Source organism: Callithrix jacchus, chromosome 7 (genome assembly GCF_049354715.1).
Source record: "Callithrix jacchus isolate 240 chromosome 7, calJac240_pri, whole genome shotgun sequence".
NCBI lineage: Eukaryota > Metazoa > Chordata > Mammalia > Primates > Cebidae > Callithrix > Callithrix jacchus.
The window spans coordinates 42,869,943-42,942,031 of NC_133508.1; positions in this window are offsets into that span (position 1 = coordinate 42,869,943).

Genomic DNA, 72,089 nt, shown 5'->3' on the forward strand with positions numbered 1-72,089 from the left:
AAGGAAACTGATGGACAGGGTGCTGAGTCACATAAGGAAACTGATAGACAGGATGCTGAGTCATTGGTTCAAGGCTGGCCCATGAACGAAGAGAAACCAGGCTGTCTATTCCAGAGTTGGTGCTCGGAACCACGAAGCCACGGCATGTCCCTCCAGATCCTTGGATTTTGCTGAGTGTGAACTAAAATTGTGCAAACAACGAGCCTGGCAGCATTAAACTACTTTTATCTGGAATACTTGTCTTTTGCTAATACCTTCCTTCCACAAATGTCACTCAAAAATAGCAAAGATGAGCTAACAAGTGGAGAAACGCCTGCTGTGTGCTGGCTATCTGCCTATCTACCGCCCCCAGGACCAGCCAGCCAGTTTCCAGAGATGTTATTCAGGTTCCCAGACCCAGGTAGGAGAGCTCAGAACTCACACAAAGCCCAGGGGATCTGTGAAAGGAAGGGCCTCCAGAAACCAGGGGCTCACATCATCAGAAATGAAGTGGCCAGTGGCCCAGGGTTTAAGGCCAGGATATTCCAGGCATCTGAAACAGACAGAAGCCTAGAAGAAGGCTTGTGTTCTGGGTCAGGATTCTTCATCCCCAGCCTCAACAGAACTTAATGCCCAGCCTGGGTGGAGAGAGGGGAGCAACAGGCCCCTGAGAAACCTTGGCTCTGGGCTGGCATCACAGAAGGAAAGGAGAGTCAGCCTGGTCCTGGGTGGCATGGGTCACTTGAGGAACTCCACATTCCTCCTGCCATCCCACTGGCCCAAAATGGGCTGCCTCTGCCTCCCCTTCTGCCAATAGTGGAGTCAAGGTGACCATTGACCAGTCCTCGAAAGCCAGGGTCCTAAGGGCTTTCAATTAATGTGTCAACACCTCCCGAGTGCTTGCTGCATGCTGGTCCTGTCCTCTGTGCTCCAGCCTGCTCCCTCTAAAGTCTGTTCACACCCATGCAAGGTGAACTCTGCATTATGGTTCCTGTTTTAGAGATGAGGAAACTGAGCGAGTAAAATAATACATGCAAGGAGACACAGCCAGGGTTAAGACAAAGTACGAATCTTGGTTTGACCCAAACTGAAAATTACGAATCAGGTTTCTGATCACAACTCCTGGGGCTAGTCCAGGAGAGTGAGGCACACTTTCCTGTCCTGTGTGAGGCGTGTGGTTTCCTCTCCTGGTAAGATGCAGTATTAGAGATTTAATTTCAACATGGGACCAAAGCCACGGGGATGAAAACTGAGTAGAAAAGCATTTCTGATCAAAAGGACATTTTGAACCTCTATTTCATAACATCAGATAAGAGATTTTTCAAGGACAAATAACATTTTGCGGATATTTCCTCAGATGTGATTAAGAAAGAGACAGATTCCAGCACTCAGATTTTCTGGGATTGGTGTAGGCTGAAGACCAGGAAAATAGGACACTGTATCTTAGCTCAAAGTAATGCACCTACAGGGACACTGTCTCCCCATGCAGAGGGCAGACTTGGTGAATCGTCACACTATGCTCAGATGAGAATGTTTGAGATGGTTTGAATCTGCATCCCCCGCAAATCTCATGTAGAATTGTAAACCCCAGTGCTAGAGGTAAAGCCTGGTGGGAGGTGATCAGATCATGGGGGTGGATTTCTCATGGATGGTTTATCACCACCTCGTCTGGGTACTGTCGTTGCAACAGTGAGTGAATTCTCATGAGCTCTGTTCATATTAAAGTGTGTGGCACCTCCACCCCGTCTCTGGCTCCTGATTTAGCCACGTAAGACATGCCTGCTTCCCCTTCCACCATGACTGTAAGTTTTCTGAGGCCTCCCCAGAAGCAGAGCAGATGCCAGCATCATGGTACCTGTACTGTAATTCAATTGAAGTTTTTTTCTTTGTAAGTTACTCTATCTCAGGTATTTCTTTACCTGAAATAGAGTAAATGCAAGAACAGCCTCCTCCAATGTTTTTAATAAAATTGAGAAGAAACTACAGCTATTAAGCCCTTAGCATGTGTCAGATACACTGAAATAACCAACATTTCTGTAGAGTGGATTCATTTGTTCCATTTTACAAGAGGCAACTGAGAAATAGAGGTTAGAGCGTTTGCTCCTAAGCCTGTGACCGAGGAGAAGCAGAGCTAGGGTGTGAATGTGTGTCTCTCCCCACAGAGTCTACAGACCTTCAGGCTTTTCTGCTCTCTTCACTGACTACAGGAAGACTGCAGAGATGAAATAAGAGGTAACCAAAGAAATACAGAGACACTGCGTTCTCTATAGAGGTGGAAAGTTTTCATCCCATTGCCCTAGGCCACAGTAACAGGTATTCACGAGGAGTTTAGATCCCTGGATTCCCTTGCAGCCAAAAAAGGCCAAGTGTGCATGACACAGGCTCAGATTCCAAGCATGTTTTCAGGGAAGCACTGCTCCCTGGTCTTTTATTTATTTCTTCCAGCTGAAATGGCAGCATCTAATATGCGGCCTTGAGCAGCCCTGGAGGATCACAGCATCTAAGTGATACCTGCAGAGATGCCCAGCAACAGAAGGGAGGTTGGGGTCCCCACTTTCCTCCCAGCACTGATTGGGAGAGGAAAAAATGAATTGTTATTTAGGCCAGTATCATTCAGGCATCTCTCGTTTCCAGAAGTCAATATCAAAGACATCTGAGACACCTTGACAACTTTCTTTTTCCATTTTTGAAAGTTGTGAAGCTCTCACATGCACATATAAAATAGGGAGCCACTTTCCAAAGTGTAAGAGGATTTGGAGCAGAAAATGTTTTCGTAAGTTTGTCTCTCAAACCAGTCAATACATCTGACAGCTGTCCCTGAATTATAGCTAAAATGTTGGCTCTACAGAGCACAGCACCGCTCCTCAGAAGGAGGGCACATGTCTCCTGGAAGCCCAAGGCTTGAAAGTTTTCTCTGTGGATTTTTGGTTGTGAATCAGACTTGCTCTTTCCATTACAAAAGCAATGATGAGGCTATAAGAGAAGTAGGTGGAAAGTGTTTTGTTAGAACAAACGGGGAGGTAGAGAGCTTGAACAAAGAGAAAGAATCACTCCCCAAAGAGGCAAACTCAGTGAGCGGAATTGATAGAGACGATTGAAAAAGCCAGGGGGTATGGTAATTGCAAAATGTGTTGTAGTTGTTCCCATAACAAACAATTTTGCCAGAGAGGGCTCAGAGGCACCGTGCAGCTTGGAGGAATCAACTGAAGGAGTCTGAGAGCCTTGGAAACCGTCATTCTTCTTTGCAAAGCTGGAGTGCATCAAAATGGAGCAGGAAAGAAGTTTGATCCAAATCCTGCTCAGGCAATCCCAGGTGGCTGCTCTCTGTTTTCAAGGCTAGCTTGGATGTTTTCAGGAGAAAGATGCTCATTTGCTGTCAAAGGGTAGCAATCAGTGTTTCTTGCATTTGTTTGTTTGAGACAGGATCTTGTTCTGTCACCCAGTCTGGGGTGCAGTGGCACAATCTTGGCTCACTGTAGCCTGGACCTCCCAGTCTCAAGTGATCTTCCCACCTCGGCCTCTGGAGTAGCTGGGACTACAAGTATGCCACCACATGTGGCTAATTTTACTTTTTGTAGAGATGGGGTTTGCCATGTTGCCCAGGCTAAGCTTGAACTTCTGAGTTCAAGTGATCTGCCCATCTCAGCTTCCCACAGTGCTGGGATTACAGGCTTGAGTCGGCATGCCCAGCTGTGTTTCAGTGTTTCTACCACAACCCAGGCAAAGTTAAGACCACATAAATCATAGAGAAGAGTGTAAGCCAAAATAGACTCAAGGAGGAATGTTCTGGAAACTCTTGCACCTGATTACTGGGAGACACATATGGGTAACATTTTTGGTTTTAGCAACAAATGAGAACACTGCAAATAACCACTTCCAAGTGAAAGGATGCAGAAGTGTGTTGTACTTACACTGTGGGATATTACACAGCTGGGGAAATGGAAGAATTACAGAAACACAAATTAGCAGGCATGATTTATGCTGAGACAAAAAAGGGTAATTTACAGAAGGACACAAGCAGTCCATCCCTTAAAAATATTTATTTATTGAGAGCCTACTGTGTGCCAGACACTCTCCTAAGCACTGAGGATAGAGCAGTGGAGCAGTGAGCACAGCAGACACACACATACTCTTTGCCCTTAGAGAGCTTACATTCTCATGTAAATAACACAGACATACCTAATAGGTTTTCCAGTGGGGATACGTGTTCTAGAGGCACAAGAGAGGTAGGCAGACAGGAAAGGGCAACATTTAAATTTCAGTCCTGAAGTCCTCATGGAGAAGGCAACATGGCACCAACACGTGAAAAGGGGAGACAGTGGACTACGTGCCTGTCAGGGAGGTGTGAGTGTGAAGGCCCTGGGGTGGGATCATTCAGGGAATGCTGGGACCACACCAAGGGCAAGCGGGCAGGGGCAGAGTGAGTGAGGCAGAAAGAAGCAGAAGCTGAGGTCTGGAGATGAAGCCCTGGTCACTTAGAGGATGGAGGAGGAAGACAGAACTTAGAGAGTTGCACCTGCAAGGAATATGGATTTGACTCCGTGATGAGAAGGTTTTCAGAAAAAGAGAGGGCATGGGCTGAAGATGAGAAGCCATGGAAACTGATTGTGATTAACCAAGAGACAGATGATGGTAGCTTGGCTCAGCATGAGCACCTTTCCCGGTGGAATGATAATTGGTTCAAAACATGTGAAACTACACACACATTGCTTATAGACACATGGATATTTAGTAATCCTTTAAATAAATCAATAAATGAACAAAAGCCTGGGTGGTGACAGGGGAAGAAGAAGTGGATGAGAAAGAGACATACTTGAGGACACTAATGATTCCTGGAGACCATCTTACTTGGGCATGCAGGAATTTCTTTTAATATTCTTTCCTTGTCATGTATATTGTATATAGTCTTTTGTGCATGTGACGTTCACAATTAAAAATGACTATTATTAGTTGAAATCTCTACAGTCTCTTTCAACCCAGAAACTGTGTCTTTCTTATCTTTCTTTCTAAAAAAGAGTGAATGTGTGAATTCATTCATAATCTTGGTCATAAAACCAAGGAGCAGGAAATTATAAAAATACAAGAGTTGACTATAGAAATATTAAAAACCACATGTAGAGTCAAATGAAAGTAAGATAAAACAGATCAGAACACTGAAAGGAAACAGCCTCATTTGCCTCCTGTGGGCAATGAGGTGGTTGTCCCCACACCCTGCAGATATGGTTTGGCTGTATCCCCAAGAAGAATCTCATCTTGAATTGTAATCTTCATGTATAAGGGCAGGACCAGGTGGAGATAATCAAATCATGGGTGCGGTTTCCCCATGCTGTTCTGGTGACAGTGAGTGAGTCTCATGAGATCTGATGGGCTTATTAATGTAGTGTCTGGCATTTCTCCTGCTGGCACTCACTCACTCACTCACTCACTCACTCCATCCTGCCCCCTGTAAGGAAGGTGCCTGCTTCTCCTTTGCCTTCTGCCATGACTGTAAGTTTCCTGAGGCCTCCCCAGTCATGAGGAACTGTGCGCCAATTAAGCCTCTTTCCATTATAAATTACCCGGTCTCGGGTGTTTCCTCACAGCAGTATGAGAGTAGACTAATGCACGTGGGAACATGAAGGAGCGACCTGTTTGCTCCTGGTGTCTTGGAGAAACCTGGGGAGGAACACAGCCGCTGCTACTCTGATTTTCAAAGGGAAGGGGAGATAAGCTTGCATTTATCTGTTGGAACTACTGTAACAAAATAACAGAGCCTGAGTGGCTTATACACAATAGAAACTTATTTCTCACGGTTTTAAAGGCTGGAAAGTCCAAGGTCAAGGGGCTGATCAAGGGGCTGGCAGATAAAGTGTCTGAGGAGGGTCCATCCTTCATAGACGGCACCTTCCAAACATAGTGTGGAGCTTTCACTTCCTGACTTCCTGATGAGGGCTCATTCTTCACAGACGGCACATCCTCACATGGTGGAGGGGCGAACGTGCTCCCTCAGACCTCTTTTATAAGGACACTAATCCCATTCATAAAGGCTCCACCCCATGACCTCATCTCCTCCCAGAGGCCCCACCACCTAACACCTTGGAAATTAGAATTCCACTGGTGAATTTTGGGGGTACATTAGCATTAATATCATAGCAGGTATTGTCAAAAACATGGGTCTGGCAAGAAACACTTAAGAATGACCGATAAACATGATTCAACCCGATTAAAACTCCAAAGCAGGCCCTTCGGATTCCACTAACATTTCTAAAGCCCCTTCAGTGCCTTTGTGGAGGCTAACATAAAGGATTGAAGATGAGAAAAGAGATAAGGCTGTCATATATATCATCATGAATATATAGATAAGATATATTGGCTATGTTTTATGTAATCTACGCCATAATCTGAACTTTGTGTCTGGGGTAAAAAATACATAAACACTCAAACCGAACTGTGCCTCAAAGCACACACATGCTGATTGTCAGGATGGAACGCCAGCAGGAAGACACGTTTTGCAGGGTTTGAAATTCCTCTAGCCCTCATTGTTATTTCAAGATGTGGATTTGCTCCTGGCTGTTTTATAATTTAAGCCAATAAGTGATGACTCCCCTCGATCCCAACTCCCCTCTGAACTGGAAAAGGGGATTGCTATAAATATTACTTGATAAAAGGTGTCAACTTTTAATAAAAACAGATGTCGCAAACTTTTAAGTGCTTTCGTTTCTGGGTCCCTGGGATTCGTTCCAGTTTCATAATACTGTCAACTCTAAAATGAAATTACCTTATGTAAGATAAAGGGAGGTGTCTGGAGACGACTGAGGAACAGTTTCGTTTAGGGATTTTACCCCACGGCAAAGAACTGCCTGTTAAGGGAAATTGTGCAAGATGAGGTTGTGGTCTATGAAATCTTTTCAAAAAAAATTAATTCCACTCAGGGGCATCTTTTCCTTTATTTTGCATTATTAGGGAGAATTTTCTGAACAAACACCTCATATTTATTATTGAAACACCATGAGTTTCATGAAAAGTTTGCTCTCCCTGGTTCGAATCTAGCCCCTGCTTTATCCCCTCACTTCTTAACATGTTGAAGATAATCTCAGGAAATAAGTGAAACACAGTTTGGAACTTTCACTTACTGCAGATCAGCTGGGACCAAGCCCACACAAGGGGCTACAGACGCATCTTGTAAGAATCTTGTTTTACTTTCACATGGTTACATACTCGTGTGGAATGTGCTTTGCCTGAGGGTCCCCAACTGCCCCAACAGAAGGCAGAGGAATCCTGAGTCAGGTCTTGTGGATTTGAATGTTGAATAAAGAGTATTCATCATTCTATTATAAAGACACATGCACCCGTACGTTTATTGTGGCACCGTTTACAATAGCAAAGATTTGGAACCAACCCAAATGCCCTTCAATGATAGACTGGATAAAGAAACTGTGGCACATATACACCATGGGATATTATGCAGTCATAAAAAAGATGAGTTCATGTCCTTTGCAGAAACATGGATGAAGCTGGAAGCCATTATTCTCAGAAAACTGACGCAAGAACAGAAAACCAAACACCACATGGTCTCACTCATAAGTGGGTGTTGAACAATGAGAACACATGGACACAGGGAGGGGAGCATCATACACTGTGGCCTGTCCGAGATGGGGGGGCTAGAGGAGGGAAAGCAGAGGGTGGGAGGATTAGGGAAGGATAGCATTAGGAGAAATACCTAATGTAGATGACGGGCCCCGGGCCGATGGAAGCAGCAAACCACCATGGCACATGGTTACCTAAGTAACAAAACTGTGCGATCTGCATATGTACCCCAGAACTTAAAGTACAATAGTTAAAAAAGAGAGGATCCTACTGTGGAGGCTTTGCACCAGTTGTGTACCCTGACTAAGTACCCATCTCCTTACCTGTAAATAGCCATATGGTGATGGTGCCTCCACCAGGGCATGATGGAAATGAGCAGGTGCATTCTAATGAGCTCATGAGGGGCCTGGCGTGGAGTCACTGTCTATAGGACCTGGCCCAGGGAGTGGATGCTAGACACAAATGCTGTTACCAGGGCCACTGAGCTACTGCTGTCCTGAGCAGGCAGGCTTGGAAGGGGAGGGCACAGCAACGGCCCAACCTTGCAGAAGCTCAGGCTTCCTCCAACCTTCTGTTATTGAACAGCTCACCTCTCCCTCCTCCACACATTTTTTTTTAATAATAGGAAGACATGTTTGCAATTTTCCTTTCAGTCAAGGAGATACTTGACTGAAAGTATCTGGAGTCATCTGGCATCCTGCCTTGGGGATGCTCGTTCTCCTGGCAGAAATTAATCCTCTTCTTCTCCTTCCTCTTTTTAAATAAAATAAAAGAGCTTTCTTTACATGGTCTCTCCGAATCATTTCATTTTACAGATTTTAAAAAATTCTTTATTTCTAATATACATATTTACAATTCTTTCATCCATTTCTGCATACAAATATATATGTTCATGTATTACACATACATATATATTTATTTTATTTTACTTTAGGTTCTGGGTCAGGTATGTGCAGGTCATGCAGGGGTCGATGACCCCTTTAGGTATGTGTAGGTCATGCAGGGTTGTTGCGTAGGGGCATACTATACCCGGCATTTCTTCCCATGTTATCCCTCCCACCATGCCACCCCCCACTGTCCCTCCCCTACTCCCCAATGCCCCTAGTGGGTGATGCTCCCCTCCCTGTGTCCATGTGTTCTCATTGTTCAACATCTGCCTATGAGTGAAAACAGGCAGTGTTCGGTTTTCTGTTCTTTTGTCAGTTTGCTAAGAGTGATGGTTTTCAGGTTCATCCAAGTCCCTACAAAGGACATGAACTCATCATTTTTTATGGCTGTATGGTATTCCATGGAGTATATGTGCCACATTTTATTTGTCCAGTCTATCATTGATGAGCTATTGGGTTGGTTCCAGGTCTTTGCTATTGTACACAGGGCTGCAATGAACGTACATATGCATGTGTCTTTATAGTAGAATGATTTATAGTTCTTTGGTATATACCCAGTAATGGGATTGCTGGGTTAAATGGAATTTCTATTTCTAAATCCTCGAGAAATTGCCACACTGTGTTCCACAATGGTTGAACTAATTTACACTCCCACAAACAGTGTAAGAGTGTTCCTATTTCTCCACATCCTCTCCAGCATCTGTTGTCTCCTGATTTTTTAATGATCACCATTCTAACTGGCATGAGATAGTATCTCAGTGTGGTTTTGATTTGCATTTCTCTGGTGACCAGTGATGATGAGCATTTTTTCATATGTTTGTTGGCCTCATATATGTCTCCTTTTGAAAAGTGTCTGTTCGTATCCTTCACCCACTTTTGAATGGGGTTGTTGGTTGTTTTCTTGTATATCTGCTTTAGTTCTTTGTAGATTCTGGATATTAGCCCTTTGTCAGATGGGTAGACTGCAAAAATATTACCCCATTCTCTTGGTTGCTGGTTTGCTCTAATGATAGTTTCTTTTGCTGTACGGAAGCTCTGAATTTTAATTAGATTCCATTTGTCTATCCTGGCTTTTATTGTCATTGCTTTTGGTGTTTTAGTCATGAAGTCCTTGCCTATGCCTATGTCCTGGATGGTTTTGCCTATGTTTTCTTCTAGTGTTTTTATGGTGTTAGGTTTTATGTTTAAATCTTTAAACAAACAGTGACTTATCTTTCCCCTTATTTTTAGTCTAAAGTTTTGTTTTTTCTTTTCGTTTCTTTTATTTATATATTTATTTATTTATTTTGGTGAGACACAGTATTGCTCTGTCTCCCAGTGGATATCAAATCCCTGCAATCTCCACATCCCAAACTCAAGTGATTCTCACTTCTCAGCTTCCTGAGTAGCTGGGACTACAAGTGTGTGCCATCACACCTGGCTTTTTTTTTTTTTGTATTTTTAGTAGAGATGAGGTTTCATCATGTCGTCCAGGCTGGTCTTGAACTCCTGACCTCAAGTTATCCACCCACTTTGTCCTCCCAAAGTGCTGGGATTACAGATGTGGGCCACTGTGCCTGGCCATGTTTTTTTCTTTTTACATTTTTCTCCATTCCAGTCACCCTCTGAACAGATAACTGATATTTGTAACATGCAGTACACCCAGTCATGTCTTTTACTATGCTCATGAGTGTTACAGGTGTGACTCTGCGGCTGGTGCTGCATGGGCAGTAAGAAGAATCTACCAAGATTGTTGTAGGTAAAGAAAGGCAGGTTTATTAAAGAAAGTAGGAAAATACATTCCAAAAAAGCAATGGGCAAGTCAGCAAGAGAGGAGCTGACTGCAGAGACAAAGCTTGCTGAGGATTTTATAGGATGGTGCTGGTGCTGTGTGCTGAAGAGGGCTTTGTGTGGAACTGATAACGCTAAAGTTGCAGTGAGTCAACCTGCATTTTCTGTCAGCTGAGAGTCTGGTGATAGCTGGGTGCAGGAAGATTATGAGTTATTAGCACAGGAGGGCTATGTGTCCTGAACCATGAAGAAAGGCTGACTTAGAACTTAATCTGCTTTCTCTTTTTGCTTTCCCCTGCACTGGCCAGCCTGACTCCTTTTGCCTTATTAGGACTGCACAATGAAGTCGTATGTGTATTTATGCTAACACACACACACACACACACACACACACACACGAACCACAGCTAACTCCCATAGCGTATTGGCTATGCCTGGCACTATTCCAAGTAGATGCCTAATGCTCACATATCACCTTGACATAGCTGCTGATACTCTCTTTTCTACATGAGAAGAACTGAGGGTCCAGAGAGGTTAGGAATTTTGTGGAAGTCAGAGATAGTAGGATTCACACCCACAAGGACAGGGCAGCTCCAGGGCCTGGGCTTTGGAGGGGTTTTTTGGTCATTGCTTATTTTGCAACTTAAGATCATAGGATGTACATTTTTTCAAATCTTGCTTTTTACGTATCACAATACATTACAGAAATTCATCTAAGTCAGCGCATTCTTTCTAAAGTCTGCCTTGCATTCTGCACCTCAACTTATCACACTAGGATTTACTCACTTCTCTATTGCTCAGCATCTCCTTGGTTTTAAGATTTCTGTCCTAAAACAAAGCTGCTGGAAAAACAAAAACAAGGAAAAACCTGATTCACAGCTTTAGGTAATGTTGCTTTCATTTCCACCAGAAAAATATTTCTTTAAAATATATAAATGACATCAACACTGGTCCCAGAAGTAGAAGACAGCTTAAACTGACCAGTTGAGAAAGAAAAGATCAGAAAGATGATCAAATAAGTACTATTTGTAAAAAACCATGATCAGATAAGTTCACAGTTAAGTTCTATCTAATATGTATAATAATTCCAGGATAACTTAAACATTTAAAGGCATATGGAAATATGGGAAATTACCATGTTAGAACAGCTGGGTTGGGCGGAGGTTGCAGTAAGCCAAGATCACACTACTGCACTCCAGTCTGGGTGACAGAATGAGACCCTGACTCAAAAATAAATAAATAAATAACATAACATAACATAACATAACATAACATAACAAACATAAAAAGAGAACATCTGGGCTACCTCCAACCTCTGTGGTGCCTTTATGCAATTGGAAAGGTGTGCCCCTCTGGGAGGAGGCAGCCCTTCCTATGATGTTTGGACAAAGAAGTATCCTTCCCTATACACAGATGGAGACATTGTCCTGACCCTCTTTTGCCTCAGTGCACACCTCAGTGCCCACGAGAGGCAGGATCTCCCACCTGCCCCTCACCAGGTAGCCTTGTGCATTTCACAAAGTGCATTGCTCCTCTGGATGGCACACTTAAACTCCGTAACCAGGTACCAAATATAGTGCAAAGAGGACACTTAGCCAGGTATAGTCCACCTGTTATCACAGCACTCTGGGAGGCCAAAGCAAGTGAAAAACTTGAGCCCAGGAGTTTGAGACTAGCCTGGGCAACATGGCAAAACACTATCTCTACAAAAAAGAAAAACAGAAGATACAAATATTAGCTGGGTGTGGTGGTATATGCCTGTGGTTTCAGCTACTCAAGAGGCTGAAGTGGGAGAACCACCTGAGCCCAGGAGCTCGAGGCTGCAATGAGCCACGACTGTGCCACGGTTCTCCAGCCTGGAAGACAGAGTGAGATCCTGTTGAAGAAGAACAACAACAAGAAAAAGAGGAAAGAGAAGGAGAAGAAAGATGATAAGAAGGAAGAGGAGAAGGAGAAAAAGAAGAAGAAGAAAAAGACATTTATAGACCAGCCTTGTTGATCAATGCAGATGTGACTCTTCTAAACAATATATTAGCCAATTCACATCTGGAAGTATAGGGGCAAATTAAACTCTATAACCAAGAAGAGTTAATTCCAAAAATTGAAACATGGTTAATTTTTTTTTGGAGATTCATTACCATAATTTTAACTCAACCCATGAAAAGAAAGTAATTTATAGATTAAATGCTATCCCCATCAAGCTACTGTTGACCTTCCTCACAGAACTAGAAAAAACCACTTTAAACTTCATATGGACCTGAAAGATAGCCCACCTAACCAAGACAATCCTAAGCAAAAGTACAAAGCTGGAGGTATCATGCTACCTGACTTCAAACTATACTACAAGGCTACTGTAATCGAAACAGCATGGTACTGGTACCAAAACAGAGATATAGACTAATGGAACAGAACAGAGGCCCCAGAAGTAACACCACACATCTGCAACCATCTGATCTTTGACAAATCTGACAAAAACAAGCAATGGGAAAGGATTCCCTGTTTAATAAATGGTGTTGAGAAAACTGGCTAACCATGTGCAGAAAGCAGAAACTGGACCCCTCCCTGATACCTTACACTAAAATTAACTCCAGATGGATTAAAGACTTAAATATAAGACCTAGCACCATAAAAACCCTAGAAGAAAACTTAGGCAAAACCATTCAGGACATAGGCATAGGCAAGGACTTCATGACTAAAACACCAAAAGCAATGGCAACAAAAGCCAGAATAGACAAATGGGATCTCATTAAACTTAAGAGTTTCTGCACAACAAAAGAAACTATCAATAGAGTGAACCAGTGACCAACAGAATGGGAAAAAATCTTTGCAATCTACCCATCTGACAAATGCATAATATCCAGAATCTACAAAGAACTAAAGCAGATTTACAAGAAAAAAACAAACCCATTCAAAAGTGGGCAAAGGATATGAATAGATGCTTTTCAAAAGAAGACATTTATGAGGGCAACAAACTTATGAAAAAATGTTCATCATCACTGGTCACTAGAGAAATGCAAATCAAAATCACATTGAGATACCACCTCATGCCAGTTAGAATGGTGATCATTAAAAAATCAGGAGACAACAGATGCTGGAGAGGATGTGGAGAAAAAGGAACACTCATACACTGTTGATGGGAGTGTAAATTAGTTCAACCATTGTGGAAGACAGTGTGGCGATTTCTCGACCATCTAGAAACAAAAATTCCATTTGACCCAGCAATCCCATTACTGGGTATATACCCAAAGAACTATTAATCGTTCTACTATAAAGACACATGCATATGTACATTCATTGCAGCACTGTTTACAATAGCAAAGACCTGGAACCAACCCAAATGCCTATCAATGATAGACTGAACAAAGAAAATATAGCACATATAAACTATGGAATACTATGCAGCCAATAAAAGGGTGAGGTCATGTCCTTTACAGGGACATGGATGAAGCTGGAAACCATCATTCTCAGCAAACTGACAAAAGAACAGAAAACCAAACACTGCCTGTTTTCACTCATAGGTGGATGATGAACAATGAGAACACATGGACACAGGGAGGGGAGCATTACACACTGGGGTCTGTGTGGGGGGTGGCTAAGGGAGGGACAACGGGGGGTAGGGAGGCTGGGAGTGATAGCATGGGGAGAAATGCCAGTTACAGGTGATGGGTGGATGGAGGAAGCAAACCACCTTGCCAAGTTAATAAGATAAACGTTATTTATGCAAAACAAGCATCAAGCATCATTTTGAAGGGTAGATAATCGAAAGAATATCCATTACAATCAGGAATCAGACAGGAGATTTGCTGTCAACGTTTCATCCACCATACTTTTAAAGTTTAAGGCTGGGCATGGTGGCTCACACCTGCAATCCCAGCACTTTGGGAGGCCAAGGCAGGCAGGTCACTTGAGGTCAGGAGTTTGAGGCCAGCCCTGCCAACGTGGTGAAATCCTCTCTAATAAAAATAAAAAATTATCTGGGCGTGGTGGTGCCCACCTATAATCCCAGCTACTCGGGAAGCTGAGGTAGGAAAATCGCTTCAACCCAGGAGTCGGAGGTAGCAGTGAGCCGAGATTGTACCACTGCACTCCAGCCTGGGTGACAAAGAAAGAGTCGGTTTCAAAAAAAAAAAAAGTTTCAGAGAATATAATAAGCCAAAAATAATTTTAATCAGGATAAGGAGGAAATAAAGTTCTTTTCCCTCCTGATGTTAAGACTGTATACTTAGACAATCCAAAGAACTCCAGGAAATAAAACAACACCACTATTACTAAGGAATTGTATTCAGTGCAGATATTAAAGATAAATAAACAAAAATTAATAGTTTTTCTTATTTATCTTTAATCTCTGATAATAAGATTATCAAAGATTTTTAATGACACAAAATTGTGCTTGCTATCTATCAAGACTGTTCTAATTTGTTTACATAGATTAAACTCATTTAATAGTCACTACGAGGTTAGGAAGTAAATACAATTATTATCCCCATTTTAAAGGTGAGGAAAGAAAGCGCAGAGGTGAGGTAGCTTGCAAATGACTCTCTGCCCTTTGATATTTTTGCTGCTACCATATAGTTGTTCCTATATACAAATACACCAATATTCTCATGTACATCAAAATTTCTGTCATTGTTTTTAAAATGCGATATTTGTATAACTGGCTCACTCTTTTCATCTCTGCATAAAATTTCCTATTTTATTTGTGTGATTGTACATTTTGCATTTGGTGCTTTCTTTCTTGGGAGTTTTATTTGGGTTTTGGCCACTTGGAATACAGCTGCAGAAACAAGCCTCATATATAAAACCATAAGTACCAGCATTTGTCTTTTATGTGATAGGAAGGAATATATCTTTGTAATTTTAATTAATGTTGTGAAATGCTTTCCGAATGACTGTAAAATTTGACCTTTCCACCAAAATCTTCAAACTGTACTCTCTCTGGAGTATCTTGTCACAAGCAGGTGTTAAAACTTGCCTTTTCATAGTTTGAACATTGTAGAGAGATATCTCACTTTATCTTCAAAGTACCCTTCCCTGGCCGCTAATGGGTATGCGTCTTCTCCCTTTTATTAATCACTCGGATGTGCTTTTCTGTGGGTTACCTGCTGAAACGCTTGGGCCATTTCCGTTGGGTATCCTTCTTTCACTCCTTGCTTTTCAGAGTGACTTTTATAGTACAATTGTTCATCATTTGCCTTCTGTCTTTCTGTGTTTATGCTATTTCTTTTCATCAGAAACTTTTCTTTTGATTGAATCAAATGTTTTTCATCTTAGAGCATCTGAATTTTTGTCCATGTTTAAGAAATTCTTCCTTCTAGATGTTTTATATTTTTCAGTTGTTTTTTTTGTTTGTTTTGTTTTGTTTATTTGTTTGTTTTTCAGACGGAGTTTCGCTCTTTACACAGGCTGGAGTGCAATGGCGCGATCTCAGCTCATCACAACCTCCGCCTCCCGGGTTCAGGCAATTCTCCTGCCTCAGCCTCCCGAGTAGGTGGGATTACAGGCACGCGCCACCATGCCCAGCTAATTTTTTTTTGTATTTTTAGTAGAGACAGGGTTTCACCATGTTGACCAGGATGGTCTCAATCTCTTGACCTCGTGATTCATCCGCCTCAGCCTCCCAAAGTGCTGGGATTACAGGCTTGAGCCACCGCGCCCAGCCTTATTTTGCAGTTATTTTTAAGCATAGTTCATATTTTATGTGTTGGTTTCTTTCAGAAAGACGACCAATAGCCCCACTATCGATTTATTCCACTCCCAGGGATGTAAAATGTTCCTCACCCAAAGCTCTGTGTCTGAATTTTCTATTCAGTCCCTCCACCGGAACCTATTGGATGAGTCGCTCGCAGTCTATTTTGATATTTAACAAGAGGAGGTTATCCTTGCCATTTTTTCTTTTTCATACTGTTCGTGGCTATTCCTAGTACTAATTGTTCCACATGAACTTGAAGGTTATTTTTCTAATTTCCAAAATAATCCCCCAAACCAACAGATCATCACAGAAATAGTGTGTCCCTCTGCCTGTTTGTCTCTTCTTCATACAAGTCCTATCTCTTCTTTGTCATTCGTTTCAGATGCGTATTGCTAAAATAGAGAAAAGCTATTAGGTTACGTACATTTCTCTTTTCACCATCCACTCATCTAATTTCTTTCTTAATTGTCATAGTATGATTATTCGACTGTCTTGGATTTTCTAATTATATAATCGTATCAGCAAAGAAACAAAACAAAAGATAGTTTTATCTTTTCTTTCCCAATGTTTCTACTTATTATCTCATTTTCTTATATCACTGCCTTCTCCACAATACCAAAATAATGTTGAATAATAATTGTGATTGTGGGAATCTCTTCATTACCTGTTTTAATTAAAACAGCTGTAGAGTTTTGTCATTTCGAATAATATTTTTGTCGAGCTTTGGTAAATCCTTTTTACCATATTTAAGTAGTATTCACTTAGTGCTGTTTTACATAGAGTTTTTTTATCATTAATTGTATCTAAATATTATTAATTGCCTTTTCAGCATCATTATTATGATCACGTGTGTTTTTCTCCTTTATTTTCTGATAGAAAGATTATGTTAATAGATTCAGTCAAACTTGTATTGATAAAGCAAATCTCTTTTAAGTTATTTAAAAATAAAATGCAATGAGGAATTATTAAATTAAAAAGGACATATCTGCTGAATGTTTTCTTTATATTTGTATTTTATAATATTGTTTATTATTTATATTTATGTATAACTTATGTTGGCAAGATTGGACAGGACTTTTCGGTTTGAGTTTTATCTTTGTCACATTCAGCAGAAAAAGCACTGAACTTGGTTTTACTCCTCCCATCTTGCCTTACATTATTTCTTTTACTTCGTTATTTTGTCACTACTTTTTCCTATTTATTTTTCTGCTGTGATCAAATTACCATTGCTTTCTCTTTTCCCTTTAACTATTTGGAAGCTGTAGGGATTATTATAATATAATTCCCCAATGAACCTCACCTCCAAGTATTCAGGACCATTCGTAGTAGGCTATGACTATGTGTCCATGTACATTTGCAGGGGGCATTGACCATGTGTCTGTGTCCATTCGTGATTGGCTATGATCATGGGTCTACAATTATTCACAGAGGGCCACAACCATGTGTCCACATCTATTCACAGTGAGCTATGACCATGTGTCCATGTCCATTCACAGAAGGCAATGACCATGTGTCCATGTCCATTCACAGAAGGCTATGACCATGTGTCCATGTTCATTCACAGTGGGCTATGAGCATGTGTCCACATCTATTCACAGTGAGCTATGACCATGTGTCCACACCCATTCACAGACGGCCAAGACTATGTTTCCATGACCATTTGCAGTGGGCTATGAGCATGTGTTCACATCTATTTGCAGTGGGTTATGAGCATGGTTCCACATCCATTCATGGTGGGCTATGATCATGTGTCCACATCCATTCACAGAAGGCCATGACCATGTATCCATGACCATTTGCAGTGGGCTATGAGCATGTGTTCACATCTATTTGCAGTGGGCTATGAGCATGGTTCCACATCCATTCACAGCAGGTTATAACTGTTCTTCATATCAAGAGGTAGAGTCAGTGTCTTCAACCCAGTGAATCTGAGCTGAGCTTGTGACTTCATTTAACCAAGAAATTAATGGAGGTGATATTGTGCAAATCCTAGAGCTAAGGACTTAGGAGTCTTTGAGATTTCCATTCTTGCTATTTTGGTGCCTGCCTCTGTGCACAGACACTCAGGCTGTGCTCTTTAAAGATGAAAGAAGAGGGAGAAACCCAGCAGTCCTTTTGTCTTAGCTGAGCCCATCCCCAAGCCCAGTCTCCATCAGAAGCCCCACATGAGTAATCCCAGTCAACTCCATGAATCACGAGGAAGAATTGATTGTTGTTTGAAGCTGTAATTATGAAGCAATAGATAGCTGATGTCAAAGTATTTTTCCATCTGGTACACTCATAATCAGACAAGTATTTCTTCATTGTTGTATAAAAATGGTACCAACTCTTTTCCTTGACCAAAATAGGTATCACCCATCTGACTAATTAGCTGTGAACTGAGAGTGCATTGATGTCTACCTTCTCTGTCCCTATCTTGCCTACATCCTACACCAAGACAGCTCCATTCCAGTTGGCAAGTATTTCTTCTCAAAATTTTGTATTTGGCAAGTATACTACTTCTTTTATACATATTTAGACATTTTATTGTTATACATTCATATTTAACTGCATCAATGTGTATTTCCAAAGCTTATATTATGTTTAAATATGAGCAAATATGTATCTCTGTTCCATTGAATCTGAGCTGGCCTCATGACTTCGTTTAACCAAGAGATTAGGGAAAGTGATGTTGTGCAAATTATCCTTTTAGTTTCTCAAAGGGTCCCTTTAACTTCTTACCTTTTCAGTTGCTACTTTCTGTAAATCTTCTCATATTCTGGGCTACTGCTTACAAATTGGCAAAGATTTTAATGAAAACTGATGGCAATACTGGATTCCTTTTCTCTACATTTCTGTTTTTGCCATTATTTTTGCCCCTGAAGTCATGGCTCCCTTGGAAACTTTTCAATACTTCTAAATGGACATACATATACACAGATATATAAGTGTATAGTTCCCCAACGTTTTCTCCCTCATCTTTCCAATGTCAAATTGTCTATTCTGTTCATTTCTGAACTCTCTTCCACAGATGGAGTCTCTATGCCGTAGCATATTGGAGATTATTTTCTCCCATCATGTGAAGCTTGTCTAGTTTCCTGGGCAGTAGTCCTTTTCCCTCAGCAGTCTGTTTATGTTATTACAAACTCTTTTAGTTTCCATAGCAGCAGAAGATAAGTCTGGTGCCAATCTAATTCTTCTTTTTCTCTCTTTCTTTCTTTTATGAATGTTTAATTGTAGTGCCTCTACTTGAGTAACTAGTTAGGTAACTAAAGGGAAAAGATGTAATCCTAGGGGTTTTGGTAGAGGTGAAAAAGAACATCTTGGCTTGCCAATGGTTGCATTGCATGGGACTGGCAAGGCTGCCCTCTCAAAGGAGCTCTCACCATATGAGCTGGCTATGAGAAATTAACACTCTTAGACTGACTTTGTGATAGAAGAAATCACAATGTGTGTTACAGTTCACCATAATATATATAATTTGCCAAAATTTAAATACATTTTAACTGGTGTACAAACAGAAAACTACACTGCACACAGTTCTCTTCTGAAATTCACCATCTTGCCATCTGTATTTTGGACCACATTATTCATTTTTAACTCTGCATAGGATAATTTTAGTATCTTAGTCAACTATAAGTCTATTTATAGTATCTTCTTTTTCTCTTGGATCTTGGACATTTGGTTATGTTCCCCAGTGTGTCTGTCAATTTTTATGCGTAGTGCATAATAAAAGCTTGAATGATAATATGAGATTCTGAATGATGTCATCTTCCTCTGGAGATAATTTATTTTTGCTTTCGGCAGTCAATCTGAGTAAGTGTTCTTCACTTTAAACCAGTTAGTGATTGAGCTTGTTCAGAACTGGATTTCAGTTTTGTCAGCACTAGTCAATTTCTGGTTCTTTCTGAAAGGTATACCACTACTCCTTTTTCTTGTCAGGTCTTGAAATTTTACTTTTATCTCTGCAACATTATCAAACCATCAAGAGATCTCATCAGCTTGCTATCCTTTCAGTTGCTACTTTCTGTATCCTTCTCATCCTCTGGGATACTGCTTACAAATTGGCAAAGATCGCAATGAAAAATAATAACACTACTCCATCTGATCTTTGAAAAACTTGACAAAAACCTGGCAACCAACAGAATGGGAGAAAGGATTCCCTATCTAATAAACGGTGTTGGGAAAACTGGCTAGCTATATGCAGAAAGCCGAAACTGGATCCCTTCCTTACATCTTATACAAAAATTACTCCAGATAGATTGAAGATTTAGACATAAGACCTAGCATCATAAAAACCTAGAATACCATTCAGGACGTAGGGATAGGCAAGGACGTCATGAATAGAACGCCAAAAGCAATGGCAACAAAAGCCAAAACAGACAAATGGGATCTAATTAAAGTTAAGCACACCCGTACAGCAAAAGAAACTATCATTAGAGTGAACTGGCAACCAAAAGAATGGGAGAAAATTTTTACAATCTATCCATCTAACAAAGGGCTAATAATGGTAATCTACAAAGAACGTAAACAAATTTACAAGAAAAAACAAGCAACCCCATCAAAAAGTGGGTGAAGGATATGAACAGACACTTTTCAAAAGAAGACATGTATGCAGCCAACAAACATATGAAAAAACTCATCATCATTGGTCTTTAGAGAAATGCAAATCAAAACCACATTGAGATACTCTCACACCAGTTAAAATGGCAATTATTAAAAAATCAGGAGACAACAGATGCTGGAGAGAATGTGAACCAATAGGAATGCTTTTACACGTTGGTGGGAATGTAAATTAGTTCAACCATTGTGGAAGACAGTGTGGACATACCCCAAGGATCTAGAAATAGAAATACCATTTGACCCAGCAATCCCATTTCTGGGTATATGCACAAAGGATTATAAAGCATTCAATTACAAAGACACATGCACATGTATGTTTATTGCAGCACTGTTTGCAATAGAAAAGACTTGGAACCAACCCAAATGCCCATCAACGATAGACTGGATAAAGAAAGTGTGGCACATATACACTATGGAATATTATGCAGCCATAAAAAAGGATGAGTTCATGTCTTCTGCAGGGACATGGATGAAGCTGGAAGCCATTATTCTAAAAAAACTGACACAAGAACAGAAAACTAAACACCACATGTTCTCACTCATAAGTTAGTGTTGAACAATGAGAACACATGGACACAGGGAGGGGAACATCACACACTGGGGCCTCTTTGGGGGTAGGGGGGCTGGGGACGGACAGCAGGGAACGGGGAGACTAGGGAGGGAGAAATACCTAATGTAGATGACAGGGGGATGGATGCAGCAAACCACCATGACACGATCTGGATCTGCACGTGTATCCCGAACTTAAAGTAAACAATAAAAATAAAAATAAATAAATAGAAAGAAAGAAAAATAATGACACTACTGGCTCCCTCTCTCTTTTTTGTCTTTGCCATTATTTTTATCCCTGAAATCTTGGCTCCCTTGGAAACTCTTTATTACCTCTACATAGAGGTAATTTAATTTATTCAGCTTTTTAGTTCTCTACTGAAAATTTGGTCTGATTCAAACTTGTCCACCAGAGCAAGAAACCAAATCTCATTTTTCTTTATTGAATATATTGTGCTTTCTTATTAAAAACATGTCATTTTTTTCTCATCCTTGGAATTCAAGAATTTCACAATGTTATTACTATTTTTCATTAATCCTGTTTGGAACTAGTTAGCATATAAAAGTTGATATTCCTAAGTTTTCTTTATCACAATCAATTTAATAAATAAAATTCAGCATATCCAGCATTTTCATTCCTGGGTTTATCCTCAAAAGAATTGAAAGCAACTCAAATAGATATTTCTTTACCCATATTCTTATTGTATAATTCACAATAGATAGAAATAATCCAGTTGTTCATCAAAAGACAAACAAATATAGTGTATTTATGCAATGGAGTATTATACAGCCTTTAAAAAGAAGAAAATTCTGAGACACACTAAACATGGGTAAACATTGAAGATACTGCTCTAAGTGAATAAGCCAGATGTAGAAAAGATAGGTAGATACAAAAGATGGAATGATGGATGGATGAATAGATGGATGAATAAATGGATGGATGGATAGATAGATGGAACGATGGATAGATGGATGAATAAATGGATGGATGGATAGATGGAATGATGGATGGATGGATAGATGGAATGATGGAAGGATAGATGGATGAATAAATGGATTATGGATGAATAGATAGATGGAATGATTGATGGATGAATAAATGGATGGATGGATGGATAGATAGATAGATAGATAGATAGATAGATAGATCTCATCCAGGAATGGATGATATACTCAAATTAGTGATTGGAGAGATTTTGATAAAGGACTAGCTGCATAGTTGGAGTGGGATAAGAAATTCACACAGGATAATGGGAGCCTTGAAGCTGGTAAGTGCTGGGAACTATTACCACCTAGACCTGGAGGGGGAAAAAGGAGGGAGTTACAGGAACCTTGAGAGAGCTGTATAGAGCAGGTGCCTTGGCAGAACTGTGGACTTTGGCAGAGGGATACACATGTTCTCTAGCAACCAGGTTGGAATTATAGATGCCCCAATCTCAGTTTTCTTCCCTTGTTCTGTTTTCACTCTCCCTTTCCTTCTCCCCGCACCCCCACACTCCCACCTCTATTGGCAGAATATGACAGGCAAGCAGGAGACCAAAAGAGCTCATATATTCAGTTAATCCAGGTAAGCCTCCTGGAGAAGACAATGAGTTGATGGAAAGTGGCTGATGTATCTGGAGGAGGAACAGAGGAAATCCAGCGTGACAAATATTTACTAAGCACCTATTCTGTGCCAGTTAATGTCCCAGGTGATTAAGGCAGAGCTATGACCCAAAGGCCCATCTTTCTGAAGCTTACCTTCTAGCTCACACAGGGAAATTGATTTCTATTATTTATTTAATATTTGTTTTTTTATCTATTTTTTGTTCTTTTCCTAGAACTACTAATAATCTTTTTTTTCTTTTTCTTTTTTGAGATGCAGTTTCACTGTTGTTACCCAGACTGGAGTGCAATGGCATGATCTCGGCTCACCGCAACCTCCGCTTTCTGGGTTCAAGCAATTCTCCTGCCTCAGCCTCCTGAGTAGCTGGGACTACAGGCACGCACCACCATGCCCAGCTATTTTTTGTATTTTTAGTAAAGATGGGGTTTCACCTTGTTGACCAGGATGGTCTCGAGCTCTTGACCTTGTGATCCACCTGTCTCAGCCTCCCAAAGTGCTGGGATTACAGGCATGAGCCACCACGCCCAGCCAATAATCTTATACAAACCCTTATGCAAGGGTTTTGGAGACATATCACTCATTTTTCTCCTCAACATTTTTAAACATGGCTTTTTGTTTGGGATTTGAAAAATACCTTTTATCCCCTAGGCAAAAGTCAGACAAACTTTTACTGCAAAAAGCCAGATAGTAAATGTTTTAGACTTTGTGGGCTATATGGCCTGTCCCAACGACCCAACTCTGATATTACAATGCAAAAACAGAAATACACACTATGTAAGTGAATGGACTTGTCTGTGTTCCAATAAAACTTTATTTATAAAACAGGTGGTGAGCCAGATTTGGCCTATGAGTTAGAGTTGGCCAATTCTTGTTCTAGGCCACTAATTGGGCTTTAATATCAACTTATTCTAACCTTCAGTTCATCTACTCCATGTTCTAATAAAAATAATCTCATTTTGTCAATTTGTTGTTTTCCGGAAGGTCCAGAAGGTCAGTTACATCTAACTGAATCTCTGTAACTGTTCTTCACGGCTTTGTTCAACTTGCTCTCTAGCACCTCAGCTCTCTGGAGCTCCCCAGTCTGCAGTGTTCTGTTTCTTCCTCATGCCTGTGCAAGTCCTTCGGGGTACATTATTATTTTCCTTTGGCAACTCACGTGTCCTTGGGCCCAGGGGTACTTGGAGTGGTGGAGTTCAGCAGCCTCTGCTCCAATGGGCAATGACTGGCAAGACAGCAGCTCCCTGTCTGGGAATCAGGCACAGAGAGAACTTTCTCCTCCCAGCCTTCCTAAGCTGCAAGATTGGCATTTCTGGGGCAGCAGCCCCTCTGTCCTCCTTTTACTTGTAGCCCAGACCTTTGGGAATCTGGGAGGCCAACAGGCCTTCTGAGATAAGGCAGCTGGCAGGAGCTTTTACTTCCTCCAGAGAATCTGTGGAGCTCCAGTCCTTGTCCCAGACCCTCTGCACCAGGCTCCTACCATCCCAGAAGGGACTGTGGCCTGCACAGGATCTGGCAGCCAGAAAGCCCACCCCACTGATGTCTTGATTGTTCCTTCCGTGCCTCATGTATCTGCCAGCCCAAAAGCTCTCGGGATGGCCCTCTACAGGTGGATTAGCACTGGAGTTGGGGAAAGGCAGTGGGGGGGCTGCCATCTTTTACAGCACTGAAAGCAGGGTTTCAATCTGTTGAAACATCACAGGTATTCAGACTGGCAGCGGCTAAAAGCTTTCAGAGTCAGTGTTTTTGGTCATCAGCCCAAAGACACAAGCAAACCGAGCAAATGTGATAAGAAGGCTTCTTCACAATGAACTAAGTCCTGACGTTGATTGTGAATCCATCCAGGTGACCTGAAGGGAAACTTTTGTAAGCATGGAGAATGAGTCTGGGAAAAAAAGAACATTCCTATACGAATATTTGGGCCTCAGAGAGGTGATTTGTCTACCATGTGGTGTAATCAGCATCAGAATGAGTGACTACCATGCTCTTTCCAGGAAATGGCCATATCTTAGGGGAGGACCCTAGAATCCTGGATGTGAGGGTTAAAAGAGACCACTGAGACCACTAGCCAAATCACCCCCAGTTTCCTGATACTTCTAAAAAGATGCATCTCTAGAGCATCTTCAAGGGCCATTTGGATGGCCAGAATACATCTTTAACTACTGCCCATTTTGAAAAATGTGGGCATCTGGCTCAATGGTTCTACCGAAATAATAAAGAACATGGCAGCAAAATTATCATTGATTCACATTGTTTTTAGAGAGTGACAGATGCCCAGAATGTAGACGTGGGGGTTTACACAGGAAGGCACTAAAAGATTAAATATGACTTTATGTTTCACAACAGACCTAGTTCCATTCAACATCAATATGCTGGCATTATTATTATTTTATGAAAACAATAATTCACAGTTTGCTGAAGGAGAATAACAGTATTGATCTTATGAACAGTGCATTTTATTTTCCATTAAATTTTTATGGAGCATGACAAGCTGTGTGCTGGGTCTGATCTTTTCTGCACATTAATGTACAGAGCTTTTGCAGAGGTAGAAATTATGAGGGCTGTGTTAATAAAACCAGCTCATCTGGCCTAGGAGCAAAAAGTAAACAGTTCCTCACTGGAGTTCTGCTCTGAGCTTATTAGTTTTTCAGGTTTGTGAACTGACCCACAAAGGAAATAGAAATCTCTCCTTAGTGAACAGAGAGAAAAAAATATGTTAGCAATGGTGAGAAACTCTTTCTCAAAGACTCTTTAATAGCATTGCAAGTGCACATTTCCGAAGGAGTAGAGCAAGTACAAGCAAAGGCATTGGGTAATTCACTCAAACCGTAGCAGGTCTCCTTACTCTGCGACATTATCTATCATGATACCAGAGTATTTCTAGCATCACTTGGAGTAACTATATTCCTAGTGTATTAGTCTGCTCTCCAGCTTCTATGAAAATACTTGAGACTGTGTAATTTACAAAGAAAAGAGGTTTAATTGACTCACAGTTCCGCATGGCTGGGGAGGCCTCAAAAAACTTACAACCATAGTGGAAGTCACCTCTTCACAGAGCAGCAGGAGAGAGAATGAGTGCCAGCAGGGGACATGCCAGGTGCTTATCAAACCATCAGCTCACCCACCATCACAAGAACAGCATGGGGGTAACTGCCCCCATTATTCAATTACCTCCCACCACTTCCCTCCCATAACAGGTGAAGATTATGGGAACTACAATTCAAGATGAGATTTGGGTGAGGACACAGCCAAACCATGTCATTCAGCAGTACTTCTCTGAGGACCTTAAAACAAGTTTACTTCCTTCCTTTCACTAATTTTCACTTAGAAGTTCATATTCTGACTGATCCATTGGCTATTTGACCACAGGGCTAGTTGAATGTCTCCAAATTCTAGATTGTAAACTAGAAGCATTCACCGGTGTCCATTGGCATGATGTGTTTTAATCTCTTTCTCAAAAAACAAAATACACAAAGGACTGCTAGGTCCAAGTCTTAATCCGATTGTGATAAACAAAGACACCTCCAAACACAGATATCAACATCTGGGGTAGAATCATAGGCTTATTACCTTTTTAAGCTGGTCACCTTCACTTTGCCACTAATAAATATGCTCTTTGTGTGTTTTTTCTCTGACACTAGCTAGCTGACCTGCAACTCAATTCAAGTCTGACACTAACTACCCAGAGTCGATAGGGCTCACTTCCACAAGGCTGCCCCCACTTCAGATGCCAGTTCCAAGTGCTGAGTCCCCAGGTTCCCTGCACAACTGCCTGGATGACTACAAATTCAGAGTCATCACCACCCGCCTCGGGTCTGATAATTTGCAGCACATCTTAGAAATCAAGAGAGTGCTATACTTACAGTTTTACTGTAAAGAATGCAACTTAGGACCAGACAAGTGGAAGAGACACACAGGGAAAGTGTGGGTGCCCTGTGTGTCTCTTCCACACAGTGGATGGAGTGGAGCTTCCATGCCTTCTTCAGCACCTTGCCACCTCCCAGAGCTGACACACAAGGCCAGGTATGTTGGGTAGGGTGGAGCTTCCATGCCTTCTCCAGCTTCCATGCCACCTCCCAGCATTTCAATATGTTCATCAAGTAGAATCTTGTCATTTAGGGGGTTTTACAGAGGTTTCATTATGTGGATATGATTGATTGGGTCACTGAACTCAATTTCCAGCCACTCTATTATTCCCTGGGGTCAGGGGGTGGGAGTGTTGAAAGTTCTAGCCCTCTAATTACATGTTTTGTTTTTCTGGCAAACCGACTCCCAACCTGAAGCTATCTGGGGGTACGCTATGAGTTAACTCATTAGCATTAACTCAAGTGTGAGCAAAAGGGGCTTCCTATGAGTAACAAAAGATACTCTTATCACTCAGAAAATTCCAAGGGTTTCGGAAAATCTACGCCAAAATTAGAAAACAAAGACCGAATGAATGTTTGATTGTGTTACATATCTTTCCAACATGCTGGGAGTAGAAGCTGGGAAAGGCAGACAGCCGTCTCAGCAGGAGAAGACAGCATTTTACCTACTTCAGTATAGTATTATAGAACACACATGCACACCATGCATTAGCCCTTGACTGGGCAGGAGAAAATGTGTTGCAGTGTTTGACATGTCATGGCATTTGTTGGAACTAGGGAGAAATACACTTTTCTGAGCTCATGAGTCTATTTCTGTCAAGGAAGCCATCAATTTTCTAGTAACTTCTTTCACTCTCGTTCCCCCTACATAAGTTGCAATTAAGCTAAAATGAACTGAAAACTGACTCCATTTTCTTCACAAAGCCCCCAGAATAACAAATTCACTTGGCGTTTTATGATTATTAACTTATGGCATTCAAGGGATGGACCTCATGCATCTGCAGAGATAGTCATAGTGGGCAGTGCAGAGGAGCTCCATAAATCACTTCCCAGGCTGCAACCGACATATTGGGGAAGATAAAAAATCCTTTCATGAGATAGACAAAAAGCTTTAGGAAAGTAGAAAGTGAGAGATCTCATAGCATCTTGAAGCTTTAGTCCCAGGCTTATGGGGACCTGACACAATTTTAGGTGGGCAATGGAAGATCGTCCTGGCTCTCACATAACCCCTACATGCCCTTTAAAACCCAACTCCAAGGGCCCTTTCACTACAAAGACTGATCTGAAGGCCTCTGGCTGAGGCTGGATGCCAGACGTCCTTTCAATATCTCGAACACTTGTCCTTCTCATTTCTGCTCTTATAACAGTCCAGGAACCCATTGAGTATGCCTATTACTGCCATTCATCCCATCGAGACTACATGGGCCTTAAACATAAAACTGGGTCTTGTTTATTGGCTCTGCCCATTCAATTTTGGTAGTGCAGTTGTAGATCCTGGAGAACAGTGAGGCCTTTGGAAACTGAGGTCTCCATTGTGACCCCAGACACTGATGTGGCTGCTCCCTCAATACAGACAGAGGCAGGAAATAGGTCAGGGACATTAACATTCTGCTGGAAATTCACAAGTGTGTACAAAATACCAAAAATAATCAGTTTGGGGAAAACATGGGTTTGAAAAACAAACCTAATCTAAAAATCAAAACAATGTTGACTCACAAGAATGAATTCGTTTTGGAAGCCAGCAATTTCAGATTTAATTGTGTTGATTTGTCATTTTTTTCTCTCCTGTTCTCTTTTCCATGCCGTGTTGTTGGAAAAGGCTCAGAGCTGCCTGAGTTTTTATTTATCTTGTGCAGCAGAAGACCCTCATGCTTCCAAATACAGACCCCACAGCTAATTCTCACTTCAAGTGCAATTAAAAGAACTTGAAGGCCCAATTTGAAATTTCATCCTCATACTTCAAAGAAATTAGTTTGATGAGTGATTGCAATGCAGTGAGGCTAATAATGAAAATAATTAATGCCTGGAAATACTTCACAGGAGCAGGAAATGCTTCGTACCTCCTGTATGTTTAAAGAAAGCTCCAGAGTCAGAAAAAAAGCCAGAGGGCCAAATTGTCCATCCCAACTCCCAGAAGTTTGCTCATGGCAGCATAATTAAGAGATGCCTCCTGACACCTTTCTTCTTGGACCAGCATTTGTAAACAGGGAGGTCATTTAACTAAATTCACATAATTGCTACAGAAAACATGGCCCAGACTTCTAAATATCACCAGCACTCAGGGGAGAATAACAATTAAGGAACACGAAAGCGTGGGTGGTGCACACGAAGGAAAGTGGGTTCTTTACCTCCATGTCTCATCCTTAACCCCACCCCAGAAAACTTTAAAGTTTGCTCCCTTTAAAGGCAAGATTTCAAATCACATTGATCAGGAAGATGTGAATTTGTTCTTCTGTTCCTCTAACATATGCCATGTAACCAAACACAGAACAGGAATGGCAGAGCACGGAGACACTTCTGGCGTGCACGCTGTGGATCTCAGGATCGGGTGGACTTGGCCTCTTTCTCAATCCCCATTACAGATGTCAGACCAATCTGCCTTCTTGGGGCAATTTCTGGTTCCCTGAGCCCATGCCATGTTGCTCAACTGCTCTCTGCCTCTCAAGTCTTCGTCCCTCTCTCTGAGTGACTCAAGTCTTTGCCAATTTTCTGACTTTCCTTCATACACAGGCTTATCTAATACACTGGGCTTGGATCCTTTTTCTTCTACTATGGACCAAATTACATTCCTTAAAATTCATATGTTGAAGCCCTAACCTCCAATCTGACTGTATTTAGAGGTAAGGAAGGTTAATGAGGTCATAAGAGTAGAACCCTAATCTTATAGGAATGGTGTCCTTGTAAGAAGAGGAAAAGGTGGGTGTTGAACAATGAGAACACCTGGACACAGGGAGGGAAGCATCACACACTGGGGTCTATTGAGGGGGAAATAGGGGAGGGACAGTGGGGAATGGGGAGTGGGAGAAATGACAGATATAGGTGATGGGGAGGAGGGCGGTGAATCACATTGCCATGTGTGTACCTATGCAATAATCTTGCATGTTCTTCACATGTACCCCAAAACCTAAAATGCAATTAAAAAAAAAAAAGAATCTCTTACACAGGGCCTAAAAAAAATAAAAAAGAATTAAAAAAAAAAAGAAGAGGAAGTGACTGAATCTCAGTCTCTCTCTCTCTCTCTCTCTCTCTCTCTCTCTCTCTCTCTCTCTCTCTCTCTCTCCCTCCCTCCCCACTCTGTCTGTCTGTCTCTGTCTTTCCTTGCATGCACAGAGAAAAGTCCAAGTTGAAGGCACAATGAGAAAGCAACCATCCACAAGCCAGGAAGAAAGTCCTCGCCAAAATCCAACCCTGATGGTACCTTGGTCTTGGACCTCTGCCCTCCAAAACTGTGATAAAGTTGTCCACTGTTTAAGTTGCCCAGTCCATGAGAGTGTCACGGCAGCTTGAGGAAACGAAGACACCTTCCTTATGTTGTCCGACATTTCTTGCTTCTTGTGTCCTTTGTCATCCCTGTATGCCTTGCTGTCATTGTGGCAAGTTGCCCCACACCACCATTGACTGCTTTTTCAATCCCCCTCATTATCAAAGCCTCCTCCTCCTTCCATCTCCTGCACTCAGCTCTTCCCCTCCACATGTCTCAAGATCTCATCAGAAGTTCCTGTCTACTTACCATCTGTATTAGTCTGTTCTCACACTGCTATAAAGATACACCTAGACTGCTCATTTACAAAGGAAAATGATTTAATTGACTCACAGTTCTGCCGGGCTGGGGAGGCCTCAGAAAACTTAACAATCATGGCAGAAGGCAAAGGGGACACAAGGCACGTATTACATGGCAACAGGAGGGAGAGAGGAACAAAATGGAAACCGCCAGACACTTCTCAAAACTCACTGACTGCTACAGGAACAGCATGCAGGAAACTGCCTTCATGATTCAGTCACCTCCCTGCAGCTCCCTCCCTCGACACCTGGGGATTACAATTGGAGATGAGATTCTCACCTCCTCCCCACTCATCAGACACCTCCTTCCTTCCTTCCTTCCTTCCTTCCTTCCTTCCTTCCTTCCTTCCTTCCTTCCTTCCTTCCTTCCTTCCTTCCTTCCTTCTCACCATTTTTGCAGATTTATTAACCCATTATTTCATTAACAGTCTCCCCAGTTCCCTAAATTGTCCTATTAGACGTCAAAAGGAGCCCTTTTATTTGGATCCTGTGTTTTTTCTTTTCTTTTTTTTTTTTTTTTTTTTTTTTGAGACGGAGTTTTGCCCTTGTTACCCAGGCTGGAGTGCAATGGTGTGATCTCAGCTCACCACAACCTCCGCCTCCTGGGTTCAGGCAGTTCTCCTGCCTCAGCCTCCTGAGTAGCTGGGACTACAGGCACACGCCACCCTGCCCAGCTAATTTTTTGTTTTTGTTTTTTTTTGGTAGAGACAAGTTTTCACCATGTTGACCAGGATGATCTTGATCTCTTGACCTCGTGATCCACCCACCTCGGCCTCCCAAAGTGCTGGGATTATGGGTGTAAGCCACCGTGCCCAGCTGTATCCCATGCTTTTTTTGACATGACCCATTGGTCTTTTAATGCTTCCTTGCATTCAGGCACAGGAAGTCCTAGAATCATATTAAATGCTTCCCACTCCAGAGCTGAAAAAAACCCCTTTCTGTAAGAATCTCTGATTCCTTTTGGGGTGAAACAGTATTTAATGCCCAAGCTCTGGATGACAGGATTTTTTTTTTTTTTGTTATTGGAGCATCATTGTTCCTAGGCATTTTCAGTGAAAAGAGCTAGAAAATATGTGTTTGGGGAGAGAAAACAGAAGATGAGTTTATACTGACAGGTCCTATTCAAATTGAACCCATAACTTTCTAACATGTCCAGTCCTCTTTCCCATCCCCCACATCCTCCTTGGCACCCTTCTGTTTTGTGTTTTCAAATCTTTTGAAGAGGCCGTGTATACTCACCAAGTTCCTTTATTCACACCCACATATCCACCTACTCCTGACTCACTCTGATCTGGTTCACCGCTCATCAGTCAGTGAAACAATTTTGTTATGGTAACCAGGCCCTCATGCCAAGGGACATTTTTCAATTTTTATCTTATCAAAGTAGTATCTATTTGACACTATAGACCCTGCCTTCTTTCTGAAACACTCTTCCCTGGGCTTCTGTGAATCAATATTCTCTTTTTTTCTTTTCCTAGAAAATTATTTTATGTCTCCTCTAATTGGTCATGCAATGGTAAAGGCACTGAAGGTTTGAGTCTGTTGCCCTCTTCTTTCTCACACAAGCTCCTCTGTCCAGGCAAGCTAATACCTGCCCATGACTTCACTCCCTCCAAAGTTCTATCTGTGGCCCAAATGTCTCCTTATCCTTCCATGCACATGTATTTAACTGTCTACCTCTGACTCTGCATGGATGCCTCAAAGGCATTTCAAACTTTCCATGTTCAAAAGTGGCCTGGTTCTCTACCCCACCTTCGCCCACCGAGTAGCATGGGTCCTTTTCTGAATAAATAGCCTTTCCATCTCTTCTGCTACCCAAACCAGCTCTTCCATCCCGGCTAACAGTCCTGATTTTAGAGCTAATATGCATGTCTTTGAATCCTGTCTTCATCACTTCCTAGCTGTGCCTCATTTTTCCCATTTTTAAACTGTGAGTAGAAATTGATGTTGCCTCATAGGGTTCTTTTGAGGATTAAGTGACATGCGCCATGTGAAACGCTCAGCCCAAAGTCTAGAAAATGTAAGTAGTCAACACATGATACAGGTTTCTCTCCCACCTCTCTCCTTCACCCACTGGCTACCATATCTACCTATTGGACCATGAATTTCTTACAGCTGTAAACTGGGGCAGCTCATTTGTGACTTTGCAGCACTCTTTCCCTCTACCCTTCTTCTCCTTCTGATGGGGTACCCATTGCAAGTGTCTCCAGAACTAAAGACCCCATCAGAAAAGTGCAAAGTTAACTGAAGCAGGACTCATCAGAGCCCATCGAGGAAACTTGCTCAAGCTACTAAGAAAAAAGCGATGTCCTTTGTTGGTAGTTCCAGGTTCATCAGTTGTAACTGATCTGAACCTAGAGCAGCCAGCGGTCATTCTGCACCACTGATATGGTTTGGCAGTGTCCCCACCCAAATCTCATCTTGAATTGTAACTTCCATAATTCCCCCATGTCGTGGGAGGAACCTGGTGGGACATAACTGAATCCTTGTGGTGGTTTCCTCCATACTGTTCCCGTGTAGTGAAGAAGTCTCATGAGATCTGATGGTTTCATAAGGAGTTTCCCTTTTTGCTTGAGTCTCATTCTCTCTTGCCTGCAGCCATGTAAGACATCCCTTTGCTCTTCCTTTGTCTTCCACCATGATTGTGAGGCCTCCCAGCCACGTGGAACTGTGAGTCCATTAAACCTCTTTCCTTTATATATTATTCAGTCTCCTAATATATCCAATATCTCCTAATATATCCAATTCCTAACATATTATCCTTATTAGCAGCATGAGAACAGACTAATACTAAATGGAATAATCCTGGTGACAGTAAAGTCAACACAGAGGAAAGCTGGTAATTGAAAAATAACAAAGGGAGAGGAAGAGAAGGAAGAAGGGAGAGAGACAAGAGAAAGAAAATATTAACAACATTATTTGAGTTTCTGGATCCAAGTATGCCTGGAGCAAGACATTTTCCTCACAGTTATGCACGCCGGAACATTCTTTCTTGTTGTTGTTTAACCTACTCTGAGTTAGGTGTCTGACACTTGCAACCAAGATTCCTCACTAGCGCAAGAATTTTAAGAGTCAGGACACCTTGTAAAGATCTATAAACTATAGCAACAAATCATAGATTTAAATTCAGAATAAAAAGAGAAAGAACAGCAAGAGTAAGATTATAAAGAGATCTTGAAATCAATATAAACAGTAACTTCTAAACTATCTCTACACTTGATGGAGGTAAGGCATACATTTTGGTTCTAAGCTTCCGGTTTTTTTAGCTGACACAAGGAGGAAACACTAGGAATCACACAATTCATGGTGTACACAGAACTACAGGCAGATGAAATGCTCAGGAGATGCACACAAATCTTTTGGTCCTGAAATGAAAGAGGAAAGCCGATAGTCATAACTATTGCATTCCGTACACTTTATGACCTGGATGGATGAGAATGAAACCAACGCATTCATGTTCTTTAAAGAGACCATATGTTTTATTCTTCTGTTCCCATAGCTAATGCTCTCACTACCTTCCCTGGGTACCCTCAGCCCACCTGGGTTCACTTATAGCTGTGATTTTCCCTTCAAATGCCTGCACCTCTTCTCTTCTTCCTCTACACTCTAAGAGCTTGCCCACATGAATGCAATTATGGCACAGTAATAGAGGCACTAGTGCTCACTTGATCCTTTCTTGAGGCAATTCTCAAAGAGTGGTGGCTGAGAGCTAGTGAGAGAATGCCCAGCCTCCTCACCTTGGGGTGGGGGACAATTCTGGGGCATACTGCAATGGTTGTTCTAAGAGTCTCCTGCAGGATTGAACCTCATGCGCCCGCAAACATAGCCCTGTCTTTAGTGCTTCTTAGGCTGAACTTTTTCTATTCCCCTTCTCACTTTCTCACTTCTAAGATCGCCTCCCAAATAAACTGCCTCCATAGAAGAAGTCCTTGGTTCAGGGTCTGGGAAACCCCATCTAAGACAGTCACCGATTCTTCCTTCTAGGTGTCTGGAGCACACCTGCTGTCTGCCATGCAGATGCACATGCAGGATGTCCTCCACGGGCCAGAGTGCCCACAGCTGGAGGAGAAGCACAGCAGGGTTTGTGCTCCAACTCCGGGCCCTCTGTTGTTGCTTCTGAAAAAGAGCTTTAGATGAAAAGCCCTGGTTTCTTTACCATCCAAATAGAAATTATAGATTTCTATCATCTATGTTTTTTAAATTTTCTGTGTTTTGTGTTGCTTTGACCTCCTTAGATCTTTGCTAATCCTGGAGGGACTGCCCTTCCCAGGGCAAATTCCTAGAGACAGTAAATAATTGACCTGTGAGTGTTCCTTTCCTATATAAACCACCCCTCCAAGCCCCACATTCCCAACCCCCTTCTTTATGTAATTTCCAGGCACCAGGCCAACACTTCCCCTGCTCTAAATTACCCCAGGATCAGTGTCTCAGTCTGCTCTCACATTGCTAATGAAGACATATCTGAGACTGGGTAACTTAGAAGGGAAAGAGGTTTAATGGACTTACAGTTTCACATGGTTGCAGAGGCCTCACAATCATGGCAGAAGATGAAAGAGCAAAGGGACGTCTTAAGTGGTGGCAAGCAAGAGAGAATGAGACTCAGGCAAAAGGGGAAACCCCTTATAAAACCATCAGATCCTGTGAGACTCCTTCACTACCATGAGAACATTATGGAGAAAAGCACTCCCACGATTCAGTTACCTCCCACCAGGTCCTTCCCATGACACATGGGAATTATGGGAACTGCAATTCAAGATGAGATTTGGGTGGGGACACAGCCGAACCATGTCCGCCAGGTATCAGACCGTTAGAGACCAGCCCTATAAGCTCAGTACTGGAATCCTAATCTTTCCCGCCCTGCCTCACCCATTTTTTCCTATGGGAATTACAGTGAAGTCTCTGAGCCCTGCTGCCTGCTGGCACCTTCTGCCTTCTCACCAGCCTGGTGTTCCCCGCATGACCCCGGCATGGTTTGGCCTCCCTCTTGGCAACTGTGAAGTGTAAGCTGCACTTTCAAAGGCAGTGGTCTCCACGTCTGTCACCTCATCATGCCCGATTGAAGCAGACCCTGATACAATCCAAACATTCCCTTCCTTCTGATCCACCTTAAACCTCTGGGGTCTGCACTTGCGGCAATTTGTGGTATAGGGAAAGAATAAGGCCTTGGAACTCAGCAGCACAATGGGAATTCCCACCAAATTTTAACTAGTAATGTGGCCAGTTCACATCTCTGAGTGTGGGCTTCTTTGTCCTTAAAATCGAATGGATACTCCCCATCTCAGAGTCATCAAAAGTGACACAAGAGAGAGTGTAAGAGAGCAGGTGCTTTAGATTATTCAGTTATTTCCTTCATTGATTGTTACCTTAGATACAAATTCTAGCTTCACATGACTTTGGGGTTGAGTCAGATAAAACTATTAACTTCAGGCATCACCACTGATTTAATGGTACATTGAATTGATGAATGAATGAATGAATCTTTAGTTTTCTTCTTAAAGAAGTTCCTATGCAAAGCACCTTCCTCTTAAGTGCTGTCTTATGCTGCAGCTTCTGAATTCTCATTTCACACATTTAATTCAATGCGCTAAGATAATAAATACACTACCAATTATTCACTTTCACTGACCATTTATAAGCTAATAGTTCTGTATTTCATTTAGCTGAAAAACTTTCAAAGGAAACAAAAGTGACCAGCTGAGGAAACAACAGAAGGATTTACTGCAAAGCCTACCATTATGGGCACACGCCAGTACCTCTCTCCTTGTCTTTTCTTTCTATGGTGTTAATCTTACATAAGTGGTTATTACCACATGAAACACATTAAGATTATTTCAATTATGTTTGCTACATTGTTCCAAAAGATAATTCTACTATTTACTGGCAATTAAATAGGCTTTTATGTTAAGTATGCTGCTTGAGGGTATGTTGAGTGGCACTATGGATACAGCAATTGAAATTGTTCATTTGCAAGAAGGTTGTCCTTTGGAAGTCAAGAGTATCGGGATATCGCCGAGGTGATGATTTACAAGGGTAGAAAAAGATAAATGATCACATGAATTAGTTCTTTGGGTGACTAAAGCCTTATAAAGCTTTGAATACTTTTGTCCTTGCTTAGAATTAAAGAATATTTTCCACTTTGCAAAGACACTACTACCAAGGATAACCAGAAATGGTTGATAATAGATTGCTGTTGCCAGAAGAACCTTATTGCATCCACACTGGGCTAAGAACAGTATGCTGTTTGTGTAGAAGATGTGAAGTCATGGCTCTAACAAGGCGATGGGCTAGAGGGTGTTATCTAAATCGTTAACACGTGGCAAAGGGCAAACTTGAAACAACAGACATGACCTTCATGCTGGAGCAAACTCCTGAAGACCAATTTCTGGGCAAGGGTTAAGCCCTGGTTGCTGGATGCTAGAGAGGTCCATTTGTGGCATATTTTATTATTCAGTTCAAAATACATTATAATTTCAAGTGTGACTTCCTCTTGGCACATGGATTATTTAGAGGTGAATTGTTTAATTTCCTAACAGTAAGGGATTTTCTACTGATTCCTAGCTTAATTCCACTGTGGTTAGAGAACCTACTCTGAATAACTCTAATCCTGCGACATTTGTTGAGATGTTTTTATGGTCCAATGTACAGTCAATCTGGGTAAATTATTCTATATGCTTGAGAAAAAGAATGAGCATTCTGCTGCTGTTGGATGCAATGTTTTCTGTGTATCCATTAGGTCTTTTATTAGGTGTCCTGTCCAGATCTATATACTTCTTATTTTTATTATCTTCTTGTTTTATTAGTTATGGAGTTTGTTAAAGTCTTCCACATTGGTTATGTATTGCTTTTCTTTGTTTTAGTTCTGGCGATTGCTGATTTATGTCTTTTGTTTTTTGGGGGTACATACATATTTACTAACATACTTCTGGTGAGTTAGCTCATTTATGGAATGTCCCTGGTTCTACTGATGATTGTTGCCTTACAGTCTATTCTGTATAATGTTAGTTTAACTATAAAGCAGGAATGACCACAAGAAACAGACCTCTCAGACATCCAACTAGGAAGGAAAGGGTGATTTATTTTAGCCGGGAGCAAGGTGGCATAGCCGCCTAACAGCCAAGCTCGCCTGACAAACAGAAGCCCTGCCTTTATATAGGCTTACAACTCTAGATATTACATGTGAAAGGGTCTCGTGCTTACAGCTTTAGAAATTATACATGAAAGGGTCTTGGGTTTACAGCTTTAGAAATTGTGTGTGAAAGAGTCTTGGGTTTACAGTTTTAGAAGTAACATGTGAAAGGGTCTTGGGTTTACAGTTTTAGAAATTACATGTGAAAGGGTCTTGGGTTTACAGTTTTAGAAATTACATGTGAAAGGGTCTTGGGTTTACAGTTTTAGAAGTAACATGTGAAAGGGTCTTGGGTTTACAGTTTTAGAAATTACATGTGAAAGGGTCTTGTCTCATGGAGTAAGCATGGGGTATGTGGCTTAGGTGGGGATTTGATCTTGTTTAGGTAAAAACAATGCCTTCCAGAAAGATTCCTCCATACCATGCCTACAATCTATAGGAGAGATTGTGGTGAGCAGTGGGGGTCTTATTTTTACCCTGGCTGGTGGCACCAACCAGTCTCCCTTCTGGCTGACTTCTAGCGTCTCCTTTTGAGATGCAATGCAGAAGACTGAAGAGCGTTAGGGGTCTCCTTCCTCAACTTCATCACCTTTTCTTTGGTTAATGTTGGCAATGGAATAGCTCTTTCTTATAAGCATCCTATAGTTCCTTTTCCCGTCTGACTATCTTAACCTTTACATACTTGAAGAATTGAGTCCATTTACGTGTTATGCAATGACTGATAAGGCTGGTTTATATCTGCTATTTTACCATGTACTTTGAACTTGACTTTGTTTTGTTATATTTCTTGTTTCTCCTTTCTTGTGTTATTTAGAATTAATCTAATATTTTTACTAGTTCTCCCTTTTTATCCCTAAAACTTTATTAGTTAATAGATAATGAATGTTACAATAAACCAAGCCTCCAGAAATATTACTTAAAGGGGAATTTCTAATCTTAAACACATTTATTAGAAAAGAAGAAAGGTTGAAAAGTCAAAGATCTAAAATTTTATCTGATGAATATAAAAGAAGAAAATTAAATCAAATCCAAAAAGATAGACGAAAGAGAATAATAAAGATAATAGCTGACATCAATGAAGTAGGGGAATATAAAAAATATAGAAATTAATGCAATCAAAATTTGGTTATGGGATGTCAGAGAAAATGGCAGGGTAGGAAACTCCAAGGTCCATTGCTCCAAAAGGGCAATAAAAAGGCTGATAAAAACTGTCAGAAGCAACTTTTTAGATCTCTGGAAATAAACCAAGAGCCTATAACAAGCAGGGCAAAGTGTTCAATCAAGAAAAAAACACCAGAATGTCAGTAAGAATAGCAAGCTTTGCGGTCTTTTAATTTCCCCTGGTCCCATATCCTCCTCCTCAGCTTGGTAACAGACCCCGAAGAAAAAAGTTTATGGTCCCAGCATAGGTACTAGTACCAGAGGAAGCAGAGCAGATCTCATTCACAAAGAACTGTGTTTGGTTGCTCAACCTGTCTTGGAGTGCCCTGGAGGACTGGCTCAAAGGGATTGTCTTTATCTCAACTCACTTGACATTCTCCCAGGTCTGAAGCAGCTAATCACATGACCTCTGTTGAAAACAAGAAAAGAAAACTTCAGGCCAATATCCATGATGAACATAGATGCAAAAATCTTCAATAAAATACTGGCAAGCTGATTGCAACAGCAAATCAAAAAGCTTATCCACCATGATCAAGTAGGATTCATCCCGGAGATGCAAGGCTGGTTCAACATACGCAAGTCTATAAATGTAATTCACCACATAAACAGAACCAAAAACAAAAACCACATGATTATCTCAATTGACACAGAGAAGGCCTTTGACAAAATTCAGCAGCACTTTATGCTAAAAACCCTCAATAAACTCAGTATTGATAGAACATATCTCAAAATAATAAAAGCTATTTATGACAAACCAACAGCCAATATCATACTGAATGGGCAAAAACTGGAAGCATTCCCTTTGAAATCTGGCACTAGACAAGGATGCCCTCTCTCACCACTCCTATTCAATATAGTACTGGAAGTTCTAGCCAGAGCAATCAGGCAAGAAAAAGAAATAAAGGGTATACAAATAGGAAAGGAGGAAGCCAAATTGTCTCTATTTGCAGATGACATGATAGCATACCTAGAAGACCCCATCGTCTCAGCCCAAAAACTCCTGAAACTGATAAGCAACTTCAGCAAAGTCTCAGCATACAAAATCAATGTGCAAAAATCACAAGCATTCGTGTACGCCAATAACAGGCTTAAAGAGAGCCAAATCAAGAATGAACTGCCATTCACAATTGCTACAAAGAGAATCAAATACCTAGGAATACAACTAACAAGGAACGTAAGCGACCTCTTCAAGGAGAACTACAAACCACTGCTCAATGAAATAAGAGAGGACACAAACACATGGAGAAACAGTCTCTGTTCATGGTTAGGAAGAATCAATATCATGAAAAGGGCCATACTGCCCAAAGTAATTTACAGACTCAATGCTATCCCCATCAAGCTACCATTGACTTTCTTCATAGAACTGGAAAAAACCATCTTGAACTTCATATGGAACCAAAAGAGAGTCTGCATAGCCAAGTCGATTCTAAGCAAAAAGAACACAGCAGGAGGCATCACACTACCAGACTTCAAAGTATACTACAAGGCTACAGTAATCAAAACAGCGTGGTACTGGTATCAGAACAGAGATATAGACCAATGGAATAAAACAGAGGCATCAGAGGCAACACAACATATCTACAACCATACAATGTTTGATAAACCTGACAAAAACAAGCAATGGGGAAAGGATTCCCTGTTTAATAAATGGTGTTGGGAAAACTGGCTAGCCATGTGCAGAAAGCAGAAACTGGACCCCTTCCTGACACCTTACACTAAAATTAACTCCAGATGGATTAAAGACTTAAACATAAGACCCAGCACCATAAAAATCCTAGAAGAAAATCTAGGCAAAACCATTCAGGACATAGGAGTAGGCAAGGACTTCATGACCAAAACACCAAAAGCATTGGCAACAGAAGCCAAAATAGACAAATGGGACCTAATCAAACTCCACAGCTTCTGCACAGCAAAAGAAACAGTCACTAGAGTGAATCGGCAACCAACAGAATGGGAAAAAATTTTTGCAGTCTACCCATCTGACAAAGGGCTGATATCCAGAATTTACAAAGAACTCAAACAGATTTACAAGAAAAAAACAAACAAGCCCATTCAAAAATGGGCAAAGGATATGAACCGACACTTTATGAAAGAAGACATGTATGAGGCCAACAAACATATGAAAAAATGCTCATCATCACTGGTCATCAGAGAAATGCGAATCAAAACTACATTGAGATACCATCTCATGCCAGTTAGAATGGCGATCATTAAAAAATCTGGAGACAACAGATCCTGGAGAGGATGTGGAGAAATAGGAACACGTTTACACTGTTGGTGGGAGTGTAAATTAGTTCAGCCATTGTGGAAGACAGTGTGGCGATTCCTCAAAGACTTAAAAATAGAAATTACATTTGACCCAGCAATCCCATTACTGGGTATATATTCAAAGGACTATAAATCATTCTACTATAAGGACACACGCACACAAATGTTCATTGCAGCACTGTTTACAATAGCAAAGACCTGGAACGAACCCAAATGCCCAATGATGATAGACTGGACTGGGAAAATGTGGCACATATACACCATGAAATATTATGCAGCAATAAAAAACAATGAGTTCGTGTCCTTTGTAGGGACATGGATGAATCTGGAGAACATCATTCTCAGCAAACTGACACAAGAACAGAAAATGAAATATCACATATTCTCACTCATAGGTGGATGATGAACAATGAGAACACATGGACACAGGGAGAAGAGCACTACACACTGGGGTCTATTGGGGGGAATAGGGGAGGGACAGCGAGGGTGGGGGAGCTGGGGAGGGATAGTATGGGGAGAAGTGCCAGATGTGAGTGAAGGGGAGGAAAACAGCAAATCACACCACCATGTGTGTACCTATGCAACTATCTTGCATGCTCTGCACATGTACCCCAAAACCTAAAATGCAATTAAAAAAAAAAAAAAGAAAACATTTAGAGCCAAACATATTTGTTGCTGCTCTCTGGAGCAATGGGTAGTCACTGGGGTGAAAAATAAAGTCACCAAAAGCTTGAGAGGAAAGGCTAAAGAATAAGATTTTTTGGGAAGAATGAAGGCTTTGAAAAGCTATAGCATATCCTAAAAGCCTAGTCCATGCACATGCCCAGGGCTGGGTACATGCTCAGAAAAGCCCTGAGAATATGCTGAGTTTTCACCTACTCTATGCCTGACCTTTAGACTCTGCCCAAGCCAGAAGTGAAAGCCAAATCAGGACTGTAAATCACCCAGATTAGGACTGAAGACATGCCCCCAATACACACAGCCCATTTGCAAAGATTCAGAATTTTTTTTTCTTTCAGGCATATATGATATCTCTATTCAATGATCACTAGGTTAATGGAACATAAACTACAGTGAACACACATGACAAAAAAAAATACAGGCTTTACAAAATTCGTTCAAAAAAGTCACTAAACAAACGAATATCACACCAAGAAGCAATATGAACCTGGGAAGAAAGAAAAACTGATGTATGGAGCTGCTACATTATAATACACAAAGTCCAATCTTTAACAACAAAAAAAGTCACATGGCATAAAAACAAATTTTTTAGAAATATGGCCCATACATAAAGAAAAAAGCAAGCAATTAATAAAAGCTGTTCCTGAGGAAGTTCAGACATATAACTTACTAGAAAAATGCCTAAATCGTTATTTAAAATATACCAAAAGAGCGAAAGGAAAGCATATGTAAGGAGCTAAAGAGAAGACCTAGCCAGAGCAGTCAGGCCAAAGAAGAAACAAAGGGCATCCCAACAGGAAAAGAGGAAGACAAACTATCTCTGTTTCCTAATTGCCTTAACCTAGAAAACTCTAGAAGAGCCCTCTGAAAGACTCCTGGATCTGATAAATGAATTCAGTAAAGTATCAGGTTACAAAATCAATGTAAACACGACAGTATCACTGCTATACACCAACAACAATCAAGCTGAGAAGCAAATCAAGAACTTAATTCCTTTTACAACAGCTACAAAAAATAAATAAAAGACCCAAGGAAGTGAAAGATTTCTACAAGGAGTGCTACAAAGCATGGCTAAAAGCCGTCAGATGGTGCAAGATAATGGAAATACACCCCATGCTCATAGATTGGAAGAATCCATAGGGTATAACTCACTATATTGTCCAAAGCAATCTACAGATTCAATGCAATTCTTATCAAAATATCAACATCATTTTTCACAGAAGTAGAAAAGCAATCCTAAAATTCCTATGGAACCAAAAAAGAACCTGAACAGCCAAAGAAACTCTAAGCAGAAAGAGCAAATCTGGAGGCATCACGTTACTTGATTTATTCTACAAGTTTATTTAGCCAAACAACATGGTAATAATGTAAAAATAAACACATAGACCGATGGAACAGAATAGAGAACCTAGAAATGAAGGCAAATGCTAACAACCAAGTGATCCTTGACAAAGCATGCAAAAACATAAATTGGGGAAACGACACCTTATTTAATAAATAGTGCTGGAAGAATTGAATAACCACATGTAGAAGAATGAAACCAGATTCCTGTCTCTCACATATACAAAACTTAACTCTAGATGAATTAAAGACTTAAGTCTAAGCCCTGAAATCATAAAAATTCTAGAAGAAAACCTAGGGAAGGGTCTCCTATACATTGACAAAAATTTTATGACTACAACCCCAAAAGGAAATGCAACAAAAATTCATAAATGAATGAGACATAATTAAACCAAAAAGCTTCTGCACAGAAAAAGAAATAGTCATCATAGTAAACAGATGATATTTCCTACCTATAGAATGGGAGGAAATATCATTTGCAAATTATGCATCTAACAAAGCACTAATATCCGGAATCTACAAGGAACTCAAGCAGAACAGCAAGAAAAAACAAAGAACCTCATTTAAAAGTGGGCAAGTGATGTGAATAGACATTTCTCGAAAGTAGATGTGCAAATGGCCAATAAACATATGAAAAAATGCTCAATATCACTAATTACCAGTGAAATGTAAATTAAAACCACAATGAGATATCACCATACCCCAGCCAGAATGGCCATTATTAAGAAGTCAAAAACAATAGATGTTGGCATGGATGTGGTAAGGAGGAAATGCTTATGCACTGCTGGTGGGATGGTAAATTAGTACAACCTCTACTGAAAACAGTATAGAGATTTCTGAAAGAACTGTTTAGTGAAAGTAGACTTACCATTTGATCTGGCAATTACACTACTGGGTATCTACCCAAAGGAAAAGAAGTCATTTTATCAAAATTCACCTGCACACATGTTTATTGTAGCACAATTCAACATTGCAAAGATATGAAATCACTTAAGTGCCCCTAAGCCAATCCGTGGATAAAGAGAATGTGGTACATATATAGTATGGAATATTACTCAGCCATGAAGAATAATGAAATACTTGATTTGGCAACAACTTGGATGAAACTGGAAGTTATTATGCTAAGTAAAGTAACTCTGAAATGTATAAACAAATACAGTATGTTCTCACTTATTAGTGGGAGCCAAATTATGAGTAGTCAAAGGCATAAAGAGTGGTATAATGGACACTGGAAACTCAGACTGGGGTAGAGTGAGAGGATGGTAAGGAATGAAAAACTACATATTGGGCACAACGTACACTACTCAAGTGATGAGTGCACTAAAATCTCAGACTTCCTCATCATACAATTCATCCATGTAACCAAAACCACTTGACTCCTAATTACAATTTTAACAAATTTAAAAAGAACTAAAGGAAAATATGAAGCTACATTTCACCAAATAAAGCACATTTAAAAAGACCTAAATTATGGAAAAGTAGTTGAGAATCACAATAACTGAAATTTAAAAATTCACTAGAAGGTCTGAGTAGCAGGCATGAGCAAATAGAAGAAAGAATCAGTTAACTTAACAATGAGTCAATTGAGATTATTCAGTCTGAGGAATAGGAAGGAAAAATAAAGAAAACCAATTAGAGCTTCAGAAAAATGGGGGACTCCAGCATGTGTACTAACTATATGTAATGAGAATTTCACAAGTAAGAGGAGATAATGAAAGAGGCAGAAAGAATATTTAAAGAAATAACAGAAAGAAACTTATCAGACATGATTTTTTAAAAAAAATTAGTATACACATCTAAGAAGCTCAACACATTCTAAGTAAGATAAACATAAAGAGGCCCATGCTAAAACATATTGTACTTAAACTATCAAAATGCAAAGATAAAGGGAGAATCTAGAAACTGGCAAGACAGAAACAACTCATCACATAAAAGTCATTCTTAACAAGATTAACAACTCTTTATTTCTCATCAGAAACCATGGAGGCCACAGGATGTTTCAATGACATATTAAAAATATTGAAAGGAAAGCAACCATTCAACCAAGAATTCTATATCCAGAAAAACTATCCTTTGAAAATGAAGGAAATTAAGACATTTGTTGTTAGCAGTCCCACTATAGTGCTTCTTGTAAACACTACAGGAAATTTTCTAGGTTGAAAACATATACCTGCAGATAGTAATTCAAATATACTAGAATTTTTAAAAGGAAGCAATAGTCTAAGTACTTATGTAATTACAAAAAAGTGTAAATTAGAATTCCATCTGTTAACTAATTTAAAAGCAATTGTATTAAATAGTATGTGTATAATCTTATTGTTAGACCTACAAAATATAGAAATGTAATCTATTTGACAATAATTACACAAAGAATGTAGGTGGGAACAAACTTGTATTGGATTAAGAAAGTAGCACCAGAGGGTAAAGTTCAACTACAGGAAAATGAAAAGAACCAGAAATAACAAATAAAAAGGCTAATATAACAAACTTTACAAATACATGCTTGCTGTCCTTTACATAGCTTCCATAAGCAGGCATACAATTATATAAAATAATAATTATAACAATGAATTACAGGGTTTGCAACAAATACAGAAATGATATCACAAAAAAGGAAGGAGAGATTAGAGTTATATGAAAGTAAAACATTTTTATCTCACTATAATTAAGTTAGTATAAGATAAAATGTACATGGTAGCCTGCAGAGTAGCCACAAAAAAAACTCTCAAAAAAAAGAGAAAAATCTTATTAAAGGAAGTAAAATGCTGCACTAGAAAATAAGACTCTGTCTCTAAAATAGCAAAGGAAAAAGTTCACCTAGTTCAAAAATACACTAAATGAGGAATAGAGCAACAAAAAGATATGAAGCAGAAAACAAAAAGTAAAATGGCAAATATACATTCAGCTACACCAGTAACGACATTAAATGTAAATGAATAGAATGATGTAATAAAAGACAGACTTTTCAGATTGATTAAGGATCCAACTATATGTTGCCTAAATAAGACATGCATACATCAAAGATACAAATAGATCATACATTATATATACATCAAAGATACAAATAGATCATACATCATATATACATCAAAGATACAAATAGATCATATATCAAAGATACAAATAGATCATATATACATCAAAGATACAAATAGATCATACATCATATATACATCAAAGATACAAATAGATCATACATCATATATACATCAAAGATACAAATAGATCATATATCAAAGATACAAATAGATCATATATACATCAAAGATACAAATAGATCATACATCATATATACATCAAAGATACAAATAGATCATACATCATACATACATCAAAGATACAAATAGATCATATATCAAAGATACAAATAGATCATACATCATATATACATCAAAGATACAAATAGATCATACATCATATATACATCAAATATACAAATAGATCATACATCATATATACATCAAAGATACAAATAGATCATACATCATACATACATCAAAGATACAAATAGATCATATATCAAAGATACAAATAGATCATACATCATATATACATCAAAGATACAAATAGATCATACATCATATATACATCAAAGATACAAATAGATCATACATCATACATACCTCAAAGATACAAATAGATCATACATCAAAGATACAAATAGATCATATATACATCAAAGATACAAATAGATCATACATCATATATACATCAAAGATACAAATAGATCATATATCAAAGATAAAAATAGATCATATATACATCAAAGATACAAATAGATCATACATCATATATACATCAAAGATACAAATAGATCATACATCATACATACATCAAAGCTACAAATAGATCATATATCAAAGATACAAATAGATCATACATCATATATACATCAAAGATACAAATAGATCATACATCATATATACATCAAAGATACAAATAGATCATACATCATATATACATCAAAGATACAAATAGATCATACATCATACATACCTCAAAGATACAAATAGATTAAAAGAAAAATATGGAAAATGATAAATATTCATACAGTAATGACAAGAAAGTTGGAATGGCTATACTAATATCAGAAAAATAGACTTTAAGATAATAAAATATTGCTAGATATATAGAGGGACATTTTGTAGTGCTAAGAGGATAAATCCTTCAGGAAAACATAACAATTATAAACATATATTCTCCTAACAACTGAGCCACAAAATGCATAAAGTACTGACAGAATTTAAAGGAGCAAAGCCAGGCATGGTGGTTCACTCCTATAATCTAAGCACTTTGGGAGGCTGAAGTGAGAGGATCACTTGAGTCTAGGAGTTTGAGATCAGCCTGGGCAACATAGTGAGACCTCATCTCTGAAATAAAATAAATAAAAATTTTAAAAAAAGGATTTAAGGGAAAATAAACAATTCAACAAAAACTGTGGAAGACTTCAATACTCCACTTCCAATAATGAATGGAAAAGCTAGTTCAACAAAGAAACAGAAGGCTTGAACAACACTACACAACATTACAAACACTCTATCCAATAACAGCAAAATACACATTCTTCTGAAGAGCACATAAAAGATTCTGTTGATAGACCATACATTTGGCTGTAAAACAAACATCAGTATATTTAAAAGGATAGAAATCATACTGAGTATGTTCTCTAATCACAATAGGATGTAATTAAGAATTAATAACAGAATGAAAATTGGAAATTTACAAATAAGTGAAAATTAAAGAACACAGTAAAGACAGATTGGTTTAACATTTAAAAATTAATGTAATACATTATATCATTAGACTAAAATATATAAATGACCTGACTTCAATGGAGAAAATTATTGAACAAAATTCAACACCCCTTCCTAATTAAAAAACAAGCAAGTAAACAGAAACCATCAATTAACTAGGAATAGAAAAGAACTTCCTAAACGTGATAAAGAGCACCTACAAAAAAAATCTGCATTAGCAACATACTTAATGACAAAAGACTGAATGCTTTTTCATAAGATCAATGACAAGGCAAAGATGTTCACTGCTGACATTTCTATTCATACTGTATTGGGTATCCAGGGCAATTAATGAAGAAAAACCATAAAAGGCAAACAGAATGGAAAGATAGAAAGTAAACTCTCTCTAGTTGCAGATAATACAAACTTTGTATAGAAAAAAATCCTGAAACGAACACTGAAAATTTATTAGAATTAATATATTAGTCTGTTCTCATGCTGCTAATAAAGACATACCTGAGACTGGGTAATTTTTAAAGGAAAGATGTTTAATTGACTTACACTTCCAGATGGCTGGAGAGGTCTCACATTCATGGGGAAATCAAAGGAGGAGCAAAGTCACATCTTACATGGTGGCAGGCAAAGGAGCTTGTGCAGGGGAACTCGACTTTATAAAACCATCAGATCTCCTGAGATTTATTCACTGTCACAAGAACAGCATGGGAAAGACCTGTCCCCACGATTCAATTACCTTCTACTGGGTCCCACATGTAACATGTGGGAGTCATAGGAGCTACAATTCAAGATGAGATTTGGGTGGGGAATAGCCAAACCATATCAATTAATAAAGTAATTCAAAAATGCTACAGGGTATAAGAAAATCAATATACATAACTTAATTGTATTTTATGCTGCAGCAATTAATAATCAAAAACAATTTAGTTTTTGAAACATTTTATTTACAGTAGCATGAAAGAGAAGAAAATGCATTAAAATACATTTATGAAATGAAATGAAAAACTTATGCTTCTAAAATTTCAAAACATTAAAAGAAACTAAAGGAGATCTAAATAAATTCAGACATCCTTTGTTCATGTATTAAGAAGTTTAATATTTTAAAAATAATAATACTCTCCAAATCAATTTACAGATTCAATGCAAGCCCTGTCAAAATTTCAGCTGACTTTTTGCAGAAATTTTACAAGTTAATCCTAAAATTCATATGAAAATTCAAGAGACCCAAAATAGCTAGAACATCTTGAAAAAAATAGAACAGCATTGGAGGACTCATGCTTCCAGATTCCAAAACTTACAACAAAACTATGGTAATCAAGACCGTAGTACTGACATAACAATGGACATACAGATCAATGGGACAGAATAAAAAATCTAAAAATTAACTTCTCATATTCAGCCAACTGATTTTTTAAAGGATGCCAAGACAAATCAATGGAAGGTATACTTTTCTACAAATTATGCTGGAACAATAGGATACCCACATGAAAAAGAATGCAGTTGTAACCTTACTTCACACCATATACAAAAGTTAACTCAAACTAAATCAAAGCTCTGATGTAAAGCTAAAACTATAAACTCTTAGAAAAAAACATAGAAGGTAAATCTCCATGACCATAAATTGGACAATGGTTTCTTACATATGTCAATAAAAGCAAAAGAAACAAAAGAAAGAATAGATAAAATTGACTTTGTCCAAGTTAAAAGCCCTTTACAAAAAATACCATCCATGAAAAGAATAAACAACCCGTAGAGCGCAAAAAAATTTACAAATCTGATATCGGATAAGAGATGAAAATGTTGAATTTGACCTGAGCCCTGTGCTCCTAACAAAGAGTGACGACTAGGAAATACCCCACCTTTTTGTGTTCCATGGAACAGCTTATTGCAAAGAATTACCCTTTCCCATGTGATTTAGATAAGAGTCAAAGATAACCCCCTTCTTTACCTAGAATGAAGCCAGACACAGACCTTCAAGATTCCCATTTTTTGTCTCATAAATGATTAGTTGACTTGTTTATCCACATTGACCAATCGATATAATGCTCGCTAACTTGCCTGGACTAAAATTTATTTAGGCTTCTCTTCTTTCCCAAAGCCACTGGATTTTGACTTGCTTGTGAGTTTAAACAGTCATCACCGGAACAAAGAACATCCCTTCTGAGAATTGCCTGACCACGGAGAAAAACATTTCAAACCTAACTGTCCAGTCATGCCACTGGCTCATTTCATTCTTCACATCAGATTTCTTCTACACTTGCTTGTTTCTCTTTATAAAAAATATCCCTTTCTGCCTGAGTTGCTTTGATATTTTATGGGAACAAAGATTTTCCTGTTGACATAGCTCCCTTCCTTTTATTGCAATATTAATAAAGACGTTCCTTACTAATGTCCAGACATGCATTTTTTTCTTTGACAGATACTCATAGCTATAATATACAAAGAATTTATACAACTCAATCATTAAAAGACAAAGAGTCTAATTTCTAAAATAGATTCTAAAAAGACAGGAAAAAAACTTGGCATTGATACTTACCAGGGAACTATAAATCAAACTCATAATGAGATATTTTTTTCACCGTCTTGAGTGGCTAGAATCAGGAAGTCAGATAACATGTGTTGAAGACACAATAAAATCTAAATCACCATACAATGCTAGTGGGAATGTAAAATGGTGTAGTAACATTGAAAGAAAGTCTGGTAGTTTCTTAAAAACTTAAACATAAGCCAGGTATGGTAGCTCACATCTGTAATCCCAGCACTTTGGGAAACTGAGGCAGCTGGATCACAAAGTCAGGAATTCAAGACCAGCCTGACCAACATGTCGAAACCCCATCTCTACTAAAAATACAAACATTAACCAGATGTGGTGGCGGGTGCCTGTAGTTCCAGCTGCTCAGGAGGCTGAGGCAGGAGAATTGCTTGAACACGAGAGGTAGAGGTTGTGGTGGGCCAATATTGTGCCATTGCACTCCAGCCTGGGCAACAGAGCAAGACTCTGTCTTTAAATAAATAAATAAATAAATACCCCTTAAACATCTAGTTACCTTATAACCCAGGAATTCCACTCCTAAATGCATACCTAATATGGATGAAAGTGTCTGTCCACAGGGAAAGCAAAAGTTTATAGCAGCATCGTTTATGAAAGCTAAAAGGTAGAAACACCCATTCAGTAAGTTAATGAATAAGTTAAGTATATTATATCTGCACAATGGAATATTATTCAGCAATTTAACAAAATGAAGAACTGATGATACATGCAACAATATAGATCAACCTTGAAAATGTTACATTATGGTAAATGAAAGAAGCCAGTCACTAAGAGTCACATACCGCATGATTTCATTTATACAAAATGTCCAGAGAAAGCAAATCTACAGAGTCAGGAAGATGGGTGATTGCCTATGACTGAGGTTGGGGAGTAGGAAGCAACAGTGGGGAAGATGACAGAAATGAGGAGTGGCTGATGTGGGTACGGAGTTTACTTCTACATTGATCAAAATGTTCTGCATTTGAATATAGTGGTAGAAGCACAACTCAGTGAATATGCTAAAACCCATTGAATTGTAGACTTTCAATGGGTACATTTTATGGTGTGTAATTTTTATCTTTATAAAGTTTAAAATAATTTTTAAAAAGAAAAAAGAAAAACAATAGGAAATGATGTCCATGCAGTCAATAGCCAAAAGACAGCTGAAGTGACTTTATTAATATCAGACAAATAGACATTAAAAGAATAAGTAGTACCAGAAATAAATACAGACATAAGATAATGATAAAAAAAAGACAATTTAGTAAGAAAACATAACAATCTTGAATATGCATGTACTTAAGAACAAAGCTTCAAAATGCTGGAGCAAAAACTTATAGAATGAAAAAAAGAATTAAATAAATCTATAATTATATTCATAGACTTTAGCATTTTCTCCTACAATGTCTAGGGAAGTGTGCATGTTTGTTTCATTTCTTATATTAAAGGAAAGCTTTCACTATTTCACCACTAAGTTTAATGTTTGCAAGAGATAGCATTTACCAGATAAAGAAGTTTCATTCTGTTTGTAATCAGTTGAGAGTTTTTTTTATATGAATGGGTGCTTAATTTTATTTTTCTGCATTTATTGAAATGAGGATATATATTTTCCCATATTTCTGTACATAAATTCATTAGATATAACTCAATGAGTGGTTTTCCTTTTATTATACATTTCTAAAGTCAATCTGGTGTTACTTAATTTATAAATTTTCCATCCATGTTTATGAGGAAAAAGCCTGTATTTTCCTTTTGTATACTGTTCTTGCCAGATCTTCTATCGATGTCATGCTGGCCTCATAAAAAGATTAAGTATTTTCTCACTTTCTACTGTCTGGAAGAGTTTGTATAAGAGTAGTGTTATTTATTTATTTTTTCCTTAAACATTTGGAAGCATTCATCAGTGAGGTTAATGATGACTCGAATATTCTTTGTAGGAAGAATTTAATTAATTAATTTTTTTTTTTTAGACGGAGTTTTGCTCTTGCTACCCAGGCTGGAGTGCAATGGAGCGATCTCAGCTCACTGCTACCTCTGCCTCTTCAGGCAATTCTCCTGCCTCAGCCTCCTGAGTAGCTGGGATTACAGGCATGCGCCACCATGCCCAGCTAATGTTTTTTGTATAGTAGAGACGGGGTTTCACCATGTTGACCAGGATGGTCTCAATCTCTTGACCTCGTGATCCACCTGCCTCAACCTCCCAAAGTGCTGGGATTACAGGCGTAATTTAATTTCTTTAAACAAGGAATCGAAGTAAAGAAACTGTAGTCTTTTTGTAGATAGTGCTAAATCAAGTTGACAACATGTAGTACAAAATGGGTTTTAATCCCAACCTCACACCATGTTCAAAAAGTAGTTTATAAGATGCATAAAAGACTGAATTGTTTAAGGCAAAACAATGAAACTTTTAGATGTATATATCTTAAATGACAAAATTCAGAGAATATGATTAAGTATAGAGTTTACTTGAGCCCAAAGCTTGAGAATGACCACCTGGGAGCATTGATTCAAGTTGCCCTGAATATACAGTCTGATTAGCAGCACTTACAAGTGAGTTTTTAAGGAAAAAGAAGAGAAAGTTCCTAAGTTTGTCACCAAGAATCTACATTTAAATAAATAACATGAGCTATTGGAACATGAAGATAATGCATGAGGCAGCATCTGAGAAACAAAATGCCTTTAAACAATTGCCCCTGGACAGGGGTGCAGGGGCCAAGATTGAAGTTCCATCCACAGGTGTCTGTGGGCCTGATAACTTTTGCACACCTTACATATCTCGGAATGCTTTGAGCTATTCATTTTCTTCCTTTTCATAAACAGCTTTTGAAGAAAGCCTTGTAGATACACTTGAATGGTTTTGGCCTCTTTTATGTTTAGGAGCTTAGTTCTGCATCACTAGGAAGATTCATTTCCTAATGACCCTACCCCACCCTGAGGGAAGAGTATATGTCTCAGTAAGGAATTTTAACAGCACTAAGTGATGCCACCTGTTGAATCCTCTCTAATCATCAAACTACCATGAATTTCATCATCTTCCAAGAAATAAAACGATGAAAGAGATACAGTAAAAATACAATGCACATAGAATTATAACCAAAAAAAGAATTTGTATGTCAGAATGGAAAACAAATAAACAGACATTCTATTGGGCAGCCAACTACATCCACCACAATAGCTAAAAAGAAAAAGGCAAAAAATAACCAAGTATTGATATGGCACAGTCAGATCTCTCACATACTGACTTAATTAGAACATTCCTTAGTATAACGCAAATTAAAGTAATGCATTATTCTCACCCACTCACTTCTCGAAAACTACATTTGTTATCATCATTTTAAGAAACTTTCTCAGGATCTACAAAAAACGAGCATAAAGCTGATGATCTTCATTATTCACAGATTTCTTATTTGCAAATTTGTCAGCTCACTAAAATTTCTTTGTAATTCCAAAAATCAATACTTTCACTTCCATTCATGGATATGTACAGAACAGCAAAGAATTTGGGTCACCTGAACGGCATCTTCCCAACTTAGGTCAAACAAGGTGACTCTGTGTTTTCGTTTCAACTCTCATTTTGTAAACAAGTATCTTTTTTCATGGTCTATTTAGTGTCATTGTTTTTTGTTTTTGAGTGCCGTTGGTGAATGATTTTGGTATTTAACATGCTCCCAAGCACAGTGCTGACATGCTGTCTAGGCATCCAAAGCACAAGAAGGCTGTGATGTGTGTCCTAGAGAAAATATGTGTGTTACAGAAGCTTTGTTCAAGCATGGATTACAGCATTGTTGGTGGTGGATTTGGTGTTAATGAATCAACAATATATATTAAATAAGACGTCTTTAAATAGAAGCACACTAAAGGCGGTTATATATTGATCTGTTGATGAAAATGTTTTCACAAGAGGCTCACAGGAACCTAACCCTGTACCTCCCCTAAGAGCACATGCTCTGTGTTTGCTAATTCAGTGTTTGTGGTAACTTTGAGATGCAGACACTGTGAATAATGAGAATTGACTTATGTACCCTGCTTTGCAACAATTCCATGCCTAGTCATATGCCTAAAATAGGTATGTACCTATGTTTCCCCAGAAGACAAAAATAAGTAGACAGTAGCGTTGTTTCTAGTTACTTTAAATGGAAAATTTCCTCAGAGCCCATCAGCAGTAAAATTGTTTTGGTATATTCTCAGTAAGAATAAATAAACTCCAACAACAGAGAATATGGAAATACCTTGCAAACAATATGTTTAGTGAAAGCAGCCAGGCACAGAAGAGTATATATTGTATGATTCCATTTATAAAGTTTAAAAAAAAAAGAGTGAAACTACTTTGTGATGTTAGAAGTCAAGACAGTGGTAACCTGTGGGTGGATGGGGGAGTGTTAATGGCGGAGGGAAGAATGAGGAGCTTCAAGACGTTACCAACATTCTGGTTTATGACTGAGTGCTGGTTACATGGAGTGTCAAATATTTTGAAATTATTGTTTGAGCCAACCAATAATTGCAATGGACATTTTCCTCCCTCAAGACCAAAAGAATTATGAGCATTTAGCTACTTTCACTGTTTCTTGACCCTGGGTTATTATTTTCCACACTTCAACACTTTAAACATTGCTATCCATCTCCCACAGGAAAGGACTTTCTCAGTGTAGGGAGGGAAAAGGTAATTTTTCCTTCTACCAATCTTAGGTTCATTGGCTGGGCCTCTGTAACAAAAGACAGATTAGCAAGAGAAGTCAAACAGAAGTTTATTAACACACATATTTCATATATACATGGGAGATACCCAGGGAATGAGTCATTCTGAAAGAAGTGGCTTAAAATTGGGTTAAATAACTTCCTCAGCCAAGAATAAGACATTTTTAAGAAGTGATGAGACATGGGAATAGGACTTTGAATACCTATGGCATGGCAAAATGTAGAAAGGCAAATAGATGGTAGATAATGCCTAGTGAATAAAGCTTGTTAGGTAGAATCCTCTGGGGCTGTCTCCAGGTTGATCAGAGTCTGAGATGGTTTGCTGTGTCCCCACCAAAATCTCAACTTGAATTGTATCTCCCAGAATTTCCACATATTGTGGGAGGGACCCAGGGGGAGGTAATTGAATCATGGGGGCCAGTCTTCCCTGTGCTATTCTTATTACAGTGAGTAAGTCTCATGAAATCTGATGGGCTTATCAGGGGTTTCTGTTTTTACTTCTTCCTCATTCTTTCTTGCTGCCACCATGTAAGAAGTGCCTTCAGCTCACTGTCATGATTTTGAGACCTTCCCCAGCCACATGGAACTATAAGTCCAATTAAACCTCTTTTTCTTCCCAGACTTGGGTATGTCTTTATCAGCAGTGTGAAAATGGACTAGTGCAGGATCTAAAGCTGCATTCAGTGGATGACCTTTGTTCATAATGGCAGGGGGAAGTACCAGACACCTTTGTAGTTTGCGTCCTGCTTTTAGGCAAATAGGGGGAGGGAAGAGAGCTTTTCTTGTGTCTGCTTCTTCTCAATTTTCTTCAGCTCAGAATAACACTACCTCAAGGTGAAATATCTTGGGGGTGGCATATTCTGGTCTCCTACACCAGCCTGGAACTGACTACTCAGAGCATTTGTTTTCTGTAGCTGAGGTGGCTCTTAAAAATGGTCCAATCTACATTGAAGATGTTACCGAAAGCCATGGCATCCTCCAGCAAAGGTAAATTTATCACCTGGAATCATGGGCTGGCAGAATGGGGCAGGTAAGATGCTTAATCTTTCATGGCTCTAATAGCTCTCTGTGTATAATTTCTCATTGCTACTTCCCAGTAAATTTTGTCAGAAAATGCATTCAGCAGTCTCATTATGGATACTTCTTTAGTGTGTGATAAATGATACATTAACAGATACCCTTGGCTTCTTGATGAATTGAATATGCCTAAGGGGGCTGAAAGATGGATATAATTAGGCCCACCCAAGGACAAGAGAATAAAAAGTCACAAGGTCTTTAGTCTTCCCTGATCAGCTCTAGAAACACCATGGAATGTTCACATGCATGAAGACAAATGCCTTTGGGATGTTGACATAGGTTCGATGTTCCACAGTCACTCTGGGACATAATTGTGAATGCAAGCTGTCTCAGGGCAGGAACTTTTTCTGTTTTTCTCACCAGTGTATCTCCAGAGCATGGAACAGAATCTGATACATGGCAGGTGCTTCATCAATTGCTTTTTAATTCTACCCAAAAAAAGGAAAAAATATATTGACCATTCGAACTCAAAAGGAATGTTAATATACTGCCAGAAACAAAGATATGTAAAATCAAGAACTGGCAATAAGTCCAGTTATCCAAGTAGAACTTTTCTGTGGACAGACTCTAACATAAGATCGTGGATTTGATGAGTCGCAAAAGCAGAAAAATTTAATTCTTCTCAGGAAAGGATGCTCTTTGTTCATTCCAAATCAAAATTAAGCATCTCAGTTTTTGTTGTTGTTGTCAAACTTCACATTTCTCTCTTCAGGCAGGGCCCACAAGCCCCTGACAATTGACCTACAATTGAGTTTCATGTACTACCCAGAACAGATACATTGAAAATGCCCATCAAAATTTGGCAATTAAAAACAGAATTGCCAATGCTGATCAATACGTTCAATCAATTAGCTTGTTTATTCTACTGACTTTACTAAGAGCTCTTCAACATCAAAGACCATTGAAGTTAATAAAATATAAATACAATGTATTGTATGTCAGGCTGTCAGTTGCCACTTTAATGTGATAATCATTTCTAGTAAGGAAATTATCCTTTACCTGGAGGAAGAAGGAGAAAGATAAACACTGGGAAGAACTTTTTAAACACTAGAAAAAACACTGCACTAACTCAGATCTGTTCTAAATCCTTGCTGTTCTCTATTCAATTTTTCTTTGCAAAACGTGCTCTCAATTGGTTGCCCAGGTGTAAAAGGCTAAATAGTTCCACAGACACTGGTCACACAAATTTGGCTGGGGAGACAAAACAGCCTTTAAACCCAAAGCAAACTAAAATAATTATATGTTACAAAGATAATGTATTTAGTCTGCTCTCATGCTGCTAATAAAGACAGACCTGAGACTGGGTAATTTATTAAGGAAAGAGGTTTAATTGACTCACAGTTTGGCATGACTGCCTCACAATCATGGCAAGTGGTGAATGAGAAGCAAAGTCATGTCTTACTTGGTGACTGGCAAGAGACGGCATGTACAGGAGCCCTTTATAAAACCATCGGCTCTTGTGAGACGTATTCACTATCAGGAGAACAGCATGGAAAACACCTGCCTGTCCCCCATGATTCAATTACCTCCCACTGGGTCCCTTCCAGGACACATGGGAATTATGGGAGCTACAATTCAAGATGTGACTTGGGTGGGGTTAAGCCAAACCATATAGATGATATTAAGCATCAAAGGACAAAATTACACCAAATTTAGTTTAAAGATCTAAATTGGTTTTATTTCAATTCTAGAATCAGGTAATATGTTATTCCATAAAACAGAGTAACTGTTCAGATGAGCTGAGCAGAGGGGGTTGGTTTTATACACAGAAAGGGATGAAGAAAGCAGACAGGAAGCATGAAAAGCAGATTGGTCATTTCAAAGTTACTTTCTCTGTAGGGCAGGGACAGGGAGACAGAACAGTAGAGAAATAACCAATCGATTCACCTCAAGTGACTTCAGAATACCTTTTGTCCTAAGAATTAAAACAAAGGAAATTTCATTTTCATGCTGACTGAAGACTGAATCTGGCTTGTTTGGAAACTGGTCGTCATCTCTTTTTCCTAATTTCTTGGAAGGTCAGATGACATTTTAGTTCCAGCTTGGCAAGTTGGAACATTAGCGTGGGTGACTCCATTTTGATTTAATCAGATCTGTTGGGGCCTCACACAGGAGCTTAGTCTAAAACTATGGCCTTTTTAATGTTTTATTTAACACAAGTAAAACTTGGAAATAAGACACAAAGAAGAGCAGCACACCTTTTCAATGTCATCTTGGAGTATTGCTTAGCAGGTTCACCCAGTGTGACATTTCATCATGCTCTTCTGTACAATAGTGTAGCCACCAGACACATGTGACTATTTACAATCACGTTTTAATTACTAAATTAATTAAATCAATAGTTAATTAATTTAACAAGAAATTAAATTCCTGTAATTAAGATCCACTTTCCAAGTCACACTAGGCCACATTTCAAGTGGCCATAAACTTGTGGAACAAGTGACTACCATACTGCACAATGCAGACAAAGAACATTTCCAGCACCACAGAAAATTCTATTGAATAGTGCTGATTACTAGGGGAATATCTGTGTTTGACTTTGCTCACTCACAGGGAAGCTACATGTTCACTTGTAGGTGTCTTTTGTGTATCTCTAACTCCTAAGTTATGGTTTTATTGTCCTACAGCATGTTAACTGGTTTTGTTTTTAACTTTTCTTATTGGCCAATAAAATTCCTGCTCCTTCGGTGCTATTCAAATCAACTTTATTATCATGTTGATTTCCTCAATAATTAAAGAATCAAAATCTTTAATATGTGTTTATTTTATGTTGGTATAAGGCTCAAGTCTTAACTTTTTAAAATCATACATGAAGAGTGAGAATTCAAAGATGAACAACTTGATAAGCTAGGGTGGCATAAATGCACAAGTGTATACATTATGTTTAAGGGAGTAGGGCTTCCGAAGTTTTGGAGCCAAATGCTGGGATTCCATGTATATATTAAACATACATGCAAAGAAAACGTTTCACTCACACTTGCCTAAAGATGTGAGGGAAATAGAAATGCAAACCTATGCCTTTCCCATCAGGGTCCCATTCAGGAAGCGATTCCAGTTCTCTCTGACAATTCCAGAATTCATGGCACATCAATATTTCTGAAGCAATTTGTGTCCTAATTTGCAATGACAGGACATTAGCTATGCACATTCAAAGCATACGGCCATGTCTTTCTACATACAAAGATGCCAATTAATTTTGAGCCTTCACTTCCAGGTACTGACAAAGATTCTCTGCTTAGGCAAAATTCTTTTCTACTGAACCTTCTCCTAGGCCCATCTGGGTACTTCCTTGGAAAATCCAGTTTTGGCAAAGAACTCTGCTAAGTCAGTTTAGCCAATAACCACCACCCTCACCCTGCCCATCCTCAATATCTGATCAGACTCCTCATCCTCCACCATCTCCCAGGTGATACCTAATCACCCTGGCCTGCCTTTAGCAAAAATGCAAGAAGCCTCTTAGGTGGGCTTAGCCAGTTCTCCTCACCCCTGATGTTTCTTCTTAGTAATTTTCTTTTTCTTCTTTTTCTTTTTGAGACAGATCTCACACTGTCACCCAGGCTGGAGTGCAATGGCACAATCTTGGCTCACTGCAACCTCTGCCTCCTGGGTTCAAGTGATTCTCCTGCCTCGGCCTCCCAGGTAGCTGGGACTACAGGCATGGGCCACCATGCCGAGTTAATTTTTGTATTTTTAGTAGAGATGGGGATTCACCATGTTGACGAGGCTAGTCTTAAACTCCTGACTTCAGGTGATCCACCCCCAACTCCTTGGCCTCCCAAAGTGCTGGGATTACATGCGTGAGCCACAGTGCCCAGCTTGCTCCTTGGCTATGAATCCCCACTTATGAATGGAGCCAACTCTCTCTCCTCACTGCAAGACTCCATCATAGTGGTCCCTACATCTATTGTGATAATCCTGAATAAAGCCTTCCTTATCATGCTTTAACAAGTAGCATTGAATAAATTTTTCTTTAACAGTTATGGTGCCATACGTAGGATAAAATCAGATTTATTATTCCATACCTCCTGGGCCTCTTACCCAGGATCCCAGGTTCAAGTCTTTAGGGCCTTTTTTTCTTCTTTCCTGATTAACTGATATGAGATCCATTGGAGCGTCGGACTCCTGAAACATTTTTTCCAGACAAAGATCTATTAAAGCTGGTGAGAGCATATTTTTATTCTTAAGCCATGGGTGTACTCTGATGCTGGAGTAGAGTCCCAGGCTTCTTTTAAAGGTACCTCGCGGGCCAGTGGTCCTCCTTCCTGGCTCTGTGGAACCTCTCTATTCTCTCTACACTCTGTGTTCTCTCCAGTGAATCCTGCTTTTCCCACGGGAACTTCTCTGTCACTTGAATAATGAAATTTCCTTCTCAGGAATTGCATCATCTACTCAAACCCTTGTTTGCTCTATACTCTGCTAACTGTCTATCCCCATTGGAACCCCTTCTCTCCCTGCTTCAGCCCCTCAACCACTTGCACTTTAAGCCTCTTATCCTCCTATTTCAACACCTCAAGGGACTCAGAGTTCCCTTAAAAGAAAGCTGAGGCTGAAAAGAAATAAATTTATAAAGAACAATTTGGAAACTGGGAAAATAAAAAATCTGAAAGACATTCACAAATATTGGTAAAAAGCTTTAGACCTTATTAAGAAGGTAACCTCAACTAGTCTCGTTTTCATAAAAAACACAATTTGGATAAATATATAAAGTGGAGATAAACCAGTGAGTTTATATTATTCTGTTTCACTGTTTCATGGCTAAAAATTTTTAAGTTAAAAGCTGTAAGATCTGGTTAGAACTATCTGTATGTGTATTTATTTGTGCACGTGTGTATGTTTGTTTGTATGTATATTTTATCCTTGATGGTATTACCAAACTAACTTTCAGAAAAATAGAAATCACCCCAACTGTTTTCTAAGTTAATGTGATATGGGGTAATGTTTGATAAATAAAAGCCAGTTTAAAAATTGTTGGGGTGGTGATTCAAGATGGCACGGTAAGAACAACTCAGGATCACAGCTCTCAGTGAACGCTCAGAGGGCGAGTCAAAGCCGCATTTCCAGATGGATCTTTGTTGCCCACAGAACGGGGAAATTCCCAGGTGTAGGAAAGACACGGGACACAAGTGCAGCGGTTTGGCTGTTGCGGCCGCTTCAGCCGGCGCTGCAGCCAGTGGCAATCCACAACAATCCACACAAAACACACTGGCCTGGGTGCCCTGCTAAACTGGCAATCTGAGATTTGGGAGGGCAGATTAGCATATCCATCTGATTAAATGGGACTTGGACAGTGAGCCAGACCAGGAGATTCCTGGAAAGTGGCATTTGAGCCAGCGCAGTGGCTTGCTGCATGGGAAATCACACAGATCCTGGTACCCTAACAGCAGGTGACCGAAACACCTGGGAGAGAGCCATCCGTTCAACTTAAGAACAAAAAGAAAAAAGAAAAAAAAAAAGAAAGGCGCTCTGAGGCAGGGAGCCAGGCGAGCGGGCTCGGTGGGTTTCATCCCCACGGGGACAAACAAAACGGCAATCCGAAACACTCCGAGTGGAGAGTTTCACTGTGGACACAGCTGAACCCAGGATGGTGCAGCTCGGTGGGGGAGGGGCATCTGCCATTACCAAGGCAATCTGCCCCTACTGAGGTACACTCCCACTGCTGATGCAGCCTGCCGTTGCCGAGGCAACCCACCATAACAGAGCGACTTCGCTGCAGGACAGAGCCGGTGGCAGCAGGGCGGAGCCTGAAGCGGAGCCCGCGGCTGCAGGGCAGAGCCCACAGCAATAGGGTGGACCCCACATCAGCAGGGCAGAGCCTCGGCAGGCAAATAGTGACTAGACTGCCTCCTAGCTGGGCAGGATAGTGCAACAAACACTCATAAAGAAAGCCCCAACACCCCAAGAAGAGCATCTGAGGAAAAAAAGTGGTTTTAAGAGTTCTGCTGCAGCAGATTTAAACGCACCTGCCTAACAGCCCTGAATGAACAACGGAGCTCACAGCTCAGCACCTGAGCTCCTATAAAGTACAGACCGTCTCCTCAAGCAGCTCCCTGACCCCTGTATATCCAGAGTCACCTCAAAAAGGACTGATCAGACTGACATTAGGCAGGCATCATTCTGGGACAAGGATAGCAGAAGAAGAAATTGGTAGCATCCCTCACCATTCTGCAGCTGCTACAGGTGTACCCCAGACAGGTAGGGCCTGGAGTGGACCTCAGCAGTCATACAGCAGAGGGGCTAGCCTGGTAGAGTGGAAAACCAAGTAACAGAAATACCTCATCATCAACAATCTGGGCGTCCACTCAGAGACCCAATTGAAAAGTCAGCAACTACTCCGACGACAGGTGGATAAATTCACGAAGATGGGAAGAAACCAGCACAAAAAGGAGGAAAACACCCCAAACCAGAACACCTTGCCTCCTACAAGGGACCAAAACTCCTCACCACAAGGGAACAAAGCTGGACAAAGAATGACTGTGATGAAATGACAGAATCAGACTTCAGAAGGTGGGTAATGAGAAACTTCTGTGAGCTAAAAGAACATGTTCTAAATCAATGCAAAGAAACTAAGAACCTTGAAAAAAATTTTGAAAAAAGATTAGAGGAAATGATAACAAGAATGGACAACTTAGAGAGGAATATGAATGAATTGAAAGAGCTGAAAAACACAACACAAGAACTTCGCGAAGCATGCACAAGTTTCAACAGCCAAATTGACCAAGTAGAAGAAAGAATATCAGAAGTCGAAGATCAACTCAATGAAATAAAACGAGAAACCAAGATTAGAGAAAAAAAACGCAAAAAGGAAAGAACAAAGTCTCCAAGAAATGTGGGACTACATGAAGAGACCTAACCTATGTTTGATAGGTGTACCAGAAGGGGATGAAGAGAACGAATTCAAGCTGGAAAATACTCTTCAGGATATTATCCAGGAAAATTTCCCCAACCTAGCAAGGCAGGCCAACACTCAAATCCAAGAAAAACAGAGAACACCACAAAGATACTCCACAAGAAGAGCAACCCCAAGGCACATAATTGTCAGATTCACCAAGGTTGAAATAAGGGAGAAAATACTAAGGGCAGCCAGAGAGAAAGGTCGGGTCACCCACAAAGGGAACCCCATCAGACTCACAGCAGATCTCTCGGCAGAAACTCTACAAGCCAGAAGAGAGTGGGGGCCAATATTCAACATCCTTAAAGAAAAGAACTTTCAACCCAGAATTTCATATCCAGCCAAACTGAGCTTCATAAGTGAAGGTAAAATAAAATCCTTTGTGAACAAGCAAGTACTCAGAGATTTTGTCACCACCAGGCCTGCTTTACAAGAGCTCCTGAAAGAGGCACTATACATAGAAAGGAACAACCAGTACCAGCCATTCCAAAATCACACTAAATGCTAAAAAGCATCAACAAAATGAAGAATCTTCATCAACTAACAGGCAAAACAACCAGCTAGCATCAAAATGGCAGTGTCAAATTCATACATAACAATATTAACCCTAAATGTAAATGAGCTAAATGCACCAATCAAAAGACACAGACTGGCAAATTGGACAAAAAATCAAAACTCATCAGTGTGCTGTATAAGGAAACCCATCTCACGTGCAAGGATACACAAAGGCTCCAAATAAAGGGATGAAGGAAGATTTACAAAGCAAATGGAGAGCAAAAAAAAAAAAGCAGGAGTTGCAATTCTCATCTCTGATCAAATAGACTTTAAAGCAACAAAGATCAAAAGAGACAAAGAAGGGCATTACATAATGGTGAAAAGATCGATACAACAAGAAGAGCTAATGATCCTAAATATATATGGACCCAATACAGGAGCACCCAGATATATAAGGCAAGTTCTTAATGACTTACAAAGAGACTTAGACTCCTGCACAATAATAGTGGGAGACTTTAACACTCCACTGTCAATATTAGACAGATCAACCAGACAGAAAATTAACAAGGATATCCAGGGCTTGAACTCAGACCTGGAACAAGCAAACCTGATAAACATTTACAGAACTCTCCACCCCAAATCTGCAGAATATACATTCTTCTCAGCACCACATCACACCTACTCTAAAATTGACCACATAATTGGAAGTAAAGCACTCCTCAGCAAATGCAAAACAATGGAAATCATATTAAACAGTCTCTCAGACCATAGTGCAATCAAGTTAGAACTCAGAATTCAGAAACTAACCCAGAATCGCACAGCTTCATGGAAACTGAACAACTGGCTCTTGAATGTTGACTGGATAAACAATGAAATGAAGGCAGAAATAAAGAAGATCTTCGAAACCAACGAGAATGAAGACATAACATACCAGAATCTCTGGGACACATTTAAAGCAGTCTCCAGAGGAAAATATATAGCAATAAGTGCCCATATGAGAAGAGTGAAGAAATCTAAAATTGACACCCTATTGTCAAAATTGAAAGAGCTGGAAGAGCAAGATCAAAAAAACTCAAAACCTAGCAGAAGACAAGAAATAACTAAGATCAGAGCAGAACTGAAGGAGATAGAGACACGAAAAACCCTTCAAAAAATCAATAAATCCAATAACTGGATTTTTTGAAAAGATCAACAAAATAGACAGACCACTAGCCAAATTGATAAAAAAGAAAAGAGAGAACAACCAAATAGATGCAATAAAAAACGATAAAGGGGAAATCACCACAGATTCCACAGAAATTCAAACCATCATCAGAGAATATTACAAACAACTCTATGCACATAAACTAGTAAACCTGGAAGAAATGGATAAATTCCTGGACACCTGTGTCCTCCCAAGCCTAAACCAGGAGGAAGCCGAAACTATGAATAGACCAATAACAAGGTCTGAAGTCGAGGCAGCAATTAAGAGCCTACCACACAAAAAAAGTCCAGGTCCAGATGGGTTCACAGCCGAATTCCAGCAGACACACAAAGAGGAGCTGGTACCATTCCTTCTGAAACTATTCCAAATAATCCAAAAAGAGTGAATCCTTCCCAAATCATTTTATGAGACCAACATCATCATGTTACCAAAACCTGGCAGAGACCCAACAAGAAAAGAAAACTTTTGGCCAATATCCATGATGAACATAGATGCAAAAATCTTCAATAAAATCCTGGCAAGCTGATTGCAACAGCATATCAAAAAACTTATCCATCATGATCAAGTATGATTCATCCCGGGGATGCAAGGCTGGTTCAATATACGCAAGTCTATAAACATAATTCACCACATAAACAGAACCAAAACCAAAAACCACATGATTATCTCAATTGACGCAGAGAAGGCATTTGACAAAAATCAACAGCCCTTTATGCTAAAAACCCTCAATAAACTCGGTATCGGTGGAACGTATCTCAAAGTAATAAAAGCTATTTATGACAAACCAACAGCCAATATCATACTGAATGGGCAAAAACTGGAAGCATTCCCTTTGAAATCCGGCACTAGACAAGGATGCTCTCTTTCACCACTCCTATTCAATATAGTACTGGAAGTTCTAGCCAGAGCAATCAGGCAAGAAAAAGAAATAAAGGGTATTCAAATAGGAAAGGTGGAAGCCAAATTGTAACTATTTCCAGACGACATGATAGTATACCTAGAAGACCCCATCACCTCAGCCCAAAAACTCCTGAAACTGATAAGCAACTTCAGCAAAGTCTCAGGATATAAAATCAATGTGCAAAAATCACAAGCATTCCTGTACACCAATAACAGACTTAAAGAAAGCCAAATCAAGAATGAACTGCCATTCACAATTGCTGCAAAAAGAATAAAATACCTAGGAATACAACTAACAAGGAACGTAAGGGATCTCTTCAAGGAGAACTACAAACCACTGCTCAATGAAATAAGAGAGGACACAAACACATGGAGAAACATTCCATGTTCATGGTTAGGAAGAATTAATATCATGAAAATGGCTATACTGCCCAAAGTAATTTACAGACTCAACACTATCCCCGTCAAGCTACCATTGACTTTCTTCATAGAACTGGAAAAAACCACCATGAACTTCATATGGAACTAAAAGAGAGTCCGCATAGCCAAATCAATTCTAAGCAAAAAGAACACAGCAGGGGGTATCACACTACAGGATTTCAAACTATACTATGAGGCTACAGTAATCCAAACAGCATGGTACTGGTATCAAAACAGAGATACAGACCAATGGAACAGAACACAGGCATCAGAGGCAACACAACATATCTACAACCATACAATGTTTGATAAACCTGACAAAAACAAGCAATGGGGAAAGGATTCCCTGTTTAATAAATGGTGTTGGGAAAACTGGCTAGCCATGTGCAGAAAGCAGAAACTGCACCCCTTCCTGACACCTTACACTAAAATTAACTCCAGACGGATTAAAGACTTAAACATAAGACCTGGTACCATAAAAACCCTAGAAGAAAATCTAGGCAAAACCATTCAGGACATAGGAGTAGGCAAGGACTTCATGGCCAAAACACCAAAAGCATTGGCAACAGAAGCCAAAATAGACAAATGGGACCTAATCAAACTCCACAGCTTCTGCATGGCAAAAGAAACAGTCACTAGAGTGAATCGGCAACCAACAGAATGGGAAAAAATTTTTGCAGTCTACCTATCTGACAAAGGGCTGATATCCAGAATTAACAAAGAACACAAACAGATTTACAGGAAAAAAACAAACAAGCCCATTCAAAAATGGGCAAAGGATATGAACAGACACTTTACAAAAGAAGACATACATGAGGCCAACAAACATATGAAAAAATGCTCATCATGATTGGTCATTAGAGAAATGCAAATCAAAACTACATTGAGATACCATCTCACACCAGTTAGAATGGCAATCATTAAAAAATCTGGAGACAACCGATGGTGGAGAGGATGTGGAGAAATAGGAACACTTTTACACTCTTGGTGGGAGTGTAAATTAGTTCAGCCATTGTGGAAGACAGTGTGGCGATTCCTCAAGGACTTAGAAATAGAAATTCCAATTGACCCAGCAATCCCATTACTGGGTATATATCCAAAGGACTATAAATCGCTCTACTATAAGGACACATGCACACGAATGTTCATTGCAGCACTGTTTACAATAGCAAAGACCTGGAACGAACCCAAATGCCCATCGATGATAGACTGGATTGGGAAAATGTGGCACATATATACCATGGAATATTATGCAGCAATCAAAAACGATGAGTTCATGTCCTTTGTAGGGACATGGATGAATCTGGAGAACATTATTCTCAGCAAACTGACACAAGAACAGAAAATGAAATACCGCATATTCTCACTCATAGGTGGGTGATGAAAAATGAGAACACATGGAAACAGGGAAGGGAGTACCAAACACTGGGGTCTATTGGGGGGAAGAGAGGAGGGACAGTGGGGGGTGGAGGATGGGGAGGAATAGCCTGGGGAGAAATGCCAAATGTGGGTGAAGGGGAGGAAGGCAGCAAAACACACTGCCGTATGTGTACCTATGCAAAGGTCTTGCATGTTCTGCACATGTACCCCAAAACCTAAAATGCAATAAAAATTAATAATAATAATTTTTAAAAAATTGTTGGTAAGATAAAAATAAAAATGTCCTGAGAATTTTCAGCATACTGTTTTTATTTGTTTTGTTTTTCCTATTTTCGCCAGGCCTTGCTGGTCAGATAGGTTGTCTTGCCTCTGATACATGTTTAAGGCCATAAAACCAAAATCTAGCCTGAGAGCAGACGGCACAATAAAAGTGAATTGCATAATTGCCTGATGCATATCAGCTGCAAATGTTAAAAAAGAGAGAGGCTGTGAAAATCTTGTGTCATCAAAGCTGACTGAGATTGCACAGAGTTGTTTATGCCATTTTAACAAAAATTAGTTTTAATAGTGGATTGATACAAAAGTAGAACTTGGTCATCTCTGTTAAAATGACAAGTTTTCTTGAAGTATTTGTGTGAGAATATCCAGGTTTTATTTTTTCCTTTAAAGTAATTGGCCTAGGAAGCAAAGAGTTTGTGTTTTATCAAGAAAATGTCTTGAATTTGATGTATTTTGTTAGGTCTTTGATTATGTAAGAAAACTGAGTCTTCTCAATACTAAAACAGCTAATGTTTTAAATCACAACTATGTAAGTTTCTGCATTTGCTTTTGTAATCTTTTACTGTCACTTCGATTAAATATATAACCAAAATAAATTCAATTGTTTTAAACCTTATAACTTTTTAAAATATATTTCTGAGATAAAATTTTAAATTGTGTCTTTTTGACCTCAAATTAACTTTGAGACTTCCAGTTGGGACTCTGGAGAGCTCACAGGATGTGACCCTTAACTGCTAAAAGAAGACACTAAACTAAAATAGTTTATTTGATTTGTAAATTCTATGGGAATCATTGTCAAATAAGAAATTGCAATTAATCCTTGACTTAAAGTTTTATGGATATGATGTTGATACATGATCCAGAAATTATACAAAATCGTTAAAAATTTTATATACTAGTTTGGCAGATCCAAGATGCCAAATAGGAACAACGCTGGAGTGCAGTTCCCAGTGAGAACAATGCAGAGGGTGAGTGATCATCGCATTCTCCAAATGACTTATTAGTGCCCACAGACCAGGAGATTCCTGGGCTGAAAAGTACCATGAGTTTCCAGCATTGCTGTTTCAGCTGGTGCAGTGGGTCTCCACACAAAACCTCACACAAATCTGGGTGGCCATTTCAACTGGTACCTGGAATGCCTGGGAGACAGAGCCTCCCATTCAACTGAAAAAAAGGGGGCTGAAACACAGAGCCAGGTGATCTGGCTCAGCGGGTCCTACTCCCACAAAGACCAGCAATCTGAAACACTCTGGATTGAGAGTTTCACAGCAAGTGCAGCTGGACCTGGGATGGTCTAGCTCTGTAGGGGGAAGGGTGTCTGCCATTATGGAGGCAGTCTACCACTACCAAGGCAGTCTGCCACTACCGAGGCAGTCCACCATTATCAAGGCAGTCAACCATTACTGAGACAGTACACTGTTACCAAGGGAATCCACCATTACAGAGGCAGTCCACCATAACTGAGGCAGACTGCAATTACCAAGGCAATTCTAACTATACCTCTATAAATAAAACTACAAGGAACTTCACACAGCAGCTGGGCAGAGCCCACAGCAGCTCAGCAACACCTCTGCTGGCAGACTGTGACTAGGCTACCTCCTACATGGGCAAGACATCTCTGAAAAAAGGCATCATCACGTCAGGAACTTATAATTAAAGCCCTACCTTCCCAAGACAGAGCACCAGGGAGAAAAGGCGTTATGAGTTCCACTGCAGCCAACTTAATTGTACCTACCCAGCAGCTCTGAATGGAACAACGGAGCTCACAGCTTAGCACTTGAACTCCTATAAGGGGCAGACTGTCTACTCAAGCAGCTCCCTGACTCCCATATATCCACAGAGACACCTCATAAAGGAGAACTCAGGCTGACATCTGGCGGGTATCCTTCTGGGATGAAGATAACAGAAGAAGAAACTGGCAGAAACACTTACTGTTCTGCAGCCCCACAGGTGATCCCCAGTCAAGCAGGGTCTGGAGTGGACCTCCAGCAGTCCTACAGCAGAGGGGCCTATTTGTTAGAAGGAAAACTAAAAACCAGAAAGAAATAACTTCATCATCAACAAAAAGGATGTTCACTCAGAGACCCCATCCGAAAGTCACCAACTACAAAGACCACAGGTAGATAAATCTACAAAGATGGGAAGAAATCAGTGCAAAAAGGATGAAAATACCCAAAACCACAACACTTCTCCTCCTCCAAGGGATCATAACTCCTCACCAGCAAGGGAACAAAGCTGGAGAGAGAATGAGTCTTCTGAATTGACAGAAACAGGCTTCAGAAGGTGGGTAATAACAAACTTCTCTGAGCTAAAAAAAAAACATGTTCTAACCCAATGCAAAGAAACTAAGAACCTTGAAAAAATGTTTAATGAAATGCTAATGAGAATAAACAGCTTAGAGCAGAATAAAAATGATCTGATGGAGCTGAAAAACACAACACAAAAACTTCGTGAAGCATACACGAGTTTCAACAGTTGAATCGACCAAGCAAAAGAAAGGATATCAGAGATTGAAGATCAACTCAATGAAATAAAATTAGAAGGCAAGATTAGAGGAAAAAGAGTGAAAAGAAGTGAACAAAGGCTCCAAGAAATATGAGATTATGTGTAAAGACTTAATCTACCTTTGATAGGTGTACCTGAATGTGACAGAGAGAATGAATCCATCTGGCAAACACCTTTCAGGATATTATCCAGGAGAACTTCCCCAACCTAGCAAGGCAGGCCAATATTCAAGTCCAGGAAATACAGAGAACACCACAAAGATATTCCTCAAGAAGAGCAACCTCAAGGCATATAATCGTCAGATTCACCAGGGTGAAATGAAGGGAAAAATGCTAAGGGCAGCCAGAGAGAAGGGTCTGGTTACCTACAAAGGGAAGCCCATCAGACTCACAGTGGAGCTCTCTGCAGAAACCCTACGAGCCAGAAGAGAGTGGGGACCAATATTCAACATCCTTAAAAGAAAAGAACTTTCAACCTAGAATTTCATATTCAGCCAAACTAAGCTTCATAAGTGAAGGAGAAATAAAATCTTTTATGAAAAAGCAATTGCTGAGAGATTTCGTCACCACCAGGCCTGCCTTACAAGAGCTCCTCAAAGAAGCACTAAACATAGAAAAAAAACAACCAGTACCAGCCACTCCAAAAACATACCAAATGGTAAACAGCATTGACACAAAGAAGAAACTGCATCAACTAAGGGGCAAAACAACCAGCTAGCATCAAAATGATGGTGATCAAATTCACACATAACAATATTAACCTTAAATGTAAATGGCTAAATGCCCCAATCAGAAGACATAGACTGGCAAATTAGATAAAAAGCCAAAACACATCGGTGTGCTGCATCCAGGAAACCCATCTCATATGCAAGGACACACATAGTCTCAAAATAAAGGGATAGAGTAAGATTTACCAAGCAAATGGAGACTAAAGAAAAGCAGGAGTTGCAATCCTAGTCTCTGATAAAATAGACTTTAAACCAACAAAGATCAAAAGAGACAAAGAAGGGCATTACATGCTGGTGAAAGGATCAATGCAACAAGAGGGCCTAACAATTCTAAATATATATGCACCCAATACAGGAGCACCCAGATACATAAAGCAAGTTCTTAATGACCTACAAAGAGACTTAGACTCCCACACAACAATAGACTGAGACTTTAACACCCACTGTCAATATTAGACAGATCAATGAGACAGAAAATTATCAAGAATATCCAGGGCTTGAACTCAGATCTGGACCAAGCAAACCTAATAGACACCTACAGAACTCTCCACCCCAAATCCACAGAATAGACGTTCTTCTCAGCACCGCATCACACCTACTCTAAAACTGACCAAATAATTGGAAGTAAATCACTCCTCAGCAAATGCAAAAGAACAGAAATCATAACAAATAGTCTCTCAGACTATAGTGCAATCAAATTAGAACTCAGGATTAAGAAACGAACTCAGAATGACACAACTTCATGGAAACTGAACAACTAGCTCTTGAATGTTGTCTGAATAAACAATGAAATGAAGGCAGAAATAAAGATGTTCTTTGAAACCAATGAGAACAAAGACACCATGTACCACAATCTCTGGGACACATTTAAACCAGTGTCAAGAGGGAAATGTATAGCAATAAATACCAACGTGAGAAGAAAGGAAAGATCTAAAATTGACACCCTGTCATCAAAATTGAAAGAGCTAGAGGAGCAAGATCAAAAAAACTCAAAACCTAGCAGAAGACAAGAAATAACTAAGATCAAAGTAGAATTGAAGGAGACAGAGACAAAAAAAAAAAAAAAAAAAAAAAAAAAAAAAAAAGCCCTTCAAAAAATCAGTAAATTCAGGAGCTGGTTTTTTGAAAAGATCAAGAAAATAAACAGTCGACTGGCCAGATTAATAAAAAAGAAAAGAGAGAATAATCAAATAGATGCAATAAAAAACAATAAAGGGGATATCACCACTGATTCCACAGAAATTCAAACTACATCAGAGATTACTACGAACAACTCTATGCACATAAACCAGTAAACCTGAGAGAAATGGATAAATTCCTGGACACTTGCACCCTCCCAAGCCTAAACCAGGAAGAAGTTGAAACCTTGAGT